A 69773-nucleotide genomic window follows, 5' to 3' on the forward strand; every position below is an offset into this window, starting at 1 on the left:
AAGGTAGGTAGCCCTCACATCACCGGTCTGTTTCTGGGGATGCTTCCCAAGCTAATCTGCTGAGCTCTGCATGGCATTACGTTGTGTCACAGAGCTGTGCCACGGAGCCCTAGAGCCTGCTCTCGGTTATGCCTCTATTTTTTATTTTATTTTTTTTCAATAGCCATGCAAGTAACACATGCGAGTGCAGGATGTGGAGATAAGACTGTGACCTTTTAGATTATTCTGTTGCTCTACTACAAATGCTGGATGGGTACAGCCTGGCAGCTGGGCTCTTTTGTGAGGTTAAATTAATCTCATTAATTCAGCTGTCTAAAAGTAGCAACCTTTAGTCGTTGGTGACCTGGACCGCTTTCTTCTGGGGGTGGTGGTGGGGTAAATCTCCGCAGTCTATCTCTCATCTCTGGAGCCGTCCTGCTCTCCCTGTGACTCCTATTCACTGCCTGAAAGATTGCACTTTTATGTTGTTTGCTTAGATCCAGTGAAGGTTTATGAGGATTCAAAGGGAGAGGAGACTGGGGCGCTTGGAGCCTCCATGACGGGTCTGTGCACCTTTGCAGGAATCATGGGTGTAAGAGAAAGGTGAATTAAATGGGGCTGCTTTTGTTTAGGGTTTTGTTTGGTCTTAGCTATGCGAAGGGAAGCTTTTAGGCATGTGCTGAAGTCAGTGAGAGTCAACCATCTTTATCAAAGCTTGCCTGAATCAGATACTAAATGTACAGAACTTGGACACCCTGGCTGCATTTTGGAGGGGTAGTTATTGATCAGCCAAATGTCTGTGGAGCAAAACCATCATGAAGAAGCATCAGGCGAGTGTCCATATCTTAACCAGCCTTCACCACTTTCCAGCTGCACCCAGGCAGGGAAAGCCATTGTTCCCTTTGGCCATCAGAGCCTGCAGTGCCACTAGTTCATGCCCTCTGCTTCCAGGCCAGGTAGGAGCTGGGGACCTGATCAGAATGACACACCACCTTCTCTGCGGGGACTGTGGCACAAGTTGACATGTTTTGTTCAAGTTCTTTCACCTGCCATGGAGTAGTGCCGATAGAGGTGATCCAAGCCTCTTTGTCTTATCTGTCTTATTTACACCAAGTCATTATTTCCAAAAGTTCTGTCTTGACCATGCCTTCACTGAGGAAAATGTGCAGTTACGCAGCCTCCAGATGGAACCCACCAGCCCAGTGGAGGGGACCTCATCTGTGAGTGCACTGCAAGTTCATTTGCCTTTCTTGGGGATAAAAACCTCTCGGCAGCTCGTGAGCTCCCACCAGAAGAGCTGAAACCCACTTCATGGGAGTGGGTAGTCCCTGTGCTGGCTGGCATGCCTGCAGAAAGTGGAAGGGGGGTTCAGGCAGAGGAGAAATTCTAGAGGGGAGAAAATTCCTAGGAATGTTACAGAAATCAACATCCCCCCCCTCTGCTCCTTCCAAACCAACCCACCTAAAAAATGCCGTTTTGTGGGCTATTTTGGAAAGGAGTCCATGCCTGGGGAATTTTTGGCTGATGCTTATGGCTTTTAGAAGTTTCTGGGAGATCAGACGAATAGAAACAGGAACCAGATGGGACTTCTAGCTGCTGGAAAGAAAGGAAGAAAAAAGAAGTTTAAAAAAAAAAAATCCATCCCTTGTTTAAAATGTGAAGAGCACTTGTTCACTTTTGGGGAGTTTCCCCTTCACCCTGGATTTCTTATTTTAGAGTAATTCACCCCAGTTCCATTGTATTCTCATAGGACATTTATCTCTTTTGTTGTTGTTGCTAGGAATTTTTATTTCTTTTGCAAGAAAAGCCAGTTTATTCTTAGGAGAATTTAAGCCTTTGCCTTACTAGATAAAAAGAAAGTCAGCGGTTGGTTTTGTTCTTGCAGCAGCCTCAACATCCCTTGGCCATTTACTCACTGAGTTTATCTCTGTGTGGCTGCAAAGAAAAATTAAATAAGACAGTGGTAGTGAAGAGAAGAGCAAAGTCAGAGATGGCTCTGAGCTAGCAAAACTGAGCATGCGTACGTCCTATTTTAGGTAAATGACCATAAAAGGGAGAGTTGCACCATACTGGAATGTGAGAAAGACCCAAACGTGGAGCCCGGATGCCTGGTGCCTGCAGTGACCCAACTTGTCAAGCTTGGTGTTGGATTTGTGGTGTCTTGACTGTTGGGTTTTTGGGGTTACGCATCCAAAAAAACTGCCTGGTCCAGTCCCAGGCTCCATTTTATCAGGCCTTGGCTCTGGAGCTGGTTCATTTCTGGAAAACATCCCAGAGGCTGAATAGGGGCCAAGGAGCATTTTCCAGCTCCTGGGTCCAAGCTGGACTCCGTGCTGGGAGTCGCAGTCCAGCCGTGATCTGATGCTCTGCTGGGACCGGGCTTGGTTGTGCGTCGTCCTTGCAGCTTTTCCTTCCCAGACTGATGGGCAATGGGGGATCAGTGCTGCGGGGTGTGTCGTGTAGTGCCCCTGCTCTGCTGGGGAGAGCCACAAGATCTTATTCCCAGTTGGTAGGAAGGAAGAAGAGTTGATAGTAGCTCATAAGCGAGGGTGATATCTGGGTTATTACTGTGCTTGCGAGCTTTGCCACTGATCTACTTTTAAGTGGTCTTTTAGTGGTTAATTAGTTTTGCTTTTTTTTTTTTTTTTTTTCTTCATTATTTTCCAGGTATTTAGTGCTTCCTGGAGAAAAAGAAAAAAAAAAAAAAAAAGCGCTGTTCCCAGGTTCCTGTCTTGTTTTACAGTCTTCCTCTCTTAACATCGTTTCATACTATTTCTTGCGCTCTCTAATCTGCATCCATTCCCAAGACAGGGTCATCAGCACGAGGCAATGACCCCTGATAAACCTTCACCCGTGGTTTGTATGTCAGTATGAGAGGAAATCCGTCCCTGGGACTTAATAAATGTGTAAACTGTATTTCTAGGGATCTGATTGGAGGCGCCACAAACAATATTACGACTATACAGTGTGCTATGATACTCATTAGTGGTGATGCACAAAGTCAACAGTAGATATTTTAAGACACAATAGTTGATCTTTTGTTCACATTTTCAAATGTGCGTGCATCTGAACACATGGCTTTGGTTCCAAGGTTTGTCACAGATGGACCTAACTAAGCCAGCTGCTTGAACCCTCTGTTATGGTGACCAATTGATTAGATTAGTTTAAATGAAAAAAATGCCCCCAAATGTAAGGGTTTGGGTTTGTACGTCCAATTTGAGTTCTGACTTTTGTGGCTTTCTTTTTTCTTTTGGCTCTGGCTGGTCCGGCAGGATGTCCCATATTAGAATGCTGCTCAGTTGTTGTTGTTCTTTGTGGTTCCAGTGAGCTGTTTTTTTAGAAATGTCTGGAAGGAAAGAGACAGAGGGGACTTGGTTCACGGAGTTTGTACAAAAGCTTTTATTTTCTCTTTTTTTTACCCTCCTTTTTACTTCTCATGGATCTGAAGTGCAAGTGCTCTCAGGAGTGACATGCTGAGATTTTTAAAGCAAAGTGTTTATCACATGACTCAGGTGACTGCTGTTGCAGTTGAAGCAGTATCATCCTAGGAATTTTGTTTGAATTTAGCTGCCAGCTCAAACAAAAGTCATCTGAGTAGGCAAGCTTTTACTGGTTTCACTTTGGCTTCCCACATCGGTTTAATTTGGCCCATGCTTGCTCGAAATGTCTCCAGCTGTCTAGAAACTTGTTCCTAGCTTGCTGGAACACTCACAACCCTTTTGGCCAGTGTGACCTTAGTTGTAAAGGCTTGATGTTGTTTATTTCAGATCGTTTTTACTAGCTCTATTATATATAAGGCAGCTCACATAATTGAAAGAGACAGATGCGTTGGTTGCTGTCCTTGAGTTCGCAGGTTATAAGTTACTGCTGTCCGCAACGCTCAGGCATGAGATCTGCCAGAGAACACCACCTCATTTTGTTCCATGGGAGTTTTTGCTAGTATCTTCTTTTATACTATCACTCTTGTTGTTCCTCTGTTGGAAACCTTCCATGCGCTTCACACTGAGGACCAAAGTGTCAGAAGATTAAAGGACTGTCTTTCTGCCCAGTTAATATGAACTGGATGCCGACTGAATTGGATGCCGAACTGTGCGCTACTCAGAAAACGAAGCACCTTCTAAAGTAGTGAGTGGCTGGAAGGGGAGGCAGTGAAAATCCATCAGATTTGCATGACTAATTAGCTTATCCACTAGTTATTATCCTTGTGTTTACTTGTAATGAGAATCTTCAAAGATTATTCTATATTGGACATGTAGCTATTTTTGATTTTTTTTCTTACATAATTCTTACCATACCCAGATATGCTGCAATGGTTGCTCTACCTCAACATAATTAATTCTTTCTTAGATCAGGTGTAAGCCCGTCCTCTGGAGGGTGTTGATCCTGCATCCATCAGTAGGGCACCATGGATGAGTTTTGCAGAGCTCAGGATCTGCTTAAGACCTTTCCTCTTTGCCCTGAAATTGGGTCTGATTTTCCGAACTTCCTTGCAACCAGAGCTTAGCCTTGTTTCATGAGATGCTAGTGACTCTGGAAGTCACATCCCAGACTTCAGTAGAGTACCTTAAGTTATCCAGCTCCTCAGTTCTTACATAAGTACTTCTTTTGCAGAAGTCATTAATGTATCATAGGGAGACATTTTCTCTTCATGCCTTTTTGAATTATCTCACTATACTGTATGACTTCATAAGAGAAATGTGACCTCTGTGGTTGTTATTTTTCCAATCTTTCTTACTCATAAAGGTTGAGAGGGTATGTGTTGTCTTCTTTAAAAAATATATATAAAGGTCACCTTTAAATAGCTTGCAAAGTTTCTGCATATCCTACAACTAATTACACTTAATTACCGTTGGAGCAGGGATTAATTTTTGTATGCCCAAAGCAGGGTACAGGAAGTATGTTACCTTGTTTTTTTGAAGCATTGTGACTGAAAAGCAAAATTTTGAGGTTTTTTTTTTTTTTTTTTTTGGCTTTGTTTTTGTTTTGAAGTGTCTGCTGTATCCTTCTCTGAAAAGGGTGAGTAGAACTGAAAAGGGGGATTGCTGTAATAAAACTGACTTTTGACAGATCTTTCCAAAGGGCTGAATTTGGCACCGTTCTTTTCCTGTGCAAGCAGGTCGGTTTCATTTCCTGTTTTCTGGCATTCACAAACTTCCACTGGATACACAAAACTTTACATTTACCACAAAAAGTCACCAAACTTAAATAAATAAATGTCTTTTGAGCCCTGATGAGGCCTCTATCTATATAAGGAACAAATAAAATCCGTGTTTGTGACCTAACTTCTCGGCTTCCTTTTAAGAAGCCGTATGTCTGAGCCTGATGTAATTGCAGAAGCTGGTTTTGCCAGCTTAGTGATAATTTTCTTTTGTATGAGAGTTGTCAAAATTGGAAACTGAACCCACAGGGGCATGCTAGGTGTGCTTTGCCCCAAATCAAAGCTCCTGACATGTTTGGGGCTTTGATCTTCACCTGCTCCTCCTTCAGACTGAACCTGCTGTTCTCTCCAAGCATTCGTCCATCATTTCTGTAAATTTCTTATAGGGCTTCTAGGAAATATTATGTCTGTTGTCTGGAGCCTGTCCAAAGCATCTGCCTTCTGCTGCCTGGACCATGGAAAGAGGGACGTTATATCCTTTGAATTGCCTAAATTTCTGCAACCCTCTCCGTGCCTTGTGTCTCACAGGTTCCCAAGCTGCTGTTTCATGACGAGGACATTCACCAGCGGGAACACCGCGGGGTGCGACCCCCACGGGAATAGAAAATTGCTGAAGCTGAAAGCGGGTCCAGCCCCGGGTAAGCCAGGACAGCCCTGATTCAGCAGAGCCCACCCGTGCTCACCTTCAAGCACACCAAGAGCCCCGCCACCCTCTCTGGGACGAGCCGCGTCCCCACGGCGTGCGCTAAGTGCTTTGCTGAACGGGGTCCAAGGTCCGGCCTGGAGCCACCCTGCTCCCGCCGACTCCCTCTTTGGCGCCGCACCGTGGAGTTGGCCCTCCTCTTGTGCTGGAGGACGTTACGAAATCCTGGCCCTGACAGAGAGCAGATGCATTATTGGGAAGCCCTCGGGTCATGAGAGGGCTAATAGTCACATTCCTGGCTGGGATGGCGAAAGATTTACGCTGGGCGCTCGCTCGCCTCGCCCTGCACCAGGCCGGCTCCCTACTTCACCAGCCCCCTCGGCTTTAATTGTTGTGTTAATGGCCCTTTTATTTGAAGCAGATCCCCTGGCTTACAGAGGAGAATGTCATTATGTCGTATTTTAGATGTATTTACATTCTCCTTGCCACAGGGATAACGTTCTAATTATTTTCTATAGCTGACAGCACCAGTGTCTGTGGTATTAGGGACCCCTTAGACCTGATTACATGGTCTGTTTTTCTTCAAATCACCCACAAATGACAGTGTGGAGCAGGTTTATTATCAATTGACGTACCTTTGCTTAACGCAACTCGCTCCTGAAACAAATGTCCTGAAAAGATAATACACGTTTAGAGCTTGTCTCTTTGCTTGCGTGGAGGCAGATGGGCTTAGGAGGTCAAGCCAAGGGTTGACCTCTCCTGACTCCTCAGACCCCGCTGCACACCCCTGACACGGGTGCACGGAGGCAGCACGATGCTGGGCCATGTTTCCCATGCTGACAGTATCCAAAGGCCATCGGAAAGGACAGCTGTAAATTATATGGCTACTGTGTCAAACCAAGAGCACAGGAAGGGAAAGGAAGAAGTGGACTCTGGGTTGGGTTTGCAGTGAGGTGCAGAGACTGGTCTAGATGGTGGGGTTGTGCCTGTGTGAGAAATTGCCTTTTTTTTTTCTTTCTTTTTTTTTTTTTTTTTTAAGAGGAGAAGAGGAATGGAGAGCTGAAAGGAGCCAGGGCTTCTCACTGGAGAGAGCTGTGCAACGTGCAGTGGCCTTGATGGAAAGGGTGGTGAGAGGAGACGTCTGGCAGCTGGGTGTGCGGGACTGTGGACAGAGGCTGGGAACCGAATGGAGAAAAGAGTTGCAATAGAAGACAAGGCAGGAGTAGCCTGACAGCTTCATGAGAGGAGGTGGGTCAGCGATTGTCACCGGGCTGGGACAAACGCTGGAGACAGGGGTGGAAAGGATGGCTGCAGGGCAGGGGCAATGCCCAGGATTTGGCCAGGGAGGCGTGGGGGCATGCAGAAGTAGGGACAGCAATCAAGATAAGGAGAGTGAGAGACACAGTTATTAGAACAGAATGATTTGATTTATCCCAAGTCATTTATTCACCAAATTTTCCCCCTGAGATCTTAAACAGACTGAAGTGGTTTCAAATGTTGTCATTATTTAGAACAATTCAACAAAATGTTTGTTGCTTTGAAAAAAAGGGAGGGGTGAGAAATGGAGAAAAGAAAGAAAGAAAGGAAAAATAAAAGCCTGGATGGTCTGGTTTGCCACATTTGAATTTTATTGCTGAATTGGGATGGGTCAAGAAAATCACTCTTTCTGTTCTCTGAGCAGGCGAGTTTCACTTACAAAGCTGCTTCTGATGTGAATGCTTACCCAAGCTCAGATGCAGTCTCCATGTGTATTCAAACACGAAATGACAAAAAACAAGTATTTGTCCTAGCGAAACCCTGTCGAGGAAATGTTTGTGCACCAGGACATCTCAACACGGAGACAATTTCATTACAAAATTCAGGCGCGTCTTTGTGGAGACTTTTCTCCTTGCAGCACTAGAGATTATTTTATACTTGGAGCTGCTGGGCATGCAGGGCATTTTTAAAAGCAAATAGAAAGGCAAATATGCTGCCCCAAGGGAGTTACAATTTAAGTTAGACTAAAGCAGAATGAAAATACTGGCTGCATGGTATTAAAAAACAGAAGGTGGGCACTTTTAGTTGGAAATCTAAGGTTTCCATTAAGTTATTTGGTTTTTCTGTCTACATATATGGCTTCTGTAGTTGTTTTTAGCTTCAGCTCAAAAGAAATGGGCCTCACTTCTTCCCCCAGTAACTTTGGAGCCAAGCTGCAAGGTTCAATGAAAAGTGACAGGAGGGTGGACGTTTCAAAGGTACCACAATCCTGTTACATTTGGTGAAAATAAAAAGCCAGGTGGAGGAGAGACAACCAAATAATTATTTCAACTGAAGGAAAAGTTTCTCCATGTGTAGAAGCAGTATTACTGGTCTTCCAAAAAATCTGAGAGAAAGAGAGGGATAGATATTTTCTTGCAGACATTGTGGCTGCAGCCAACTGGAGAAATTTCCATCACAGCATCTGCATAACAGTTGTACCCTTTAAGATGCAGGATAATTCAGCCATGGGAACACAAAGTCCAGGAAAACAGGACACTTACTTCCGCTTCTTCAAGTGTCTTGTTTTTAATTTACTTACATGGATTTTGTGGATGGCAGTTTGGGGATACTTCTTTTGGCTCAAAGAATGTGAATAAGCACGGCGTCCCCCCCCTTCTGCTGGAGTGCATTTTGGGGGTGGAGGTGCCAATGGGTCATCATCCAGTTGGCTATGGTGTGAACAGGAGAATGAGAGAGGATGAGTTACAATTTTCCTACCACTGTTCTTGTGTTGGACTGAGTAATAGAACTGAATATCTGCTGCCCTGACTTGATTTGATTAATCTGTTGGTCTTGATATGGGACAAGGACTGACAAAGTGGGACTGGGTTTGTACCGATGTCTGTTTGAGGAGCTTCACTTGAAAATATGCAAGTACGTGTGTCCTGTATGGGTTTGTTGCCATGTGAATGTTTGAGTCATAATGCATACTAGTGGGAGCAAAAGTTTAATTAGCTCTGCTGTTTCCATACTTTTCTAAATTACATTTCAAACCATATATTTAGTTGTGAAATCAGTCCTCAATGCTATATTTGACAGTTAACAGAGTATGGGTGGTTTTTCTTAAATTTGTTTCATGGGAGCCCCTGATCACTTGGCTTAATTTTCAGAACGCCGCACAAAAGAATAAATTGCAAGTTTTCATTGCAAGTACTCTGTGAATTATTAAAGGAAAATATTATGAATAACTTAGAAGAGGAAATGCGTGCAGGAATTTTGTGTCATGCTGGCTAATTGTCCAGTAACAGAAGGGAAAAGAAAGGCTAAATCCATTAGTTCAGATTATTTGTTAAAAGTTGTTTGCTGATAACTTTTGGGTAGTTGTGCTTGGCAAACCCAATGTTAATGTGAAGAACATTCCAGAGATTTAGGGCTTTGGTTTATTTTTTTAAATAAAAATGATTGGATCACAGAACTAGTTGACAGAGAAAACAACATCGTATGCTCCTGTGGAGTTTTTCTCTAAGAGTGAGTCACAAGCTATACTGATACAATGCTCTTCTGAAGTGGTCAATATGTAGCACAACAGAAAGATAAAAGAAGGGCTGCCGTTTTGCCAGGAGCACTGAAAGACTCTGTACATGCACACCAGGCATGCTGGAGCAAAACTCTAGAAAAGTTTAGGGTCTATAAATCACTTCTGATAGAGCCCAAGAGTGAGAGCAGCAGCAGGAGCCATGGCATGGACAGAGTCGGAACGCTACGCCTCCTCCGCATAACGAATCCTCTTCTGTGCTGTAGGCACCACCGTCGTTATCTCAGCTGCAGTGGGGTCTTGCTGGTGGAGATTCACAAGTCACACTTCGGCATGGAGCTCACTTTATCTTCATCAGGAGGTTGGAGGGCTGAGTCAGCCCTGCTGGGGTTTGCACCAGTGGTTCCAGGATGTCTGGGTATTTCAAACCTAAGGCTTAGACCTCTAATCATCCTCTTATCTAAACTGCCTAACATCTGAGTCTGCAAAATTGGGTTGGAAATCTCACACAAACATGCTTTCCCCAGCGGCATTTCTGCGTTTATTTGCCAGTGGAGCCCGGGACTACAGATGGGCACAGAAGATTCAGCTTGGAAGCCAAAGGTTTAATCAAAGTGTTGCGTGGAAGGTCCAGTCCTTGATTGATTGATTGGCTTGCTTACTGCTTGCTGACAGCTGGAGAGGTTCAACCTTTGGGGCAGAAACCCAGAGGTAACGCTTTGCGAGGCAAGTGTTGACCCTCTTGGGCCATAAGATTAGAGGAACACAGCTCTTTTAAATTAATGTTTACGTGCACTGGAGATGGAAGGAAGGGGGTGGTTGCTGTCTTGTACCTTACAAAGCAATAGTCTGATCCCCGACACCCCACTGCTTGATTCATGCAGAAATTATTTAAATTACCTAAGGTGTTGTGGTTTTTTTCAACAGAAAAATCAAAAGACAAATGGTGTGAGGTCCTACACCAGCCCAGCATCTCTCTGAATCCTTCCCCAAGTAACTTTTTCAATGGCACTTGGCCACAAAGTCTAGAGAGCTCGGAGATACGAAATTCTTACAGGTTTTATGAGAGTAGATGGTTGAACGGAGATGACAGACTGAATTAGCACCTCTATTACAAAAAGTTTGTAGTGTTAATTCATTCCTTACCAAACAGCAGAGGAGGATCCTCAGCAGAGGCTGGGTCAAGGGGAGGCAAAGGGCTTTCTGATCTCCCCCAGCTGTGGAAAAACTCCAGTCAAAACTCTCACTTTATCAACCATCTCATTGTGCAGTGGCACCTCGAAAAACAAACAAACTGGCTTTTTGTTCCCCATCTCTCAGAGCTGCTTGCTTATGTGACATCTTCATTGATAACTTATGTCCATATGGAAGCTCTTCTTTATCTCCTCTTCAGTCCCGTTACTGAAGGAAAGGAGTGTCCCCTGGCTTGCTGCCACGTTGGATGAGGTGATACAACAGAGAGGAAACTTTCCAGTTTTGTCCTCTAGTCAAGAAAGAGGGCTGGTGTAAATAATTCCTCACGAGTGAGTGCTTTGATATGTTTGGCTTCTCTCAGAGTATCTAGGAGTAGATGCATGATAAATTTTTCATTTTAACTGATGTAGCAAATCTCTGGAGAAACCGACTGCTGTTTGCTGCACATCTATAGCAGTTAAGCCAGATTCCTCTGTTCTGATTTGTCAGATAGAGTGACTGATGATGTTTGTAAATGTAAATTTTAAGTTTCCTCAAATTCTAGTGTGTAAAGCTTCAAAACAGTCATTTTCTATAAACATTGTTGCTTGAAAAAGTCCTGCCACTTGAATATCTGGTGAAGATGAATGCACATTGCATGCAGAGTTGGCAACGAAGCACCCATCTATAAACATACAGTTACTATTCATGGAGATTTCTTTTATCCTCTTTCCAGTTGTACAAACACACCACCACCACCACCCCCGGCAATATTGCATTGTAAATTACCTTCCTTTTAAAAGCCCTCTCCCCTTAGTGCTTTTCATTCAGGAGATGGGAGACAGCCTTGGGCTTGTTGTCTTCAGATCAAATACAAGCTGCAGACTCTGGGTATTCACCTGAATTATATGAACCTCTGTGCTGTAGCTATTTACTTGTTGTGATACATTTCCTTTTCTTGATTAACTAAGCTCTGAAAGGACACATCTGCTTCAGCATTGCCCCCTCAAGGCAGTCCATCACTGCTCTGTAGCATCTTTTTCTCCCACCTTTTCCTCACCTTACCCTCTGCGGTCTGTTATATTTTTTTGTCTTGTGTTCGTGATGTGCTAGACTGTGGAGTCCTGGGGCAGGGAGTATGTTGTGGTGGCTGTGTGTGACAGGCTTCTATGGTGCAATGGATGTGAGAAATATTTAGAAATATTTAGGGAGATGCAAGTGCTGCAGTCCATTCTGGGGGGGCTGTAGCCCCGGTGGCTGGAAGGGTGGTTGTTTATAATTAGCTACATAGTGCCTATGTATAGCCTGCTGTAATGCTCCAAGGTCTGAGTACTCTCCGTTTTTTAATTTCATCGTTGTTCAGCATCCTGGGCACTAGGAGGTCTGGTCCCTGATAACATGCTGATGTGCCAGGACCCTTTAGCTACTTAAATATATGTACTGAGCGCTACTTTTAATAGAAACTGAACAGCACCCTGATTGCAGTTAAAACAAATGCAAAGTAGTTTATTAGAATGTACTGTTGGAGTCGCAGCCTCTGCAGGACATTTCCCTCCGTTATACCATCTAAGCACCAGAGGTGTTTACTGCACGGCTTACTACGGGGCATCCAAACCCCCCCTCCATAAATAGCTGTTGATTTGCACCTAGGATCCGCATGAGGGGGGAAAGGAGAGCTGGAGCCTTAGGCTGACTCTTTGATCATGGGGCCCCCAGGAAGGGCACCGTCTCCCCTCCACCCTGGGCTCAACCCAGCACCCCTGCCACGGCCCATCCCCAGGGTCCTCTCCTCTCTGTGGCGCAAGCCGCGAGGGGCTCGCCCGGCGGTGGTGGCAGCTGCCGCTGTGTTCTGCTCTCCGGCCCCTCTCGCCCTTTGAAGATTCCCCATTGTTTGGGCTATTAACATACTTTCGGGGTGGATGTTTATCTTTTTTGAAACTTTTACGGCAGGCGCATTGTTAAAGAAAACCCCGAGAAGCTCTTTGCAAGCGAGCGCCACCGGCGCCCTTTGGTGAGCGTAATGCAGCTCCGAGCAGCTCTTCCCTTTATTTGATCAGCTTCTAATACCTAACAGTTCTGTAAGTAAACATTTATAGATCAAATCAAAAGCTCGCAAAAGGAAGCACTCTCGATAGATTAGAAGCTAAACTGATCTAAATTAGAAGAGATGCAGAGATAACCTTGCCTGGCTAAAAAGCATATACTATCGGTTGCACGCAGATAATTAAATGAATGAGCCCCTTTCTATTGAACAACTGATGTGCAATTGATAAACTTAATTAATAATTAACTTTTTAATTAAATATCAATTTAAAACAAGTGTGGTAATATGCCACTTGCATTTAATTTTGCTGCCTTTTCTTCATTAAAGAAGCATCACTGGAGTTACAGGTATCTGTTTGACGTGCCTCTGTGCACTGCACAGGGAATAAATGGGTCCACTGGGCACTTGCCAGTGAAGGGATAGTAATAAACAACAGCAACCAGAGACAAGGCCAGCATGCAGCTTCTGAGAGGCAGAAGGAACTGCAGATAAAAGGCATGTCTCCTACCATGGCTTTCTTAGCAGCAGAAGGCCTTCCTGGGTTTCTGCATTTGTTTGCATAAAAGAGGCTGCGATGGTTATGGAAGAGCTGAGCCCTTGTAGCAGCTCTTTGGGAGGAAGATCCCTCCATGGCTTTATGAATGAAGTGGCTGGATGAAGCCAAGACTGAACATCCAGTTCCATCAGTTATTGCCTTGTTTCAGCAAAACAATCCCTAATAAGCAAGGGAAAGCTGCGATCTTTTTGCATGAGTCTTCTCACATGATGCCTTAGTGTAATTCCTATTAGTGCTAATGGGGTAATTGGCTCCCCTCAATGTGAACTCCCTATAATGCATCCACGTAACTTGATTTGAGAGTGTAAATCCCATTAGCCTGAACGGCGATCTTTTCTGCCTCTAATTTACCCATTTGATCCTGCGAGCACTAACAGCCGATCTCGCCTCCCTTTGAAAGCGATAAATAGTCATCCGACTTCCGCTAAATGCTGTTTGCAAACGTGCAGGGCAGTATCACACCTCCGGCGTGGTGCCCCTCTCCGTGCCCCCCCTTGCAAACATCTGTGCTCAAGGGACACCGCTGCGGGGCCGCCGGCGAGCGCCTGCTTTTCGTCTGGCTCCCCGGGCAGCCCCGGCTCTCAGCCACCTTCGGGATGGTTCCTTCCACCTTCCTAGCAAGCGTTTGCAAGGAGCAAGGCAATATGCAGACAGCAGGAAATTGGGTTTGCAAACTGGGGGGAAAAAAAGGTGAAAGGCTGCAAGAAGCATTTCCACCACCCCCGTGCCCGCTAGCAACAGGGAGAAATATTTGAGCACCTCGCTGAGGATGTAAGGAAATCTTTCCGCTGCACTGGAGGATCTGGGTGAAGATTAAGGGTAGCTATTTTTTCAGTTCACATCTTGATTTGTTTCCAACTGAAATAAGTAGGGGAGAGGATAAGCCAATGGGCTTTACAATGTCTGACTGCAGTGTGGGGCTTGAAGCCAATTGGAAATGACTCCTCAGAAGGTACCATCTTGGACACCAGACACCTATCCGGTCGGAATACACCGCCGATGAGAGGATGATTTCTTTTCCTGCTCTGCCTCATAAGAGGATATTCTCGCTTCTCCACATGTGAAGGGAAGATGGGTCCCTCCCGTGGGGAATGTTACTGCTGGCCACCACTTCCTTTCTGAAAGCCCCATTTGAAAAGGAGGAAATAGTTGGTGGAGGAAGTTCCTGAAAAGGAATCTTTCAAATCCTTATTTTTGTCAGGTTTTTTTCAGGGGACACCCAATATGATGGAAATAATTGGTGTGGCTGCCTCAAGTGATGGAAAAATTGCAGAAAACTGCAAAGGGTGTGACAGCAAGAAAACCGGCTTATTCTCCATTTATTGTACAATATTTATCATCAACCCATTTTGTATATTTTGCTTTCTTTTGTGTAATCTTATCATCACTGGGGTTGAAAACGATGTGATTTTTGCTCCTTTGAGTAGTTGCCAAAAAAGCACTTACGTCGGAGTATTAGTGTATCATTTGGCTAGCACATCACATAATGGTTTTTTTACAGCAAGTATTTAACCGTGTTTTCATCCTGTGGGAAAGAATGATGGGTCTGTTTTGTAAAAATAAGACCTTGTGGCAATGTGGACATGCAAGAGATAGAAACATAATGCAACAAATTAGTTTCAACACACAGAAATGAAGTAGTCCAGGCTCCATATACATTCAGCAGTGCTGGTTTCTCTCTCTCTCTCTCTTTTGTCTCTCCTTTTGTCTCTTGTTTTGAAATATAATGTTGGATTTTATGGGAAAACTTTGCAAGCAGAACCTATAAGAATTCAACAAGCCACCTACTTGGTTTGGGCATGCAAGATGATGTTGTACACATACGTATGTTTGTGTATATGTCTGCACACATATATAGTTAAAATAGTATTTGCGTGTATGTAAGAGAAGGAATAGTTATGGGTGCTATGCAGATACGATCAAATTCATCCATTTTGTACGACTCGGTGCAAGCTCATGGTGTTATATCAGGAACCAAATTAGCTTTATTATAGGCTAAGAAGATGCTTCAGTTTTTAGCAACAGACACGGTATTGTGAAGTGGGAGAAATCTGATCGTCATAATGTCATCACAGAAAATGAAGACCTAGAGCAAAAAATAATTTGTCTTTAGGCACTTCAGAAATAATCAAACAGTTCATCATTACAGTTTCAAGTGATCCCACCAAATCTCTTCCAAATAGCAGCTAAGTGAATCTCTATTATAACTTGAAACCCGCCATTAACTTGAAAACCATTCATGCTGTGATCTACATCTTCCCAATCTGTGTTTTATAACCTGTGCAAAATAATGGTCATGCCCGCCATTGTCAGAAGGGCGGGGGGGGGAGGGGAAGTTGCTTTTATAAAGTTCTCTCATTTCTAAGCTTTATTGTATTTAATAAAATGTCCCAGTGAGTTGTGACTAAGATTTCATTTTCTTTGTATGTAAAAATTCATCAAACGCTCTCTCAGCTTTTACCAAGCAACTCTATAATACATTTGATGTCCATCTTCCTTCTTCCTACCAGCCACTTACCCTTTCGTGCAGTTGCATGCGCATTTGTATTTTGTCATGTCTGAATTTAGACCCTGGGTCTGGAAATGCCAAGTACGTGCCTAACTTTACTGAGTGAGAAGGAGTGGAGTTGAGCATATGGCTACATGATTTCTATGTTAAAAAAAAAAAAATGCCATTCAGCAAATTTATTAGGGCTTTATAATGAGTTATCATCAGTAGTTGCAGTAAAATACAACTCAAAAAAAAAAAAATAAGTCTATACCAGAGACTTCGTGATGGAGCGGGCTTTTTGTATGTCCTTTGCTTGCTATTTTACAACATTCCGTAATTCTGGCACTTCCAGAAACATCTACAGCTTGTTCTCCAAAAGCCTTTCATCATGGAAGGTGCTGGACAGCCACAGTGCTTGATGCGAGCCAGGGTGCTCAAAGCCTGCCCTTTGGGCGTGCGGGTAGTTCCTTTGAACCAGCGGGGTTTTATAGCATGAGCATGCCTAGGGAGGGTTTCTCCAGGCTGCATTAGTACTTCAGGACAGGGACTATCCTGTTTTGAAAAACAGGAAAGCCCCTTTTTTATAATGCCACCCTGTTGCACAACAATAACAAGCCATTAGAAAAATGAGGTGGGAGAGGGGATGAAGACTGTCCGGTCCCACTGAGGAGGATGCGTGAGCTACGGCTTTCAGAAGGAAGAAGTGCCCAATGGCCCAGCAGTGTTTTCCTAATCAGTTTGCTCTCCTAACCGATTTTGCTCCAGTTGTGAGTAGATCTTCACCTTTCCCGTGCTGTAAGAAGAGTGATTAAAGGCAACCGAGAGAAGGTGAGTCAACAGTGACTAAAGACCATGCATAAATTCCTAACAAATGGCTAGCAGGGGAGATAAATAGCAGAAACATGAAGCAGCCTGACTTTACTTTGAGTAACACTTTATCTTTGCAGAGACGTCACTGCTGTGTTATATCATTTCCTCTCCAGATATGGCAGTGGAGGAGCAAGACCTTCCCATAGTGGGGCAGCGCAAGGTGATTGGGATGTTTTTCATGGCTGCCTTGGGAGTGCCATCAGCCATAACAGAGCAAAGACTTGGGGCAGGAAAAAATACAGGGAGAAGAGCTAATAAATGACCTTTGCCATAGTGCGATCAAGTCAAGCCCACCAAAAATGGTAGGTGAGGTAAGTGTTTGCTCAGGAGCAGTGTCCTGCCCGCAAGGCATAACCAGGCAGTCAGCTAGATAGGAGCAAACTTGCAACACTGGATTTTTTTGGAGGGCTTGTGTTATCCCTGATAAAAATCTTGTTGGTATTTGGGGCAGAATGGCGCTGCTGGACACTTTGGCTGACTTTCCCTATGCCTTTCCATTACTGCTCTGACAAAATCACGGTGTTTAGTTATTCTTGCTTCAAATAAAATGCTCTGGCCTGGGTACATGTCCTTGAACTTGTGGGTGTCCTTCTCTTTTGCAGGGTCAGATCCCATACAACCCCCAAATGCATGCGCCACAAACGCAGCAGTGAGCATTGCCACAGGGCTGTGCGTGTCTAGTGCTCCTTGTAAAAATCTCCAAAATAGATGTCTTGTGCAGAAAGAAGTTTAAACAAAATGAGCTTCTAGAAGAAAATCTGCCTATTTGATTTTTTTTATTTTTTTTTGGAGAAACACCCTCCCTGTCCCAATGAATTCACACTGATTTGGGGGAAATACGCTCTTTTGCAAGATGGCAAGAGCCAAAGGACTGTGTAGAGCCTTGTGTTCCATCAGAGTTCAAAAAGGTGAGTTCCCATGAGATGGAAAGATTGGTTTTCTTGTTTAATGTGGTCTTTTCTTTGAAGTTAAGGATTTGAATGGCCCATTTCTTATGTTTTCTTTTGTTTTGTTTTTCCCCCTAAATATGTTTATGTTATTGGTTGAAATATTTTGTTAGCTTTGCTTATTTATGCCTGTAGAGGGTATCATTTAGGTAAGTTCTTATTTCTTGCATTTTCCACCTACAATTATGAACATGTAAGAGGAGGAACACGCCTTGTCATAAAATAGTTATCTAACATGAAGTGACAGTAAATGTGTTTGCTTTGCCTGTTTCTTCTTTGTGCCAACTTTCCATGAATATTCTGGTACATGCACAAAATTGTGTGTGTACATATTTATTTGTATATATATATATATACACACACAGGGACATGGGTGGCAACAGCTACAATCGGTTAATGGTAGAAAATGTTAAGGGGTAGGGGGTCAGTTTTAATCTCTTTTTAGTGTGTTTCTCTAAAATTTTGACCAACTAAGTGCGTGTAAGCAATCCCAGGACAGGTAATTTCACTCAGATGAAGGATTTAATTTCCAGTTTTCAGATGACAAATGCTCAGATGAAGGATTTAATTTCCAGTTTTCAGATGACAAATGCTGCAATGAGTGATGCCAGTAACAAAAATTAGTTGCAGAAAATTTAAAAGAAAAAAAAAAAAAGCGTACCCAAACCATTGCAGACTTCTTATTGGCTGTTTGCAGGGTAAAAGCAAATCCATTAAATAAATAATTTGATCCAAATGATTTGTCCAGTTGTTGATGGAGCTAACAGGGTGTCTGGACTTGTCTAGTGGTTTGGTTAGAGCAATAGTGATGAGGAGAGCGATGTAGAAAAGCTGTTTATTTAGAAAGCTGCTCTCCAGTCTGCTGAGAAGGAAACAACCGCAGTCTCCCAAGATGCTATTTTCTTTCCTCAAAATTTCTGAGCCAGAACAGCCAAGCATGGAGCTGACATTCAGTGGAGAACAACTAAACAACTACGGCCAATGGGTGCGGTGGAGCACAATGTGCCACCAAGTGGCATCAAGGCTCTGCACATCCCCTGTGAGGGTGTCAGGAGAGCTCCACGCTATCTATCCCCTCTGCTGTGGTACAACACACTGGTTCCCCAGAGGGAAAGGGGATCGTGGATGATGCTCAGAGGGTTGGTTTGGTGCTGCTTAGTATGTGAGCCTCCAGGGATAGCCGTGGGCTCCTGGTGCTCTGGGGACTCCAACCTCACCACCTGTGCTGGTGAGAAGAGACTTTTCCTATCTGAAAATAACCAGCTGGTGTCTAGAATCTGCTCATGGGAGCATGTCTGATGTGTAATTTGAACTTGATTGTGAGAGCCTTGTAACCTCTCCTGGAGCCAGGATTACCTTCCTGGAGCCGGCTCCTGTTCCCCCAGGTGACTGGGCGGTTGCACAGCTGGGCACTGGTGTGCCTTGGCCTGCACCAGGTATGCTCCAGCCTCCCTCCAGGGAGTTACCAGGCAGAGGTGACTCCTGGGGCATCATCCTCTTCTAAAGGTTCTCCCTTGATGCCTTGCATCAAGCTGCTTACACCCGTTTGCTCAACAGCAGCTGAAACTTGACACTGACTAGGATGAGCATGGAAGGGAGAAACCTGTTGTCTCTAAGGCTGAATCTGCCTTGCAAAGCTTGATGCTCACTGCAGAGCCCCTTGGAAACTTGTTGGTGTCTTGGGATGTTGCTTTTGTGAATGGGGCCAGCCCGGAAATTTGTTTGCGGATGTTTTCTTCCATGCTTTGGAAATATTTGGGTCTGCAGTGCTTGGTCAAAGAATGGCAAGGAGAAATTATTCCTTGTCTGCCACTTACGTGTGGTGTGTCATGAGACTTTTTCTAGTCCAGGCTTTGAATGCAGTCATTGAGTTAGAAGAAAAGTGGTACTAATGGGGAGGTTGGCTAATGCGTTTTGGTGTTGTTGCCATCACCAAAATGCTGAAGCACGAGTCGGATTGTAACTGTGTTTGTGGGACTGGCTGAGAAGCATTTCCACACAGCTCCAATGAACTATGTTCGTCTTTGGTCCCACTTTATAACACGGAAATCAGAGTGGTTTTGGCGTGTGCATTTGGAAAACCAGGTGCAGCACTGATCCAGTTTTCATTTCATCCAAATAACCAGAACTCAGAGAGAGAGGACTTAGCAGAAATGGGTTTGGCTGACAACGAGAGGAACCCAGTAAAATTTCTCCAGCACCAACAAACTTCCCTGGCCTTACACACAGTTCAGAACCATCTCCCAAACTCAGGGACCCCCTTGGCTATGGGTTTTATGTGTCACAAAGGCTGGCTCTGACAAACATTTTTAGAATCACCATCTGTCAGCTTTTCCTTCAGGGATCCCCATTTACAATAGCTTGTATCCAGGCCATGTGCAAATCCCACTGGGCTGAAACTTGGCCCTGCACTAGGTTGGCCTGGATGCAATTAACAAACACAAAATTTATTCAATTTAGTTTGGCCAAAAATATAAGATTCTTTTGTTTGCAGATGCTGAAGTTTAGATGCCTTTCCAAACTTATCAAGGACAAGGGAACTACTTTGGAGAAAATAACAGCCAACCCCAAAGTCATCCTAGAATTCAAATTGAACCAGAAACCTAAGCACTGAGTTGTTCGTGGAGCTCAGGAATACAGTCCATTTTTTGATTACAGCACTTTTCACTGCTGTCTCTGAACTTCATTGTTCTATCTGGGCTTCAGACAGAAACATCGGAAGAAGACACCCAGCATTTGCAGCATTGGGGCGAGGTGGGGGGGCCAGCAGGAAGCATCAGATATCGCCAGGGAATTCTTCAGTTCCAGGAGGTTTGGAGAAATGTCTGACCAAAATCGCAGAGCGTGGAGGCCAGGACTGTCATGGGAGCACGTCTGAATTGCTTTGGTCTGGAGGTCTGTCTGAAAATGTTGTAAGATCAGGATCTGTCCCTCTTGATTGTCCATCCAGGCTCTCCATTTTTTAGGTCTTATCTGCCAGACTCGAGCATGATAAACCTTATGGAGCCTGATTTGTCTGCCTCAGAAAGATGAAGGGCTGATTCAATCCTTCTGCTTTCACATCTTTGTTTCCCAGCTTCCACAAAAGCACCAGACCACTTAATTTATTCCCATCATCTGTGCAGGTACACTGTGATTATCAAACAAAATTCATGCCTAGGATGCGGGCCTTCTTTGAGCACTGTTAACCCCTCACCACCCATCTCCCCCTGTGACCCCTGGTCCAGGGAGGGAGCAGAGCCTCTAGCTGGGCTGAGTGGTGGGATGAGAAGCTAAAGGAGAGTTTCCCTGCACGTACCTGGTGGCAAGCAGGCCTGCTGCCAGCAGCCAACGCAGCACAAGAAGGGTTTCAAGTAAGCACTGATCAGCACGGTGTAAAATCTGCGCGTGTATTACCTCCCCCAGGTAGCTTCGCTCCAAGAGATAACACGGGAACGTTTCACAAAGACCTTCTTTTTTTGCTAATTAAGGAGAACGTGCACCAAACATCTCCACCAAAGCGAAGACCCAGAGGTGCTGGGGACATCTGGTCACCCCTCTGCATACCTCCCAACCACCCCTGCCACGCCGCAGGAGGGGGAGCAGATGGGGTGCCATGCAGCCACCCGGCGCCCGCCGCTGCCGGGTTAGTTAGTATGCTGGGGCTGTGCGGTTCCTCTGCCATCTTCATTCACCTTAGAAATGTGGAGTTTGAATGGTTTATCTCTATTAATCACCAGCTCAAAAAGCTTTGTGCACCAAGGGCCGCAGATAATTAACTTCACTATACTGCTTGTCTTATCAGTATCAACCTCTTGTCCTCCTGTGAAATAGTTAAAACCATCAGCCCCTTTTTACTTTTCCATTTAACTCTAATGCTTTAACACTGATGTTCTAAATGGCCCCGTGATTCATACTTATTAGACAAACCTTTCTTTCTGCATCTCTTATATTTTTTGATAATTGGCCATGTACGTTTCTAAGGGGCTCAACAGCTTTTCATGCCACTATACTAATAATTAAAGGTTTCTCGCAGCCTTTCAGATTTCTCTTTACCTTTTTTTCTTTGATAAGTATAATTTGCTGTTTAATTTGGGGGCGGGGTGGGGAGGAAGAAAAGTAGTAGTGAGAGGCCGACTGAATAGGAAAAGGTTTTGTTTAACAAAATTCACTGATTTTAAACAAATCTGCACCGCTTCCCCATTTTTGTCCCTCCTCTCACCGGAGCTGTACTGCTAAGAGAGGAGAGGGGGAGGCAAGGTGTGGTGGAGGCAGGAGATGGGGGTTTGGTTCCTTTGGAGCTGCTTGGTTTAGCCCTTTGCTGTACTCACGTCCTCCTCCCCACCAGCTCCCCAGGAGCTGATGTGGGACCAGGCTCCTGCTCCACTGGGCACAATGGCAATTGGGCTGCCTGGCTGTGCCAAGGGAGGCTACGGTACACGATCCCTCATGCTGTGCTGTTTCATCTCCATGTCCCAGGTTGTTCTTAAGGGACCTTTCCTCCCAGAGGCATTTTTTCTTAACTCCATCAATCTGCTGTCCAACTCCTCTGTCCTACCTAGCTCTCAGGGGCTGAATCTGGGTGTTTATGCACCTGATGCTTATGCTATCCAGAAGGATTGCTCCATTTTGTGTGGTTTTGTTCCCTGCCTGTCTCTCCGAGAAACCCTTCCTGTTCTAGAGTACTCTTTTCCCTCTCCCCCTTGCATTATTTGAGTTTTTCCCTTTTGTGTCACTTGGTTTTGTGTTTGTATTATTTTTAATCCAGGTTCTCCAGTGCCTTCTCTCCTCCTGTTTTTGGGTTCTTCCCATCTCAGCTCATTTCTACCATTGTTCCTGCTCTGGGACCCTGCTGGGAGACGACTGAGCTGGGGGCTACCCTTGGTCCAAGCAACAGAGCCATCCCATGTGGAGAACAAGCCCAAAGGGTTCCCCAGGGGCATTGCCCTACATCCATGAAGAACACACGGATGCTTTTGGCCACACCACACTGCTGGATCTTCTCTCAGCACCAGCCCTAGGTGAGTACCACCATGCAAACAGAGGGGAGACACCGCATCTGGGGGAGCCCCATTGCTGCCATGGCCAGCTCTGCTTCCCCGGGTGCTGCCTGGCTTGGGAGAAGTGTTTGGGGGCTCTTGGATGCAGGGGCATGGGCAAGGATGGGATCTGGGAAGAGAAACTGCTGCTGTGACAGCCTGTTGGGCTGTGTTCATGCAGGCGAGGCCACTTGAGCTGAGAGGACCCAGTGTCTATGTTCTTCACTAAAACTACTCTGAAAAATGTTACTCAGTAGCTCCCATTCTAATTTTTAAATTAATTCTCTCCAGCCCCCTACCTCTTTCCATGCACATAGGCTCAGCAAACATTATTGCTTGTGCTAGGGTACGTTACTAAACCCCAGCTCCTGAAGTCATGCAATGGGAGGCCCTTTAGCCCCTTCAAAAGAAAACATTTCCAAGGTTTTGCAGAGAAGGATATGTGTGTGACCCCATTGAGCACTCTGAAGTGCTCACACAGAGACAAACACCCAACACTCTGTTTTAAGACCTGCGATTTTTACACCATCTCTCGATGTGGGGAGGAGGTGGGAGCAGAGGGAAGAGCTGATAATAAATTTTTCCCTGTCAGAGATGGGCAGCGTGGTGTTGTGCTCCTCCAGCCAACACACAGCGGCCGTTTCTTATCAGCCCCAGTGCTGAATTACAAAACAAGTTCATGCAGAAGTCACTCAGGTTGTTGTGCGTGGGTTCTGTTGTTGATGTTGGGTTTTGGTGTGGGTTTTTTTGTTTGTTTGTTTGTTTTTTTGACTTTGCTTTTTGAGCAAAGAATTCATACAACCTGTAATCTATTTGGGGTTTGTTCTCCAGTATGGGAGGAATAAAAAGGCCAGTGATGCTTCTGTAGAGAATAATTCATCCCATCCTACTTGCATGGGTGCTAAGTGACCCCTTCGCTCAGCTCCTGCTTGGGCTGGGGAGGCGAGCGGGCTGCCTCCCGTATCTCCGTTAGCTGCTGGGGGTTAATAGGGGCACTCGACACACACAGGCAGGCTCTAAGCAGGGTCAGGGGGCAGCCAGCACATTGCGACCTGAAATCTGACGGCTTTTACTCATTCCAGGTTAGCTGACCCCATTTCTCCCTGGGTAACTGCCTTGCCCCATGCCCACCCTGGAGCACACGCTGCTGCAGGAGGCTGGCCTGTCCCCGCTGAGCACTGGGGACAGCAGTGACCCCCCTGCATGGATGCGCTCTTCACCCTCATATTCCGTACCCCAAGTCACTAGCCAGTATCTCAAGGGGAAATAGAAAGCAGCAGCGGTTGTTTAACATCCAGCCCCTGCCCCTCTGCCATCTCGAGCAGGACAGCTCGAAGCTGCTCAGCTCCGGATGATTTATTTGTATTTATTATACCCGCCAGGCCCGGTGCTGTGCAGCAGCGCAACCGCGGGGACCTGGCAGTGTCTGGGGTGCTGCGGAGCAGGACCTGACCCTGACGTCCCCCCGTGTCATCACCCATCCCATCCAGAGGTTTATTTTCAGCAACTTTGCAATGCAAACAGCGGTAAGATCTCTTCCTGAGCTCCAACCACCATCCCTGGCCGTTCTCACTGATGCTTCAGTTTTCTCCCTTTCCCCTGAGCCCAGGCTCCGAGGGCAATTCCCTTATCTCTGCCTGTTTTGTTTTGGTATCTCACACAGCAGAGTGTCTCGAGGTGTCTCTCCTCCTTCCTCCTTTCCAGCTGTCTGTCTCCCTCCATCACTTTGTCACCCTCAGCTGCTTGTTAGTCTCTGCTTCCCTCCTCCTTCTCCCTAGTTGGTCCATTCGTCATTTTTCCTCAGTAGTCCTGGCTCCTTTCTCTCCCACTTCTTCTGTCTCTTGTTTCTCCCTCCTTTCTCTCGTTCGTTTTTCCCCCCTTGTGTCGGAACTTCTTTCTTTGATTCCCCCCGCCTCCACCTCCCACCCTTTATAGTGCTGTTATCTGTGATTTTGGCAAAGAGCACATTTATTGGGGAGGAATATCCCCATGGCAACGCAGCAGATGGTGACTTTTGATTAGCTTGGCTTTTTTTTTTTTTTCCCCCGACTGCCAAATCACAATCCGTCTTTGAAATTAAATCAGGCTGTGATAGCATCAGTTGTTCTGGAGAGGGGACGAGAGAGAAACAAGACTGAAGTATTACAGCGGGAGCCAGGATGTAATGCAAATTCGTGTTTTTTAACCCCAGCAATAAAACCCCCCTGTTCATTCCGGGAGCAGGAGGAACCACAAGAGAGGGAATAATAAAACTGGAAAAAAAAAAAAAAAAAAAAAAAGATTTTGGAAAAAAAAAAACATCACCCCACATGGGCTCCTCACTCCGAGCATGCTGATGTTTGTCTCTGTAGGGCTGGTGTTGCCCCTCGCCAAGTCACCAGTGCTGCCAGGCCCAATCCTGCAGCTGTTTGAGCACTGCCGAGGGTTTTTCTCTTGTCATGGATGGTGGGAAGAGGCCAGGTTCTCAGCTGAGCAATTGGAGCAGCTATTTATTAATGGGGTGCGGCATCCAAAGCAGGAGGAAAACATGAGCAAGTGGCTTCTGGAGGGAGACGAGGGGATTTTCAGGGTAAAGCAGGGAGGCAGAGGAGCTGGAAGGGGTGGCTGGCATTGGCAAGCCAAGATGCTGAGGGATGGAGGGCATGGGAAAGTGAGGAGATGTCTGTAAGGGCACCGGGGAGGTCTGCGCCTGGGGAAGGAAGGGCACAAAGCTGTGCCATGAAGAGCGAGTTGCAGGGCATAGCCCTGTGGAAGATGGGGAAGCAGATACCGGCGCCAGACAGTGCAGAACTTTCTTGAACGCCTCAGAAGTGGGTGGTATTCGAGTCCCACAAGCTCTTTCGCCTGGTGCCTTCTGGAGGGTGACCAAAGGTGAATGCAACTGAGCGCTAATCATAGCTGAAGATAAAGGAGGGCTTGAAAATGAAAGCTGTGGAGAGGAGATGACTAATGGCCCGGCCATTTCGTGGGAACTGACGCGTCGGCTCAGGCTGTGAGTCTGCCGGGCTGCTATCTCCAATTACTCATGTTCCCCACGCAGGAGTTCAGCAAGCAGTTGTCTGGTCTCCGTGCTGACTCCTTTGGACGCAATAAGGTTAGAAGTTATGGCTGAAGGTAAATAAAGAGTCACATCCAGTCTTGGTGAGGCTCAGCTGAGGATGGTGGGGTTTCATCAGAAGCTGTGCCCTTGTGGCCCGCAAAATCTTTGAACATATGGGGTCATCTTGTTCTTTATAACAAATAACTGAGGTGTTCCCACTACACTTCCTGGTACGTACTCCATGCTCTCCCACTTGCTTGGAGCTATGGGCCTCCACTGTGACTCTCCCACTGCATTTTTACTCAAACCAGTGCCTTTTCCTGCTATTGCTCCAGGGGACTCTGCAGGCTGTCTTAAGTTCTTCCAAGATAAGCTCTCTGGCCAACAGATAAAATTTTGCTGCAGATGTTGTTGCTTCTGTTGGAGAGCTCAGTTTGGGAGCATTTTGTGTACGCCTGGTGTTAGATCTGATGTTCTTTGAGGAGAAGAGACGATTTGGGTGCAGGGGATGAGTCAGGTAGGGATGGCACTGCAGCTTAATTGCCAGGGGATATCCCAGGGCCTGATTCTTCCCTGTGAGTTGATGGCAAGAGGGAGAGCTCCAGTCTGCAGTGGCTCACATGTCAGTGGACAGCATGGGAGAAATATTTCATGAGCACTGTGCGATCTAAACCTCTTACCAGATCTCAGGTGGCTACATAGGGGAGGTTAACCCATGGTCCAGTCTGTTTACATGGTAAATCCTAGTTTAGACAAGAGTTTGTAGCTGCTGGGCATTGCTTCTCTTGCGTTGGTCAGATGGCTGCTGCCCAAATGGCTGAGCTCCTTGCCCTGGGCACCCTGCCAGCGTCTGCCTGCCCTTAAATCTCTCCCCCAGAACATCTTCCCTTGCAAGCACCTTGCAGACGTGCTCTTCTCTTCCCTCACGCACGCCCCCAGGAGAAAAACATCATCTGTAGGAGCCGTGCGTGCTGTGCCTGTGTGCTCTGCCCCGCGGTGCTGCCCTGCCCGAGCCAGTGACCCCCGGCGGGGTGCAGGAGCTGCTGGTGGCTGCGAGCCCACGCTGCCCTGCATCCCGCCGGCACGGCGTGCGTGTCCCGAGCGGTCCCAGCACGAGCCTGGCATCCGCAGGGCTGCGATCCAGGCCAGAGAAGCTGCACAAAACAAACCGGCTGTGACACCGCGGCAGCGTGCTCCAGCCTCTCCGGCTTGACACCGCATCGTTGTATATTGATGCCATGACACCAGCGCTCAAAATAGCACCGGGACAATTTGATTTCCTGCAGATCTCAGGATGGGGTCATAAAAACGGAGACTGTTCTGGAGAAATGGGATAGGGTGGAAATGTTTGTAGTGACATCACAGCCGCTTCCATGCCAATGGCCTCCTACTGCTGCAAACATGTGATTGTGATTTTGTTGCACGCTCCATCAGAAGAGAGCCAGGCTGGCCGGGGAGGGAGAGGGAGGAGAAGGGACGGAAATATTCAGTTCTTGTATCTTGATTCAAATATCTGACAATAGCCTTGCAGCCTGGGGTGCTGAGTGATCAGGAGTGGGGCTGTGGGGCTGCTGCCAGATCAGGGGAATCCAGGGGTTTGCAAAGCCCAACTGAGGGCTGGGTAAGGACCCTTGGCTTTGTGGTGGAGGATGCTGCTCTGCATTGGGGTGCTTCGCTGGAGAGTTGGGTGGTCTCCTCATGCTCACTCTTCCCCACTGGTCCCAGTTGCATTTAACGTCACTCTTCTTGGCAAAAACAACCTCCAGGCCTGAAATATGGCTGCAAAAGCCACCATGTAGCTGTTGTCTTTTTGGGGTTCCTGCTATAGAGGGGAACAGATCTCAGTCTTGGAGCTTCACCTTTCAATCAGGGAGCAGCAGTGAGGGGTTTAAGTAGCCGAAGGTGGAGAAGGGAAAAAGGGAGCAAAGAGATAGGAAGAGGAGAGAAACAGAAGTCAGCCCAAAAGGCAAAACTGGTCTGTGTCTGAAGGAGCTCGCAGGAGGAAACCTTTCATTGCCCCACAAAGGGCTCTGGCGGCTGCAGAGCCCAGCTCGGAGCAGTATTTGCAGGGGGATGGGGCAGTGAAGGGATCTGGTTAATGCACCCCTCCATCCGATTAGGCTGTCAGAAAACCAAACTGCTTCCATCACTGTCTGAGGAGAGACCCACTCCTTGCTTAATGTGCTCGCGGTCCCTTTGCTGCCACTCCAGGGAGTGGGGCCACCGCCACCGCAGTGTGCAGCAGGCTGTGAGTTTAAAATCCTATTAGGCAGAGACTAACAGTTGCAAAAAGAAAGCAGGTATCCCCTAGTGGGGATTTAAAGATGTTTAGACATAATTGGATTTTCCAAGCAGATGTCATTATTGTTAAACCGTTGCCCACTTGATATGTTCAAGTTGTTGGCTGTAATTGCTAAAATTAGCAGGTCTGTATAGAGCAAAGGTCAGTCGGTTAATATTGTGATTTAGTATTTTATGAAGTAATTCCAAATGCTTTTATGTATGTTTTTGTTTTTGCAGCCTAAGCCCACATTAAAGTAGTTGTGGGGCCTGCTAATAAAATAATGACTCAGTCTCTCCGAGCCGGCTGCCGGCCGGGCTCGAGCCGCCTCCGCTGCGCGCTCCTGCTGCTGCTGCCAGGGCTGGGCGCCTGGGGCTAGGGCTGCCCTCAGGCAGGAGCCCTCCAAGTGGCTCCAACCCGCTCCCTTCAAGCAGAGCTGGTGCTTGAAACCAACCCCTTACAGCCTGCGGTGGCTGAGAAAAAGTTCTGCCACCAGAGCCTCTGGTCCTCGTGGTGGATCAGCTGTGCCTGCGAGCACCTTCAGCGAACGCCCCTGAAGGACGCACTGCTGGCCTCGCAGGTCCCAAAACACAGCTTTTTTACAGGGAAGGTGTATTTCTGGAAGAGCCTGTCCTGGGACAGGCAAGGGTTTACTTCCAAGGCTACGTTGAAAGGTTTGCTGAGGTTCATTTATTTTTGTAACATGGGCATAACCCATTTCCATGGATGGTTTGGGTACACCTGGCAGATTTCCTGCTATGGCAGGAATGCAGAACTTTGATAATGCAGTCTGACCTGCTTTCTTACCACCAGCCCTTTATGGCTCTCTTTTTTTCCCCTTTTTTCTTTCCCTTTTTTTTTTTTTTTTTAATCTATAATCTTTTGCTTGCAGGAAGTGCTGAGAGGTGTTTTGTGGCCTGCAGTGCACAGGGAGATGTGGAAGAAGAGATCTGCAGGTCGTCCTGGACCCAACACTTACTGCGTAAGCAAGCTTGGGTCTCTTCCTGACCCGTGTTCCCATATTCCTAAGAGCAAGTTTTGGTGTGTGCAGCTGCCAGGACTGCCACAGGAGCTCTGTGTTGCTGCAAGAGGTTGTGGAAGCGATCTGAGCAAGGGATGAGAAAAGGAACTGTTCACTCTTAGATGCTGCCTTACATACTGCTGCAAGGGAGGGAATTGATGACCCAATCAGGCCAGGTCTAAGATGTATCTAAGACGTATCTGTGTATCTTGATCACAGATCAAGAAATCTTGAATGTGCACAAAAATATCCCATTAGTGGGTGAGATTGAAGCAAAGCTTCAGCCCTAGCAAGCTGAAAAGGTTGTGGAGCTGGGAATTCAACTCTGGTCCAGATTTCAAAACATGCTATTTTGATCAAAGACCGTTTCAGCTTCCGATCCAAAATGTGCATTTTTTTTAATCCTTGAACTTCCTCCAAAGTAATGTAAGGTAAATTCAAATGGCCACCACACACGAACATAGTGTCCACATAGAGAATGTTGGTAGAAGTGTTTACTTGTTTGCTCTGACCAAAATCATCATCTGCCTGCACCAAACGCAGAAATTCTTTGTGAACCCCGGGGTCCCAGTGCCTGCAGGGCTCCTTACAGCTCGCAGACCATGGAGGAGCAGACATGGATCACCCTGCTGGCTGTCCCTGCTCCCATCACTGCTGGCTTCCCTCTGTGAACCCACAGTGTCCTCAGGCTTCTCCTTGCCTCCCAGTGCTGTGCCCTTTTCTCATGGGAGAGGGTCTCACAGGGACTTAACAGTCCTTGATATAACAAATGCAGTTTTGTTCTGTTTTTCTCAGCTGAACATGGCATCAGTTTGCTAAGGAAGGCAATTTATGCTATGTTTTTCTTTTCAAAAGTAAAAGGTTTCGATTAAGTATTCTGGCAAATTTAACTTAGTGTTGGGAGTCCTTTATGAATATCCCTACCTCACAGTCCCCTTCAAAGCACGGGAGTCTGTTATTCCCATTTTACAGCAGAGGAAACAGATGCAAAGACCTGCCCAAACACAGGCAGCAATTGCAATCTGGATTACAGTGAAAATGTCCCTGAAAGCTAGTTCTGCTCTCCAGGGAGACATCAGTGGGCAGGACAAGCTGGGAAACTCAAGGGGACGTAGCGTGGGACCAAAAATGAGAGGCGTGTAGGATTTTAAATGCCTAAGGTGATGTGACCAAGCAAGAAACAAGGCTCAGTGGTTCATGTCAGCACAGGGGAGGGTGGAAACGTGGGGAGCGCGTTCCTCAGCTCAGTGGAGGATGAAAGCAGCATGCTGCCAGGCTGTGCAAGAAATGCATTGTGAGCTGGCTCTTGCAGCTGTGAGCAAGACAATGAGGATGGTAAAGTACCATCTAACTCCCCGCATCCAGCTTTGCACAAAGAGGGAGCTAAATTGAGCCCCCTGGAATCTGTTTGCTCATGGTTTGAATTTAGCTGGCTTTGTCTGAACAACTCCAAGCAGAAAGGGACCATAGGTTGTCCCAGTCCAAGACCCAAATTCACCTTCTCCTTGCTCGCTTTCTGCCTCTGAGCTACACAGGGGTCTCCAGTCATAGTTTGCAGGGTGTTCTCAAGAAACACATCATTTTCTTTTATGGTCGTTAAGGAACAACATTTTCTTCCTTCCCTTCCTCACTGAAGTCTTCCTTTGTTTTATTTTTCCTGTGGCAGTCCCTCTCTTCTGGGCTCTGCCTGACCCACTGAGCCTCCCCATTTCCTTGCCTGTATACAAAATCTGTTGCCAATGAGTACGGCCCTTGTGTGCCAGTGCCCAAAGGCAGGACAGCCTTCACTCAGCCTCAGGGCTGTGCATGGGGGTCAGACAAGAGTCTTTATTCTTCTAGCCAGCAGAGTTCAACTTTGGCAGAAGGGTCCGCTTCAAGGGGTGGGAAGAGAGCCTGTAGACTGTAACAGAGCTCCCTTACCTGTTCACCAACCAGCCCATCTCTTCTTGCTCTACTAGCTAACTTGGTCTATTTGGCAAACCAGCAAGGTTCTTTTGTTTGTATTTACTGTACCTACTTAGTGAACAAGCAGTGTGTATCGCCTTACACCGGGTCAGTACAGCCCCCCTCCTTAGTTTAGCATAACTTCTTATCTTTACCTGTCAAGTATTTGTTCCAGGCCATTGAGAAGCTGGCACCGGTTGTGTCATGAACTCAGCATTTATTAATACTGCTCATAGTAGATCCCATCCGCTGAGCAATGAGGGCATGTCCCACAGCTTGCAGTTGATGCATGTGCTGGGGGACGTTATAATTTCAGGTGTTCTCTTCCATTTATCGTCACAGACCTCAAATGGCCATCTTCTTCCACTTCTATTGTCTCCTGCCCGTTCTCGATGATTTTCCGGGTGGTGACCTTCTTGCCGTTGATCCCTTCAGTAGTGGTCAAGACTGATCTGAAACTGTGTGGCTCAGCCATGTCCTCAGCAAAGGAGAAGGTGGGCTGCTCACTAGGGCTGAATGGATTAAATGGCATGAAAGACTGCACGAAGTCAGAAAACAAACTGGAGCAGCTTCCTCTTCCACTTGGACCGTGCTTGTTTTCATCACCATTCCTGAGGTTGTCAAATGGGTCCCAGAAAGCATGCACAAAGGGATCCATCCCTCCAAAGAAATCCCTAAAGATCTCATTGGGGTCTTGGAATACATAAGTGGTGTCAAAAAAGCTGTTATGACCCATTGAGGGACTTCTTGCTCTGTGGGAAATGCTCTCCTTAACAGACCTGTCATAGAGCGACCGTTTCTGAGGGTCAGACAAAACCTCGTATGCCTCAGCGACAGCTTTGAATTTCTTTTCAGCTTCCTCCTTGTTGCTGGGATTCTTATCAGGATGCCATTGTAGTGCCAGCCTGCGGTAGGATTTCCTAATGTCATCCTGGGAGGCGTTTTTTTGCAGTCCAAGGACTTTGTAGTAGTCCACCATCTCAGAAGTGAGGTGAGGCTGTTTGGAAGTCGCCTGGTGCCTCTCTCCCACCAAGGATTTGAAGCCTGGGGGTGTCCAGCTTCCAGACACAACTGGACACCCGCTGCCACTGTGTGCCTCGGGGACAGGCGGGCACTCGGATCACCCCTTGCTCCGCTTCGTCCTGTGCTGTTACAGGAGGCAAGCCCCGTAAAAATAGCCTTTTTTTGAAGCCTGTTGTTCCCAAGTCATGGGATTATGACCTCAGAGGGGGCTCAGCCAACCACTGCTCGGCTGATCTGACTTCATTCTAGGGTGGAATGGGTTGTCACCAGCCTTGCATTTTCAAGCAGATGTCGTACACATGTTGTAGTCGCCCCATGGGACTGTGGTATGGCAGCTGTGATGTGTGGCCTCATCAGCTCGGTTTCTGCCTGTACCTGCCCAAAGGTGGGATTCTCAGACACACACTGTGCTTTCGTGTGCCATCCAGGGAAGCGTTGTGCAGTCAGGTCATCTTACATCCATACGGTGTTTCCTATGGCAGCAGCCACAGGAAAGCTGTTTGCATTTTGGATTCCTGCAACTGGGGAAGAGTGTTGATAAGTTGGACAAGGCTCAGGGAAGATCCATAAAATGTAATTAAGGATTTGGAAAACATGCTCTGGAGTGATACATTCAGGGAATGTTTCTCGGTATTAAGAGGAAGTTCAACACCAGCTTCATTGTAGCCTCTGAGAACATGAATGGGAACAGACCTTCAGTGGTACAGGGATCTTCAGACTCTCAGGGAAGGAAGCTGGAAGGTGGCACTAGCAAATTCTAACTCCAAAAATGTTGCACGTCCTTCAGCGTGAAGGTAGTAAATCACTGAAATATTCCTCATGTGGCCATTTTTAAACCCAGAGTGGACCTTTTACCTAAAATCCTGATTAGATTACCATTAAGGTCTCTTCTGAATTTATAGCCAAGCCTAATGCTTCGTGAAGAGCTTAACTTCCCTGTTAGTAACAAAATAAATGCCAAGGATGAAGATCTTTGACAACCTCAGCCTCTTTTCTGTGTGTTTTTTGGGTATTGACCCCAGGTGCATGCACGTACACAGGGATGCCCCATGAGCTCAGTGCAGACAGGTTCAGCCTGAGGAGTTGGGCTTTGCTGATCAAATGTTTGGCTATCCTGCATCTGTTTCTGTTCCCTGCGTTTTCCATTCCTGTGGGAAATAACAGATCTGCACAGGGAGTCGTTGCAGGAAGGAGGTCTCCAAGGAGGTGCCAGTAACAAGAACTCGGCTGTCTGTAACCCTGTCATAAACACCTACTGGTGGCAGCATGTGTTGCAGATCACTGCCCTCGTTTCCATCATCCAGCACTTGGGGAAAGAGTTGAGAGCTGCCCATGTGAAAGACCATGTGTGCGGCGTACGAGCTGGCTGCTTTGCTTGCAATCTTCACCAAGGGGCTCATTCATTTTGTCTGGTGGACTTTTTTATGACCGTCTATGGGACTTGAGGGCGATTTGAGCTTGCCACCAAAATGTGCAGCAGCTCCTAGCCAGTGTCACCACGGTCTGTTTGCAGAAGCTTGACAGACATTTCGAGAGCAATTGCTGTTCCTGTTGTCTGCTACCCAGAAGGGAAAATGGGACATGAGAGGCAGGTGGGAGAGGCCTGTTGGAGGGTCCCAGGCCAGTTATCTGCTGCAGGGAGTGGGGCTGTGCACAGAAGGGAGGAGGTGACTCTGTCTTGGGCTGTCTCCTTGCAAAGCATCTCCTCCCCGAGCTGCTTTTGATGATGAGTGCCCATCTCAGACTGGCTGGCGCACTGGATTATCTGTCTTGGATTTAGCGCATCCTACCCATCTGAAACATGGGGAATGGTTTTTCTCCTGTCATCCCAGGGCGGGGGACTCTCGCTGCCTGTCTGTCTGCTGCCTGCAGCAGGCGTCAGACGTTAGCAGCCATTCGACAGGGGCCACTGCTGTGAGCCAAAAGAGTTTGCGAGGAAGAGAGAAAGGGTTGAGGAGAGATGGGGAGAAAGGGAAATGAGAGAGACGTGCACACTTAAGTAACTAGACCCAAACTAGCCTGGCAGCCCCATCCCTAGAAACCAAGGCTTTGAAATGAGAAATGTTTTTCGTATCTTAAATCTCAAGTACAAACAATAAAAACCAGCCTAGACTGTGTTCTTTGAAGAGAAAGTACGAGTGACCTGAACAGTGGTTATCAGCAGCGTCATTAAGATAAACCCTTAACATGATTTAAAGCATCCGAAACTGAAGGCAGCACTTTCAGATACTAACAAAATGGTCTGACATTGGGGATGAAAATCAATAGTAATCTGATGTCACTAAAAATACTCAAAAGTGTCCCATGGCTGATGGAGGTGAGATTAGTGTAAATATTTGTATTCTAATCAGTGGCACGCGAGGGCTGGAGGCGGCCTTTCTGTCTATTTAATTAATGGAGTGGCTTTTTAAAAGGATCCTAATCATATGTGATTGTATCTGCTTATCAACATTTTTGCTAATTAGATGATATGGAGGCAGTCACTCTGCTAATTCCCTCATCCAAACAGCATATCCTGCACAGATAAAGTACAGTCTCTTTTTAATAAGAAACAATCATGAGACAGACTAACCTTAATGGTGCTTATTATCCGAGGATCTTTGGGATTTTCTCTTCTACCCACCCCCTCCTTCCTTTTCCTCTGGTCGCTGCTTCAGTATGCCAGATGGATGCGGATGTGGTGGTCCCTGTCCCCCCATGCTCCAGGCACCACCAAGTCCCCCTCGTCCCTCCCAGCCAGGCGTCGGGCTGGCGTCAGGCTGCGAGGGCAGGGGTGGTGAGCAGGTGGGGATGGGGAACAGAACAATGGGCACCAAGGGATGAAAAGCCCTGAGATTTTGGTACCTGGACCGCTGGTGACCCCACGTTTGTGGCCCCCATCACTGATCTTGCTCCTGACACCCTAAAATGTCCTGGTCCAGAAAAGAGTGAGCATCTCTGAGATGTGGGCATTTTCTTCTATTGTTGTTGTTGCTGTTGTTGTTATAGTTTCTCCTATTTTAAAAGGGACTGGGGACGAAGGGAAGTCTCCCTGAGTATTTTCTTACCAGCCCTATTGATCCCATGACAAGCCTGGGTTTCTTTTATCTAAAACATGAGCCAGAGACATTTGTTCCAAGTCCTTTGGCTATCCAAACAAACACAGGTCACACTTTGCCCCGCCAGTCAGGCTGTCATCGGCTGCCTGCCCCCAGGGCAGCTCCGCTCACCCCCTGCCTGCTCCCAAAGTCTGGCCAGGATGGGCACGTGAGCCTGACCTGGTGGGGGGACGGACGGACCTGCTCGTCTTCAGGAAGAAGATCAGGACTGAAATTCTGTCACCCCAAGAGCATCTGGGTGCACCGGAGGAAAGAAGGGGGTAGGTGCCTGGTGTTTAATTTGGGGAGGTTGTTTGCTGGGTTTGCAGCTGTGGGTGTTGGGCAGAAAAAGATTAAATGGTGTGGATTACTGCCTCTGCAGGCTGGAGGGAGGGCCAGCGTGTCCTCAGTGCGGAGGCTGGCGGCAGGACGGGACTTGGGATGGGTCTGGGGAGCACTGCCTGGGAGAGATTCTTGGGGGCTGGAAGACAGCTGAAGGAGGACTGAGAGAACTGGGTCTGGATCCAGCTTTTCTGAGCCTTGAGGCTAAACCAAGGTTTGGGCAAGAGGACACAGATTCTGGGTGGTGGTTAAGGGCAGGAACCTCCCCAAAACTGCCATTTTTTGAGATAAGAATCCAAAGGGGAGGCCTGATCCTACTTATTGGAGTCAAGGGGCCTGGCATGTTTTTGATGTTACATCATGCCCAGGGCAAGACCTTACTCCAGTCTTGGAAAGCACGAGCAGTGATGTAACTTGTCTCCACGGACTCCGATCCCAGCAGAATTCAGAGCACTTCAGTTTCATTGCCTGGGTCATCTCCATGTGTCATCTACAATATTCTCACCCAGGCGTGGCTCCGCTGAGGTTGCACTCAGCGGTAGGGTTGGCTGGTCCCTCTGCTATTCCTGCTCTTTGGCACGGTCCCGAACCTCCCTTCCTCTCCATTCCACACTCAGGAATTCGTGCAACATTGACCGCCTTCCCGGAGCCGGTTCCCCTTGCCAGTTCCGAGGCTGAGGTCTACAGCTCGAAAAGAGGTGGGTCCTCTGGGCCAAGGATTGCATCGTGAGCCGTTGAGTCCTGGGGCTTAACGAGGCACAGATAAGCAGCATGCTTATCAGGAGCCTGCCGCCGGGGTACCTGCTCCAGCCCCATCGTGAGCGAACATGTTTTTACCACCCAGCTGCAGGGAGCGGGGAGCGCGCGCGCGGCCGGGCAGCGCAGCTCAGCCGGTGCGTGGTAACTCGTGAAGCCGCAGCGACTTTATCACTTCGCAACATCCATACATAGCCACAGCCTTGAGTCTTCTCAGGGGAAGAAAGGATGATGAGTTACTGTCCTGGGATTTTCGCTCTGTCTCCAGTCAGTGGGAAGTGGTATGCGGAGCATTCATTTAATAAACCAGAGGGGAAAAGCTGTAGATCAGCTTCTCATTATTTCAGTGCTGGCTCACGCCATCGCTTGGGCTTGTGCCTGACAGTTCAGTGTGTTATTTGAGGCCACTCGAGCATTCTGCAGAAATGATGCCACCCTCTTCTGAAAGCGTGGGGTTTGTCCAAGCAGGGAGGGCCTGCCTCCCTTAGTAGTTTTATCGGTGCCAATTCCATCTCAGTTTTAGGTCTCGGTGTGCAAGGAGGTGCCCACTTTGGAGATCGGTTCCTGCTGAGAGACACTGCTCCAGCAGGAAACCTTCTGGAGATGGTTCTTCTGGTCTAGTCCTCTGGAGTAAAGCAACTCTAGGTGGGTAAAAATGCACCCCTGGGGCTGGTTTGCAGGAGGTGGGGGGGTCCCAAGTGGTGCAAGATTTAAATGGTGATGTGCACGTAGACCTGGTGCCCATCATTAAGGAAAGCAGCCCCCTCCTCTAGAAGATAGCAGAGATCGTAGGGGATCATTGCAAGTGTTTGCCCCATGGTATTTGTTGATGTCTTATAACTGTGTCCAGGAAGGGTGCCTAGGCAATCAAGGTGGCAGGTAGTGGACCAGTTCGTTACCAGTGGCTTTACTGGGAGTGGGGAACAGGAGGAGAGCCTACAATGAAGCTGTCAGGCGACAAGTTCTGGTTCTGGCTCTGCCTATGGGCTCCTCTTAGACAGGCTGTGGGGAACAGTGAAATTTCCACACTGCCTCAGCAAAGGTTTAGTCCAAGTTTATTGCCGAGATTAAAAGACTGGAGAATATAAATTGTAAATGTGATGACTTAAGAGCTCATAAATTCAGTATACAGCCCCATTCCAGAGAGCTTGAGAGCAGTGCAGACACGCTGCCTTGGGCTCACAAGTTCCTTGCTCCTGGTGCCCAAACCCATGTTCTCTGAAGAGCCCTTCTGTCCTGGCCTGGCTCCCAGGCACGTGTGCTTGTGAACACTCCTTCACACTGCCTATCCTCTCTGTGCACACTGGGGTTTTGCTGCCTACCTGCTGCTTCAGGCACCAGTGACCGTGCTGGAGCAGCATTTGCCCCGTCTGCAGTCAGGGAGCAAGCAGAGGTCTTGAAGGGGATGTCAAATCCCCCTGGAGGAGGGGTGGTCACCTCTCTCTAGAGACCTATTTGCATTTACCTGGGGCCCAAGTGTCCTTGCTTGCTGCTTGGAAGGTAACTCCATGGTCTCACCCATGTTCTCCTGAGTGGGCAGTGTGAAATGGTCTCGTGCATGGAGTCTGTTGAAGCAGCATTGCCTGTTTTAGCTGCCAGAGTGGGAAAGATGAAGGTTTCTACTAATCCACAGGTCCTTCCACCAGCTTTCTGCATAGAGCTGGGTGGCCCCTGTGAGCAGAGGGCTGAAGAGAGCTCTGGGGAGGAGCAGTGAACATGCTGGGCTGTTTCTGGGGTGAGCTGTGATGAGGTTCCTACAGCTGGGTCATGGTTGTCACCGAGTTTGTCCAGTACAGATTTCCTTGAATAACTTGTTTAGGTGTAAACACCTTTGGCATGATGTCTTTTCCCTGCTTTTCCAAGAACGACGGAGAGTTAGAAACTGTCCTGCTTCTAGGATTGTTCCAGAACGTGCTTTTGGGCTGCAAGCCCTACCCGGAGCTGAGGTGGGGATGCAGCACCCTGTGCCGACCTGCTGTCCTGCTGGAGCAGAGCTTGTGAGCAAGAACAGATAGGCAAATCCTGGGGGCACACCTGAAGATGCCATGGGATGCCCTTATCCCCAGTCAAGCAGATCAAGCAGCTGGCACTCAGTAAGTGTGAGGGGACGAGCTCAGCACGTGGTTGCCGTAGACCTCGCAGTCCCCATCCTTGCACAACCAGACCCTGACTGTGGTGGCACGTGTGAGTTGGTGCCTTGCACTCGGTTTTGGAGTACTGCTGGTGTGTGTTCATCTTGCAGACCCTCTCTTATCTTATAAGCAACTGGGAAGGGGGAGGTTATGTTTTTTAACTTACTCTTAATCACTGTAAAAACTACACTCCTACCCTGGCTGAAGTCCACCTGGCAGTGCTTGGGTCTGAGACCTCCTCCTGCTTCCCTCCACCCAGACCCTTGAAAGCTTTGCAAATTTACCCAAAACATTTGCCACTCCTCAGCACCGTGGTCCTGGTTCGTGTGACCCACAACGACTTCCCTTTCATGGACCTGGGTTCTGAATGAGAGGAGGAGAGAGAACACGTAACAGGCAAGAGCAGATGAAACGGAGATGAAGGAACAAGGGGGAGGAGGAATGCAGAGGTATGTGGCTGCGTGTGGTGCTGTGTTTATGCACAAACAGGCACGCTTATCGGCACCCAGATGTAAGCCTCTGCGCGTGGTGGTGTCTCCCGAGACAACAGGCGCCCCTCGGATGCTGCAGCGTTATCAGGTTGCAGCAGGCGTTCCTGTCCCATTGGGATCGCAGCCCCCGAGCCCACATGAGGCTCTCAGAGCCTCTCCCCCTGCCTCCTCATCACAGAGGACAAGGGGGGATGCAGGTGTCACCCACTGGAGGTGTGGGAGCTGGCATTGTCCCTGCTCTATGGCGGAGACAACAGCAGGGTGATGGAGGCCTGGCCTCTCTGAGCACCTGCCTGGTTAAACATGGGGCAGATGATGCAGAATGGGCCAAAATGGTCATTTCACCCCATGAATTGGGCTGGACCTGGGCTGCAGCACATGGGGGACACAGCACTGGTAGCCAGGGGCCTCCTCTCTTTCATTTTCTCCTGTGTTTTTAAGGAAGGCTCCAAGAGAAAAAAAAAAAAAAAAAAAAAAAAAGCATTTTAAATACCTTCTTCCTACCTCCACTTCCCAGCACCGAAATGCAATGACCACTAATCTTAACGTGGCTCATAACTGCAAATAGCTCTGGAACTAATTAATTTGACGGTGCCGCGGCTGCCTGCCTCTTTCACCAAAATCAATTAAGGGAGCGCACGTTTCCCCTTCTCCTCCCTCCCCGCTCGGTTTTGCAGAGGGGAGATGGGGCAGCGGGGACCGGCGCCGCTTTCCCAGGGCTCCCGAGGGGTGGGAGCACAGGGAAGGGGGATTAGTGAGGTGGAGGGAGAGACGCTGCTTCTGCAAACAGGAGCGGGGACGCTCCCCAGGGGCAGGCGGCGGTGGGAAAGCTTGATTGCCACATGCAGCCACGCAGCACCGCGCTCCTCCCTCCCTCCGTCCCCGCTCCCCAAAGACCCCCCGTGAATTGTTGTTGCCTGCCGGTGCAGGGGGGGAGATCAGCCTTTGGGGTATTTTTTTATTTTTTTATTTGCGTGGGTCATGAGCCCCCTCCAGAAGGGGCTGCGAGGGAGAGGCGGGTGGGAATTTTGGTGCCGTTGCCTTGCCAAGCGAGGGGAGAGGTGTTGCTTAAAGAGGAGCCGGTGAGGAATTTCAGGAGGTGAATTTTGTGTTTTGTGGGAGACAGTGGTTGGAATCGGAGCAGGTCCAATGCGGTTTTGGAGGCTCCTGGCCTTGGAGGCACAAAACCAGGCTGGGGAATGGAGCCAGCGGGGCTGTGGCTGCCCTGGGATGGGGGCACGGTGTGAGGCTCTGTAACAGCACCACACCATTTCCCCAAAAAACAGCAAGGGCAGGATCCCCAGACAAACACCTTCCGTCCATGCTCATTCTTCTGTCTCCATTTCTGGGTCTGGGGGAGGTGGGTCAAGCGGTGGCAGGGCTCTGCAAGCATGCAGCACCCCAGAAAGACCCCTTCTGGAATGGGAGGCAACCATCCCCAGGACACAGTGCTGAGACACCTGGGCAAACCGGGTAGAACCTCCCGAGCATTATTTCTGTAAAAGCCTCCATTTGGCCCATATCACCTCCTCAGATCTCTATTGAAATGCCCTTCTATTAATAAATAACTCTATTCTCCATTACCCCACGTCCACTGCTCACGTTGAAGCAACTGGGAATTTGGGTTTGGTTTTTATAGGCATCAGAAATAGATTTTTATCTTTGTCCAGGGCTCTCCCTCCACCTCCCCAACCTTTGTTCTATTACACTGAGCACAGCAGCAGCTGGAAGCATCTCTCCCTGGCGTTGGGCAAGGGAGGACGGGTGTCCAAAGAGCCCAGGTCCTTTCCTGTGCGCTGGTGATCTGCAAGTACGTCTCCATAACATGGTGTAAAGCACTCGAGAACATGGGGAAGAAATTTTGAATGAGGTATATTTAAGAAATTCTGTATCTGAAGTGATTGGTTCTCAAGGCGTTTTTGGCTTTTTTTTTTTTTTTTTTTTTTTTTTCTGTGAGAGGAAAGTGGTTTGGCTTGGGAAATACCTATAAGGAAACTTCCTTGAATGCAGCCATGATACCGAGCCACCGCATGAGTGTGGGGAAGGTTTTCTTTTTTTAAACTGCGGGTTGCAAACATTCCCTGGAAAATATTTGAGTTTTGAAGTGCATGGGTTGGTCGTGATTGGGAAGGAAAGTCACAGGGCAGTGTTTCTATCCCCGGGTTGGATGGGAGCGCAGTTTCTGGCAGGGAAATCAGTGCATGTAAATTAGGGTTGTGGTTTCCATGAATACTATCATATATGGATTTGAGGCTGATTTTCCAAGAGCAGTCATGCCAGGAAAACTTGCGCTCTCACATCACCCCAGGCAGCAAACACAAGTGACACAAACATGGTGAGGACGAGTTCCTTTACAACTGCAACTGCTAAAGAAGAAGAAGAAAAAAAAAAAGTATTCATAAAATCTGCTATCCCTGCTGTTCCTCCTCCCCTCCCAAATATGCCAGAGCGAGCTTCGAGGTTTGGCACCCGTCAGCGTGCAGCAGCACGGCACCGAGGGGATCGGCGCCGCGGCCGGCGCGCACCTGGGCGCAGGTAAGGCTGCGGCAGGGTGGGGGCTGGATTCCTTCCCGGCCCCTCTCAGCAAACAGCTCCTGCCCCGCAGCCCTGCGTGCCTTCGCCCTTATCTCCCCGCGCGAGGCACTGTGATAAGTGTTGTTGGCCGGGAGTTATGCATCCCCTTCGAAGGCGCGCGCATGCAAAATATGCTCCTCTGCTCGAAATGGGAGACCTCTTGCTACAGGGCTTAAAGATATTTCTTAAAGAAAAAAAAAAGAAAAGAAATCTATAAGAAAGTAGAAGTGTGTTAACAAATAGCGATGATAATAGTGCTGGTTCTGCATGGACCTTGTCTACGTTACCACAAGCAACTAACCACAGTTGGTTTCTTAAGAGGTAAATATAATTTTCTCCCTGTGGGGATGGCTAAACCAAGGCACACAGCAGTGACCCTCTGCAGTCAGCAGAGGAGAAAATATCTGGAAAAGTGACACACAGGAGCTCCAGCTGTGACATGGGGCCTCTGGAGTACAGCCTCCACCATGGGCACGACTCGGCCCCCTTGGTCCCTTGCCGTCCTTGTCCCAGCAGCAGCCTCCATCCCCATGGGATGCAGTATTGGTCCAACCCGAACAGCACACGGCAGCAATCAGCTGGGATCAGGCTTTCAGAGCTCAGAAGATGCCACGACCTCCTTCCGGGTGTTCACCAAACCCCTTCTGGTTCACCGCTGCTGTCATTTTAAACCCATTTCTTTCCAAGGAATGACTCAGCTCCAGAAAGGAAGGCAGTTATTTTATTTTCTGGGCTCGCAAGGAAAATCTGATGATATATAAAGGGATAAGAGCTCCGTTGTATCTCCCTGACCTCCAGTGCTGGAAGAAGCAATTCCCCCAGCTGTAGCACATCTCCTGTTTTATTAGGCTTGCACATGGGCTAGCTCGCTGCATCGGCCATCCTATTTTCCACCCGTGCTCTTAGTGGCCCAGACTAAACCTCTGCAAAGCGCCCAGCCAGCTGGACGTGGAAACCTCCGGACCCAGGCAGTGCTTTCCCATCTCTGTGCCCTGTCCCCCCCTCTGCCCCCACAAGGGGCCATGGGACAGGGGTTTTTGGGGGAAGCAAACCCCAGCTTCTGTCCTGCATTTCAACTTCCGCGGCCGACATCAAACACATCGCTGCAGCCTGAGCCCCCACGGGCCTGATGGAGGAGCAAAAAGAGAGGGCTGGAGGCAGCAGATCCTAATCTTTATTAAATAAGAACAAAGCTTATGCCGGCTAATGAGAAAAACAAACCGATGAAAGATCCGGCGAGCTCCTCAGAAGGACACAAAGAAATTCTCTCTGAACAAGAGCATGCTAAAAATATTCCCGAATATTTATTTTGCTGTCGGTGGCTTCACAGGCTCCAAATTTGATGCTGCTGCTTCAGGGATTGGCATGGCCATGGCAGTGATTTTGGAGCAGGGTACTCCACAACGTGCAGCATCCAGAGCCGTGGCGGGGACAGCCAGGATGTGATGGCAGTCGGTCCCTGCGTGCCACCGTTCCTGCGAAGACGACAGGGTGTTACCATCATTTTGTGTTCACCATCCTCTTTGGGGCCCTTGTAAGGAGCAGAGATGCTAAGGGCAATTTCTCCACTCTTGTTCCCTTTCTAGATATGGGTCCCTGAGCATGGGGTGCTGAGGCACACGCTGATGCTGAGCACCCTCTGCATCCCAGCAGCAGGGACAGCTGGCACAAACTGGGAGCACTGGTGGCCTTGTTCAGCTGGGGCCCACGATGTGCCCTAGAGCATCCCATGACTGCAGGGCCTTGGCAGCTCTGTCTCACCCCACAGCCTGGGCAGAGGCTGCAATCAAACCCCAAACCGCATGGAGTTGGCTGGATAGCACGTGTACCATAATGCTGGGGGGTAGCTGTGGGGGCTGCTCAGAAATCACTTACACACCTCACAACCAGCCTCCAACCCCATCTGGGCTGAGCCCCACACCTCGGCCCTGCCCGCCCCTGAATTTGGCTGAAAACATCGCTTCTGAAAGCAAAAGCGAGGCAGCGATGAGGCCTGCACTTCTGCCTCTGCCATCGCAGGCTGTGAAACCTCAGCCTCTGCTCTTTTAATGTCCTGTGGCTGAACTTGCTGCCAGCGGGTCAAGGGGAACGTAATTCACTTGGGCTTTGATGCATTTGATACAGTTCGGTGTGAGAAGTGAGGGGGGCGAGGAGGGAAGGATGGGATGAGCAGGGTGATGCCGGAGCCCTCTGTGAGCCTGGGGGGCTCAGCCACAGCCAGGGGGGCTCTGGCTGGAGGGGGAGCTCCGCATGCTGGGATCTGTGTGGGCGTTTGTCTGCAGGCCCTGTCTTATCTCCTCCTGTGATGAGCAGATCGGGGAGGGGAGAGCAGCGTGTGTGCTCTGCATTGCCTGGAGAGGCCTCCTAATGCTGAGGCAGGGCCAGGGCAGGGGCACAGCTCCCTTCTCCTGGCAGCTCTCATCCCATTTGCATTTCCCCAATGCCCTCCTTGTCTCTAAGCTGCATCCTGAGCCCTCCCTGCAGGCCTTTCCCACAGGAAAGGGGCGGCTGGATGAGCCCACCTTGTACCATGGGGGCTTTTTTGGCACAAGAAAGCTGAGGGTACCGATGGCCCAGCTGACACCAGAGCATGGGGATGGGCTTGTTGTGCAAACCCCATAACGCTGTAACCCCTCCACCTACCCCTTCCTGTAAAAGTGACCAGAGACAGCTGGGGCCCACGTGCCTTTCCGTGTGGGTTTTCTATAGGTACTGGGGTTGTGTGGTGGGCACTGAGGTAAAGCAGGAGCCAGCAGCTTTTGCAAACAGCCCCTCCTGATGGCAAGGCTTTTGGGCTGCATCCTGCACCTCTCTGCGAGTGCTGGGCCAGAGACTGATGCTTCCCAGCACAGGTTGTTTCCCCCCTTATGTTTTTTGTTTGTTTGTTAGGTTTTGTGATTCATTTATCAGGGAGGGGAAACAGAGGAAAAGGGCAACATCCCCTTGTGAGAACCGAGGTGCTCCAGGTTTTGTCTTGTTGACCGGCTGGTGTTTACCAGGAGGAAGCGAAGCGATGTGGCTGCTGTGGTTTCGGTTCTCACTCCACCTCGCTGCTGAGAAACCGGACCCGTGGTTTGCTTGCGGTAGAGGGGCGAGGAAAGGTGGTCCTTGGAGCCGACCTGCCCCAGGGGGGCTCTCCCTGCCCTGCAGGGGGGCTGGCAGCGCTGCAGGGGGCTTGGGAAGCAAGGAGGGAAAACCAGGACAGCCCTGCAAGCCCCACTCCGGTGCATTAATATTCAGCGCAGAGCAAGGGGTGTAAATTCACTGCTATCTCTTCAGAGTTTGCCGTTTATGCCGTTCATTTCACATAGATGTCACTACTGCCTTATGAGCACTCCTCCGAGCCAGCCGCTTAAATGGACCCAGTGCATTATAGTAATGGAGTAACTGTATAAAAACAATGAAATCCAATCTCTTTAAACTGATTTGATGTCTGCCTGAACCACAACATTTCCTGCTAATGGCTTCCTTCATTTTGTAACCGTGATCTCCACCTGATCAGATTACAGCTGTTTTTAATTACAAAGCTAATAGAGTTTGTAGGCAGTGTCGGGCAGACGGCGCATGCCCGGGGCGGAGGGGAGCCGGCGGGGGCTCGGGGTGGCCATGCTGACATGCTCAGCCCCTCGAGCCGACTACCACAACACGGGGAGTGGGGGGCAGCCTGGAGGGACAGCGAGAGGTTTCAGCATGGAGCCAGCTCTGTGTGACAGCAGGCAGCCAGGGCTGAGCTCCCGCTTGATGCTCAGTGTGCCCGGGAGATTTGTGGTGCTCCGAGGTTGTGGGCAAAGGTTGTAGGAAGGGAGGAGAAGGGCAAAGCCAGTTTTTTGTGATGATGTGGCATGAAAAGAGCAAGGAAAGAGGAAAAAAAAATGTAAAGAAAAGAACAAAAAGCAAAATAGGGATGTTGGTGCTCTGCAACTGATGGGGCAGGAAAGAGCATTGTGAATGACTGACAGTGGAAAAAGCCCTCGAGATTGATGTCTTTCTTATGGGATGGTGCAGTCAGCTGCAGGGTTGGCTTCGTCTGCCTCAGCCCAGGCAGCGAAGCCCCGGAGAGCATCTGCATGGCTCAGCTCAGTCCCTGTGGCCTTGTTTTGTCCAGCAGTTCGTTTGGGTATTGATTGCTCCATCTCCTTGGATTAGGGGCATGGATCACAGTAGCTGTGGGGAGAGCTGTTCCCAAGTGATGCTGGCCAGGGACTTCTGATGCCAAGGAGAAAAAACAAACAAACAAACAAACAAAAAAAAAAAAAAAAAAAAAAACAGTGATGTGTTAGAGATGGTGGTGGGATGGTGGGAAGCTTGTGCCCCTGCATGCTGCTCACTTTGCCCCGCCGCTGAAGACGCTCGTCCCCTGCTGTCACAACACCAGAGCCTTGCCAGGTGAGGCACCTCCTTGTAAATGATTTGGAGTTCGCATCAAGAGCACATCAATTATGTACCCTGAGACATAATTATTTAGCTTGACAGGAGTCTCTCGCCTTAATTTCATTGTCTTTTCAGTCTCCCCTTTCACAACAGAGCTGGGGATGATCTGCTAGGCATGGTGCATCATCATGTGTTTCTACTCCTTCCCAGTATCACTCAAGCTCAGCTTTTTCCCCTTTCCCTTGATGAATGAGGAAAACAAGCCCCAGATGTGATGCTGGGGCCTGGTGAGGATGGGGGCTGTCTGCCTGCTGCCATGTTCTGCCCTCGGTTGTGCTGGGCACTGCACTCTACTTCTGGCCTGGCATTGTGTGAACCTGGGGAGCTTTGGGGGATGTATTGTAGTGAGCTAGGGTGAGCATTTGTGGCATATGGTCTTTTTTTCCACCTGGTCATCCACCAGCAGCCTGGCTTGGGATGATGCTGAAAGCCCTCACCAGCCTTGCCAGCACTTCTCCCCTTTCCCCCCTTCTCTTCCTTCCACCTCTTCCTTCATCTGAACTTTTCAACCCTGTGCCTGGTGAAGATTTTTACAGTAACTTAAGCCTTTGAAAACTCTTAATGCTGTGCCGTTTTCACAGAGACACAGACGGGCACTGCCAAAATGCTGAGCACCCAGAGCCAGCCGCACACGGACGTGACCACGCCATGGGCAGATCACGGGCAAGGCTCGCGCTCGGCAGGATTTCCTCTCCGTGCTGTCTCCTCACTGTGTCTTGGTATGTCTTTGAATTTATTTATTTTTCAAGCCTTAAAACTACCTTTTCCTAAAATAAATAAATAGAACTAATACCAGGAGCCTAGGATTTTAAAGCAACCCTACAATAACAAAGCGGGGCGTGCAGATCAGTTGTCACCAGCAACCGTGCAATAACAAAATAACACACGCAGCCCCACGCAACGGTAAGGCAACCACCGTGTGCTTGGGAGAGAGGAAATATATTTTTCTAGTGCCGAGCTTAACAAGACATTGTCAGGCTTAACAGAACAAGGCGTTGTTGTGCAGTAAATTTGGGGGTCAGGAGGCGGCTGTAGGAACTAAAACACCTTGAGCAACGTAACTTTGGTGTCATGCACGAGGCAGGGTCGTCGGCCACGCAGCAAACGCTGCTTCATCAGCGCAGTTTTAATAGCTTGGCAGAGGAAAAGAAAGCGAGGTTTTGTGATGAAACAGGAAGCTTCCTTGAGTCCTGGAGCCTTTGAAGAATTGTCAAAGGAATGAGAAGGCTGGATGTTTGAAATGGCTCCGGGTTGTGGGGCTGGAGGGGGCAGGGGGACACGGGAGAGAGGCAGTGAGCCCAGACCTTCCCAAGTCCCACACTCTGATCTTTGTTCCCCTTTTTTTTAATTATTTGAGGCTTTTTCGTTGCCTTTTTTTTTCTTCTTCTTCTTTGGACACACACACACACGCTCTCTGAGGTTAGCAGGAGTTTTCTCAACACAAGCCCCAGTCCTTGTCGGCAGGACCCGCCTGCGGAGCGGCGGCAGGAGCAGCCCTGCCATCCAGGCTCTGCTCGCGCCTGATGCAAAACCACGTGTTTGAGGAAGTGTTTCTGGAGTTTTGAAAAGGTCTGGTTAGTTTTTTTGTTGTTTTTTTTTAAGACTTTTTTTTTTTTTTTAATTTATTTCTGCCCCTTCTATTTTTTGTGCATGGCACTGCTGAGTGGCTGCAGGAGCAGCTGGGTGATGCCTCCTGGTCCTCGGTCAGCTGGGAGTCACCAAAGGCAATCCCCATATGATTTCTGACCCATTTTCTCAGCATTTAAAATACAAACATGCCAAAAAAGCATGGTTCAGTGGTTTAGCTGTATAACTGGAGGGAATCACGTTGCCACAAAACTACCAAAGAGAGGCTGGTGAGGGCTGAGCTCAGAGGCACGTTGCGTGGCTCTCAAGGGGACCAGCCAGGAGACCAGGACCAGCCTCAAGCCAGCTGAAGGCAGGAGCTGGGGAGGATGCCCAAATTTATGACAGCATCGCAGGGATGCCTGTGGACAGCAGGGGATGAGGCTCATTTCCTTGCAAAATCCAGAGCGGGGAGGACCAGCTCCACAGGAAGGGGGCTCTGCCCTTCCCTAGGCGAAAGCTGCTGGTGATGGGCTGCCTTCCCCCTCGCAGGGTGCCCTTCCCAGTGCCCAGAAATGGCAAGGCGTGAGTGCAGGGCGGCCGAGAGGGAGCACCCAGCTGCCTGGCACAGAGGGCGAGCCTGGCTAAGGGAGCCCGCAGGAAGAGCCAAGAGACTGTCATGACACTGAGCTCTCCTCCGTGCTAATTGTACGCTTGGGACCAAATTTAGCCTGGTGCAACTCTGCTGAAGTCACCAGGGATTAATTTGGCCTCTGGTGGCTCCATTGTTTTAGCTAAATGAGTCAGAAGAAGCAGCCTATTCTTATCTGTGCACAGTGGGGCGGTGACAGTAATGGCTCGGCGAGGCAGACCCCAAAAGCAGCGCGGCTCGGACCTGGGATCGGGGCTACCATGAGCCGAATGGGGCTGCAAGAGGAAATGTTTTGACGTTTGGGTTATAGATGGAGGCAGGCTTGGTGTGGGCGCGCTGGCGGCGCTCACCGCCGCTGCAGGCGGAGGGGAAGGAGGCTGTCAGGTTCCCTGAATATTCGGCGGTGCCGGTTGGAGTTCCTCAATTCTTCGGCTGCCGGAGAGGGAAGCTGTGGCTCTGGAAGGGGCATGTGGTGTCGAAGGGGACTTCACACTGCTTCCCAGCCCAGCAAGAAAGGGAGCCTTGGGCTGGAAACAGCCAAAAAGCACCGGCTGCATCCCTCGGCTGCCCGTGCATCCGCTGGGTACAGGGCTCACACAGAGCTGGAGATATCCTGGGCAAAAGTCTCAGCTGCTGGCCCAAGGTTTGGTGTGTTTCTGAGCTCCCTCAATTTCTGAAAAATTCAAGATGAGTTGGGAAGTTGTGATTTTTTTTTTTTTTCTCTGCACCGTGTAGGGTGCAAGCTGTTTGCAAGCAGAGAGGGATTTCCTGGATGTGCTGCAGGGGCCGCAGGCCTTGGGCAGCTGACATCCAGCCTTGCAGGAGACTTTGGAGAGGGAAGGTGGCACAGAGCAGGGCATGGCAGTGGGGCTGCAGACCCCTGCCCGTGCCCCACCTCCCCATTCTGTGCTGTGCCCCCTCAGCGCATAACCACAAAGCCTTCAGTCTCTTTGGCCATCAACCCAACCATGGCTGAATATGCTTAAAATGAGCCCAAAATGACACCAGGTGGAAAGAGGGGTGCTGCAGTGGGTGCATCCCCAGGGCTGTGCAGGGAGCGGGGCCGCGGCGCTATGCAGGAGGCTCTGACCCTGCCCAGGTAACTACATAATGAGCCTCTTGGAATTGCTCCCATCCCTGCCAAAGGGGTGGGCTCGGGGGATGCTTTTGTTTGCAGTAATGAACCTGTAATTATGCTGCATTTCTTGGTTTTAGCCGCATTTTTTGCGTGTGTGCTGTTCTCTTTGTATTGACAGATTTATGGCCGGGATACCCCGCTGCACCCCGGCCGCGCGGCACTCGGCGGAGACCGGCTGACTGTCGTCTTGGCCAAGCACAGGGTGGGGGCATGGGGCCCTTGCACTGCCTCAGCCCCCGAAGGGTTAAATAAATACGTTAGAATTAATAAAAACGGCAGAGGCGCCACCTCTCCGAAAGCCACTGCTTTCAACAAGGTTAGGAGAAAAAAAATCTTTTGAGCACCAGGTGAATTAAGGAAAGAAGGGGGGGAAAAAAAGTAGGGAACGATTAAAGTGCATAAATAAATAAATAACATACACCAGATTTCAGCTCCGAGGCGCTCAATAAAATTACACTTTGAAATGCAAGGATTAAGCAGGGTAGGTGACAAGGTAACTTTGTTAACAGGCTAATCTCTCGCCTTAACAGAGACAGGGGATTTACATGTGACTGCACAAAACTGCTTTATGGTCTCTTTTTCCAGCTGGAGATGGTAGGAAGGGGGCAGGATGAGATGGGACAGGGCAGGATGCCATTTGTAAGATGGGCTTAAACTGCTTTTTTTTTTTTTCTTCTTCTTCTTTAAAGCGAGTCTGCAAGGAAATGTGTCGCCAATAATCAGCTGTCTCCAAACAGTTCAGGTAGGCAGTGCTGAAGATGTCACGGGATGATGAATAACTGGCTAAAAGCATTGGTGGTGCCATTTTGTCCTGGATGGTTTTATCTGCCTTCTTTAAAAAGAAAAAGAAAAAAAAAAAAGGCAGCGTGGGCTACTCAGTACATTATATCAGGACTTCTTTTGCCAAGAGCCTCCCTTCTAAATTTCAGCATTTCTTCACCCAGGGATGTATGAAATCAAAATCCAGGTGACTTTTTTGTTTTGTTTTGTTTGTTTGTTTGTTTTGTTTTGTTTTGTTGTTTTGTTTTGTTTTGTTTTTCAAATGGCCCCTCTGTTCTTTGTGTGAAAAGGGGGGAAAAAAAGTGCTTTGTTTCTTTAAATTTATGCCCATTACTAAAATGTGACAGTGGTGGGAGGATGATCCTGACATAAGACCTGGGTCTACCAGCATGTGTTTGTTCACCCAAACCCCACAGTGCCCACCCCAGTGTGCCATGGTCCTGCTTCCCCTCCACGCCAGGCACTGAGCCCCTTGCTTTGCCTTTTTGCTCTCTGAGCATCAGCATGGCTCTCCAGCACCGACTGTTAAACCACCCATGGTGAAGCAGGGGGAGATGGGGGGAGCCGTCAGAAGTTCAGACCTTCTCCAGACTTCTTTGTCTCTGGATAAAAATGACAATGAGAAAGCCATCTCCTCCATAATCTTCATTTGAAATCCAACAGAAAGCAGCAGGACGAGCATGTTCTCTGGTTTTAAATAGCTCTGGTGAAAGTATTTATCATGCTGTTTTCATTGCAGCATTGCTGGGGCGTTTGTGCTGGCTGCGGGTGGAAGGACTGATCTTGGAAGGAAACTCCATGTGAAATCCCCAGCCTGCTCTGCAGACGCACGTGCTGGGCTATTTCTGGACCAGCTTTCAGCTGCCACAGGTGGGTGAAGGTGGTCTTGGCCAGGAGGGCACGGGGGCTGAGGTTTCGGTGTGGGGGACTGTGCTCCCCCCAGGCAGAGTGATGCCTCTCTGGATGTCTGGTTGCCTGTGCAGCAGGGGAAAGGTGTTTTCACCCACCAGGGCTGTGCACCTCAACCAAGTGTGACTTTTTAAACATTTTCCAAACCATCAGCCTAAAGAGTCTTCTAACACTGAAAAAAAAAAAAAAAAAAAGATGTGGTCGAGCATTTCCCCTCCACCTCCCAACCTCAGGGTTATGGCCGTTCCCATGCTTCGAGCCACCTTTGCAGCAAGGCGTGTGTAAAGGCTCAGCAGCGTGTGTCCCCAAAATGTCCCACAGGGCCGCTTGTGGGTGACACAAAAACGTGTCCCCTTGCTGCTGCCACTGGGCCGCGTGGCTGCCGTGTGCCAGGGCTCCTCCGAGGTGCCCTCTGTAAATACGGGCAGGCTGCTGGCTCTGAGCACCCCGAGCACTTTCCCAGCCACAAATGAAACAGAAAGAATGAACTGCCTGCTCTAAACATCACGCACAGTCCCAGCTCTGAAGTTTCTCCATCGTTTGGACATTAAGACCTATTCAAACCCAGCAGCAGACACTTATTCTGTGCAGGAATCTGACCAATTGTTTCTCTTCCCTCTCTTGTCCTTATACCTTAAATCATTTTGACCTTTAATTGGCCCTAATTTGCCCACAGACGGCCCTGGGACCCTTCAACACATTTGCTTGTAATTGGGTCCCTTTGTTATTTTTCCAGAGAGCCGCTGCTGGTTGTTTCTTTTTGAAAACACTGCGGCGTGTCATTGAGAGCGGGGCGCTTTTAAATGAGCCCTGCTGGGGGCCAGGAGAGCCCTGTGAAAAGCCCAGCAGAGAGAGACAGGGCTATCTAAACGCAATTATCATATCACTGTGAAAACGTGAGACCAGCCCCAGCTTAAGCAAACACCGCCCGCCCCTCGGCTGCCATCCCACCAGGCCGGGATGTGGCTCGGCGGTGCCTTGGCTTTGGTGGTGCTTTGGCTTTGGCCATTCTGCTTAAATCCACCTCGTTTCAGGGCGTTGGTTTGCAAGCATGTCACTCTGGTGCAGATCTAGGGAGGAATGGGAAAGTCTGGGAGAAAAGCTGTAAAAAAAATCAGCTCTGCTGGCGAGCAAACGAACCAGCGCGTCCCAACTCAGGCCCTGTGTGCTATTAATCCAGCTGTGGCCACAGCTTGCCCCTAGCCCCGCTCATAATGTCATCAAGATCTTAACTGTCCAAAGTGAAGTTATAACAGCGAGGGATAATACCGCAGCCAGATAGCATCTGCACTGCCTCCTGCGCTAATGGACGGTTGTTCTGTAACCGAGCCTCCCAGCTCCGCCAGCCCTGCAGCATGGAGACCTCGCTTTAATATTCGCTCCATGCAGACCTTAAAATCGAGTTAAGTTGCAGTGCTGTCAAACCTCTGACCACGGGCTGCTGTGCCGTCAGTCCTCGTGTCACCAGCTGAGATTGAAGCTGGTGCCCAAGCAGCCAGGAGCTGCTGTGTGAAATCATTTTTAGTACCAGATCCCAAATAAGTTTGCCTTCCGTGGCTTAAAACATCCATGCGGACAGCACCCACGGACTGGGTTAGCAAATTACATCTTGCATTGTACAGAAAATTGAGTGAGCATGGGCTAGCAAAAGCTAAGGCTATGTTTCTGCCCTGCAGAGGGGAGATTTGTACCAGCTCAGCCTGTGTGCAGCTCCAGCAAGGAAAAGATGCTGGTCTCCGTGAGTGTGTTCAGACACACGATCCTTCCCCTCCAGCTCTGAGTGCCCAGGATTCTTGCATATGTAAATGTTTGTAGAGTCAGGGCTTTGTTTGTATTGCCTGTTTACTAATCTAAGTTTATATTTAAGCTTCTGATTTTTAGTTCTTTTTTTTTTTTTTTTTTTTTTTTTTTAATGGTTCATTTCTTTTAATCCATCCATAGTTTTAAGGAAATGTTTTTCATTTTGTTTTTAGGCAGATACCTGAAATGTTCCTTGTGAGTTCAGTGGTCAGGCTTAGGGTCTCCAGTTTTGAGCAGTGTTGGAGAATGAGAACTGTGCTGTACACACACTTATCAACCCATCCATGTTCCTGATACTCCTTTGTCCCAAGTGCTGCCGGGACATGCTGCCTCTATATCAGCATCCCCCGTGCCAGACCGTTTTATAGGTCTGTGCTCGGTGCTGACTCTGCAAGCTGAGCCTCTGCCCTGCCTTCAAACAGGGCAAGTGCAACAGGGCACACCTGCATCTTCCAGCAATTTCTCCAAGTCCCAAAGCCTTCCTGGAGGCTTGGACAGAACCAAACCATCATATTGGGTTAGTAGTCTCTAGGAAGGGGATGTCTGTGCCTTGGAAGCCCTCTGACAGCACTGCCTTGGTGTGATCCGGGTTACCCTCACTGGTAGGTCACGGCAGCATGGGATTTTGTTTCTCCATGCTCTGACTGCTGTGTGTGGAGGAGCAGAAGCCATTGAGTCTCAAGGCTGTCAGTCTAAAAAACTCTTTCAACAATGCCCTTTTTTATATTAAAAAAAAAAATAAATCATATTTTTTCCAGAATACTCAGTGATGAATTTGGGGAAGCTGGTGGGAGGCCAAGGAGCTCCAGCAAAGTGGAAGTTGGGTGACATTCCCGGGAGTGACCAGGGACGCTTTCAAAGCCATCCCCCCATCCCTCCCAGCTGCCAGAGCAGAGCCAGAGCCTTGGCGGGCAGGGGAGCTGCTGCCTCCTTTCCTTGCAGCCAGATAAAGAGGACAGACTCTCCTTTTTCAGCCCATTCTGCTCACACAATGGGAGAAGGGGATCAGCGCCAAAATTACAAGTGTGAGCCCTTAATGCATCAGGTTGAACAATGGGCCTCGGAGGCGTCTGCCCTGTCGGAGGAGCAGTACAGCTAGTTCTGACTACCCAGGCCATGGAAAAAAACCTCATTGTCCCGGCGAAACGCTCCCCAGAATGAAAACACCCTCCCCCTCTTTCTTCAGCTTCCTAATGGGAAGCAAAATAACAAACCGGGCCCACAATTAAACAAACATGCCACTAACCGAGCAGAGCTCAAGTGTAACAGATGTTGTTGCAGTTGGACCAGGCTGGGGGCCGGCAGCAAGCCGTGCTGGCTGCGGTTCCCAGGACGTGGTGGCTGCAAGGGTTTCGATGCCGTGCCACAGCCTTCTCCATCCATTGATCTTTCCTCCTTTTCCTCCAGTGCACCTTTTCCTTGCTCTCCTCCTCCTCTTGGTGCATCTCTTCTGCTCATCCTGCCCAGCCGCCCCAGTTTCAGCTTCATGTCTTGTTCTTTGCAGATGACGATTTGCTTTTCTTTTTTTTAACACTCAACAACACAAATGGGATTTTGGAATATCTCAAGAGAGAGGGCAAAGGCACGTCAATGGACTTGTTAGGCCATCTGAGTAGGGGAGAAAGTAATTATTTTTCTACAATTATTTTTTCTTGTACTGCAGGCCAGCTCTGTCCCCTCACTGGCACACTGTCCCCACGAGGATGCTTGCTGCCACCTCCCAGGTCCCTGCATCCTTCCAAGCCCAGCAGTTGACTCAGGTTGTGCTGCAGGACTGGAGCTGGGCACATGTGGGATCCCCCCTGGAGCATTGCTGCTAGGTTCAGGAGGGAGCAGGAATGCACCTGTACCTGCAGACCTGGCCTTTCGCCCCTCGGTTTTCCAGTTAAAAACCTATTCCACCTAATTTGCCAGTCCTGGTTTTGCTGGGCTAACAAGTTTTCCTCCCCAAAATCATGGGCATCTCTGTAATACAAGAGATTTAGTGTTGCAGAGGTGAGAGATGGCTGAAGAAGGGCAAGTAAAAGGGAAGCTGTGTCCTTCTTTCTGTATTTATCTGAATCTCCGTGGCTTCACAGCTCCATGATGGGCTCTCTGAGGATTAAGGTCCCAAAGTCCCAACCTGGCATCAATTGATGCTTCCTTTGCTTTGCTGGGAACTCTTCTCTCCAACTCCATAGCAAAGGGGCCAAAATAATTTGGCACCTCCTGGAGCCAGAGTCTGGTTGGCCTTGCTTGCTGCCCTGCAGAGCTGTGACAGCAGGGCCATACGCCGCTGGAGGAACCAGAGGGACTTGGTTCAGAGAAGAGAGCCCTACAGGGTTGGGTACAGTCTGTGGGTCAGGTCTTTGGGTCAATCGCTGGACCAAAAGCATTAGGTCCAGAGATCCTGACCACACCAACCTCCTTCTCTCATCTGGGAGCTGTGGTCACCACCACCTGGCTTGTTTGGAAGAGGCACACCGGGCGATGTGGGTCACCTACGTACATGCCCGTTTATGGCTTATCTTTTGTTCTGCTTGCTCCTGCCAGCACAAGGTCCTGTGCAGCAGGGTTTCGCCTTGCCTTGGACTGTTGTAGCACAGCGACTTCTGCAACTATTATTAGAAGCTTGGAGACATAAGAAAAGTTACTTCTCTTTCTCCTTCAAGCAGGGGAGCTGGAAGAAGTGGAGAGAGCCCAGAAATCCTGCCTGAGCTGTCTCAGAAGGACTGGACTAGCCTGAAGGCCACCAAAGCCACAGCCCAGCAGCACTGTTTGGGACATAGACATCCCACACCCAGCATCCAGCAGTGCTGGGGGGTAGATCCAGGTAAGCAGCTCAGTGGAAAGCCTCGCTCGGCTCAGGTTTACCCGTTTTGCTAGGTGAAAAAATCAAGGTCAATGTCCTGGTGCTTCAGCCCATGGAGGCACAGAAGGAAAATCACAGCAAAGCCAGCCAGCCACATATCGGTTTACTTTTCACTTAAGATTTGCTTCTTTTATACTGCTTAGTGAGGCAAAGCACCTCAGATGAAAAATTTTATCAGGGTATTGGTTTGGACTTCCTTTTTCACAGTCGATACAAGAAATGTATGCATGTATGTGAGTGCACATTTGATAAATACAGGAGCAGTTTTACAGGGTTGGCTCCATTAGAACAGTTGATGACATGAGCTAAAATGACCAGGAATTAACATCCAGAAGTGGATGTAAAATTATCAGACTTCAAGAAACTCCGGAGAAATCCTGTCCTATAAAACACTGGTGCATTGTTCAAAAAAGGCATCTCTTTTCTCACCACCCTTCATTCTTCACCCCACCCCCTTCTCTCTCTCATTTGAAACTCAAATTTACCTCTGTTCAATTCCTGCTCTGTTGTCCACAGCATCTTTTATTTTCAGAGCAGCTTGGCAATGCAGATTTTGAGACTAAGACCTAGAAAGACACACCTTGTTATAATAATGTAATCGGGCTGTGGCTAACTGGACCCTGCTCAGAGCCTGCTCAGGATGCTCAGCGGCAAAAAGAAATAAAATTTTAAAAGGTATTTCTGGTTGGGTTAGCTTTATGCCAGCTCCACTCATTGAGGCAATTCTCTGCACAGTCAGGTGAGAAATGGAGTGGAAAGAGGGACCTTGGAGGAAAGTTTGTTAATGTTGGTATATATATATACATATATATATAATTTATATATTTGTCCTGGTTCTTGCTCAAGGTGTTGACCTGAACATGCTGTTTAACAACAGTTCTCCACTTAGTCCTATCCCAGCAAAGACCCGTGGGGTTCTGTATTTTAAAGCCCATTTAATTCAGGTCTTCTCTAAGCAGGACTACTTTGATGGAGCAGGGGAAGTGATGACACAAATAGTTACGCTGGCAGATGAGTAGAGGTGGCAACCTCTGGATGAGAGCCATGATCAGCAGATGTGGACAAGCCCCTTGCACGTCTTTACGGAGCTTGGCTACAGCCAAAACAGGAGGCACAGCCTAGGGCTTCAGTCGCCATCTCACTAGGCTGAAGGAAGGGGCACAGGGAATCAGTCACGAGCAAATTAAAACTATTCTCAATGTCTGCTCATAAAACCAATGGGAGATTTTTTTTTTTTTTTTCTGAGATTTGAAAAGATTTGGCTAATCTTCCACCATTCTGTTATTTCTATTGTCAATCTAGTGCCTGGTTTAATTCCCATCCCAGACAAAAGCAGAAATACCAGGATACCACAAGTAGCTGCTGGTCTGCGTAGCTTTTCAGGCCAGGTAGAAGCAGAAGTAGAGGGGATTTCTCAAGAATTTTCCACTCCATTTCTAAAAGTGTGTCTGTACAGTTGACCGTCTCAGCCTCGGATGCTGTAAGGCACGAGCAATAGCAGTGTTTCAGGCTGTGATTTGGCTGCAACATCTCAGATGCCTCGGATGCCACGAGCTCTTGAGGGACAGAGCCTCTGTGCATTGCTCCGGGTCTGACAGTACTTACTGGAAAGAGAAGGTAAAGCAAAAGGGAAACACCCTGTGTAACTGAGAGCAAGGCAGGACGGAATGAGGCCAAACGATGCTGCAGGACAGCAATTCCCAGCCATTGTAGCAGACCTCAGGAGAGCTGCTACAAACTCCAATAGTTTGTAACAGCCCTAAGGGATGAGGGCCAGAGCGAGGGAGATATCAGCCAGCTTTGTCCCCCTCACAGGGCTGAAGCTCAGCATGACTTGGAAAGCAGAGGATTTATATTTTCTCTCTGGGAAATGGGGATGTAAGGATGCCAGCTGATTAGGGCTCCTCTGATGGGAAGTGCAAAATGAAAGGATCGCATAACCCCGCTATCTGCTTGCCCTTAATCCAGTGATAGCTTCTGCTCCTTCTTCTGCCCCTCCTGGACAGAGCTCTCACTTTTACAGGGCACTGGTGATGTGGCAGCATGTTCATGCAGGGCTGGAGCAGCAGAAGGGGCTCTCACTGCTGCCAGAGCAGCCCCAGAGGAGCCCATAGCCCCCAGGCCACTGTTGAGGGGCTGCCTGTGGCCCACCTAGGCCCACAGGCACCAGCGACGTCTCTTTGATGCAAAGCCCCTTTGGCCCCGTGCTGCTGGGGGGAGGCAGCCTCCCTGCTCTTTGCATTTCAATCGCCTGCATCTAAATCCAATCGTCAGGGGGAATCTTATCGTGACTTATCGTAAAGAAGCCCTCTCTGCCCCGTAATTACAGGGGCCAAACGGAGCGGGTCCTTAAACGCTTTGTGAGTCAGCTGATGGGGACGTGGCCTCGGGTACCAAATCCCCCAGCAACGCAGGCCATCATCATTAGCTAACCTCCTTCAGGGGCCGTATGTGGCAAGCGCTGGAATTCGCCACTTTTCTTCTTCAGCTTTTGACAACTACTTGCTTGATATAATTACTTTCGGTGTTATTTAAGGCTCTGACTAATCGCACGGCAATGGCCAGGTTTATAATGCAACAGTGTGTAGCCTGGAGCAAATTCTGACATAATTACACTGTATAAATTCCCCCATTAGAAACGACACTGCATTGGCATTGTGTACAAAGCAGCCATGGTCCAGTCAACTGGCTCTGTGAAAATCTGTCTGACAATTGTTTACCCTGTTGGTATCTTATTGACACTTTGCACAATGATGAAACTGTTACATGACAGGGGATGGGAGCCAGAGGCTGGGCCCAGGCTCTCGTCTCCTCTCTCTCTCTTCAAGTGTGGTCGTTTCCTTGCCTGGTTTTCTCTGGATGAAGCCTTGTTCGTTTCTGATGGCTCTGAAACAAAAAGGAAAACCTACAGTTGTGGCACAAATCCCAACAACCCATAGAAATCCTGCTTGGGGTTGCACTGCCTGCCCCAAGGAGCGACTGCTCCCCAGACCCTTCACCTGCAGGGTACTTAGGAGGATTTCAATCTCCCTCTGGTCTCAGACACATGAGAGCATTTGAAGTGTTGGGAATGGGATCTAGGGCCTTTCCAGACCTTTAATTTCAAGCTGGCTCTGGAAATCTCCAACACAGGCAGACATAGAGAAGCCAAAAATAGTTTTATGGCTTATAGCTGAAGAATTGGAAGAAGCTGCACACCTGTGTCCCTGTTGATGAAGGATTGTTTATCACACTATGTAGACTATAGCAGTTGATTTATGAAATCCCAAAGGACTGAGCTTCCTCATTTCCCAGTGGTATAGACTATACTTTAAAGGAGCTATTGTCATGTCCATTTGGAAACCACTGGGGGTTTTGTACAGAATAAGTAACACTGGAAGCACTCGTCCATTTTCGCTAAGAGCCAAACCCATTAACCACCCTTCAAAACCTGGAGCAATAACCCATGTCTTTTTTGTTTGTTTTCAATGTCACCAGGAAAGCCGTGACCTCAAGAAGCCACACAGGCTCCTTCCTGTGCAGTAAGTAATGCCCCTAAGAAAGAGAAGTTTTCCGAGGGTCCTCAGAGGCTGGAGCAAAGTCCTGAGCTGCTGCCACATGTATGGGAACAGCAGTGAGGCCCCTGCATGTGCTCCCAAACCCCAGTGTCCCCGCACTGAGCGGGTCCCTATGGGAACACAGTATTTTTCCTAGTCCCACCAGCAGCACAGTGGGACCCAAGCAGCTCCCCCTCCCAGGGCTGCACGTCCTTTTCGGGGCGAGGAGCAGCACAGAAGAAGTGAACGCTGCCATGGCACACCAAGCTGTGGCTGAAGGAGTATTCGGATACCCTGGGCTGCCAATTCAGAACTTTCCTAAAACCAGCAGTAAAATTCGCCTCCGATTCCTTTTTAGGAAAAGAAGGCTGTAGTATAAAGTCCCATTTTCTAGGCATTAAAAGTTTACAGTCTGCACCATTAAAAGCAGCATTCTGTGTCAAACTTTAATGTTTGGTCTTCAGGAACAGCTATGAGGTAAAGAGAAGGTTCCCTGTTTGTTCTACAAAACAGGAAAGTGCTTGCTTTCTATACTGTAAATATGCATTAGGGAAGCTCTTATAGGCTCGTGCTGGGGATTTGATGTTTTTAACTGACTACATTCCTTACATTTTTGTATAACTGCCAAGAAAGCTAAATAAAATGGCTTTTTTAGTGTTTTCTCTAAGAATAGCCCTGCTTCTTTGTAAATATAGCAAAGGAATTGTTGATAATAATTCTTTGGGAGAATAACTGGTGTTATTGATGTTACAAGTAGAAAGATTGCTGTTTCTCTGTCTCAGAAACACAGCTAACCAAGTGGGCTGGGACTTCAGAAAGCCTGAGCATTCCTTAGCCAGTTACTGAGATTAGACTGGTTTAATTCCTGTGCCAGAAGGTGTAGAAATCAGAGAGAGAAGACTGGCACTGAAGTTTAAAAAAAAAAAAAAAAAAAAAAAAAAGATTTGCATTTTCTTTCATAATGCAAAATTGAACTTTATTCCTCCTTGTTTGCATTTCTCAGTTTGCAGATAGTTCTGCCTTCTGCCAACTTGCCCAGAAAAGCTGAGGGTTAATCAGCTCAGCCTGACTCAAATATGCACAATCAATACCTGGGCACCCCAAAACTTCTGTGGTATTAGGTCTGATCCCATCCTACTGAGACACTAGAAGGCCAAGGCAGTTCTTCTCATCTAGAGGTTGATAGATTGCACCAAATTTAGACCACTGACCCCTAGATGTTTCTGGTTTGAAGCCTTCCGTGTGCCAAGCCCTTAGAAGGTCTTTGTAAAGCCATATGATGACTAGCTGTAAAATCAGGATTGTGGCATGAGAACTTGAACCAGCCTATGCCATGCTTACTGCAGCCATCCAGGATTGCCAGAAGGTGAAAGTCTCATAACCCATTTGTATGTCATGTCTAGGAAACAAAAAGGCTAAAAATATTTTTTTAGTGTTGATTGAAAGCATCCATCTTTCTTACAGCCGAGGGAACCTCTCACAAAGGTGCCCTGTCACCAACCAGACCTGCACTTCAGACAAGCGTGCAGAGATTTGGTGCTTGTTCAAGCGGGCCTCATCAGGGCTGGTAGCCCTTGTTAGGATTATTTTTCAAAACAGAGACTCAGCGGGGCCAGGCTGCGGTATATGCTGCCCAGCTTCTGTCTTCTGTTTGCTCCAGCGCTTCCTCCTCCTTGTTTCCCCAGCCACTCCCTGTCTCTGCTGGAAAAGGTAGTAAATGGTTGCTCCTGGTTCACCTTTGCAGCGTCACTCAGCATTTATAGATCTCTGTTATATTCTCTGAGTTGTTTTCTTCCCGTCCTGAAGTGTCACAGTCTCTAACCGTGTTCCTCATAGAGATATAGTAGTTAGAAATAGGATCATGTCGGGAAAAGATCAGTCGTGTCATGCTTTTTTCTTTCTCTGTTGTCAGTTTGGTTGCATGGTCTCCTTGTCAGTAAGAGTTCCTCTGTGCCAGATGGTGTTTGTGGCCATGCATCTTGGCATCTTCTGAGCCAAAGAAATTGTTCTGTGTTTTACCTTCAAGCCTGTGCGTGTGCCACAGCTTTGACAAGGTTTTCTGCTCAAAGTCTTTGTTATCTAGAATGGCAGTAAGACTCAGGGAGGCCGAAAGGGAAATGTGCCTCATCATCTGTGTGAGCGACTTGGGAATGTGAGTTGAAGAAGGGTGGAAGGCAGAGTTCCTACCCAGGAAGAGTTTTCAAGATCTAAAAAAAAATCAAAACAGCCTCCAGTGCTCCCCTTATCTATCAACTAAAATAAAATCGGGTTCTTTTTATGGAGATGGAGAGATGCCACGCTGACTGACTGCAGTATTCGTGAGGTTATCTGTGGTTTAGGGAATCCAAATTTAGATGCTTTACCTGTCATCTTCAGTATGCGTCTGGGCTGTTGGCTGCTCTGCTTGTATTCCTTGATCTCTTGTTGTCACTATTAGCTCTGAATTCAGGTTGAATCTCACACAGGTTGGACATTGTTCAGGTCCAAATACCAGCCAACTTATCAGAGAGGAGCCAGGCTGACAGAACTTCAACCCGGAATGAGGACCAAATGATGAGAATTGCTTGTCCTGTGAGGTTTCTGTCATTCAAAGCCAAATCCACATGCTAAACCTGATTTGTCTATTCCTTTCACTGCTCGTTGGAAAAGTCTGAGTACTCTGGTAAAGAGTGTGTGGAGTACAGTGAGAAAACAACAGGTTAAATGTTGCATGTCTGCTCAAATCACGGCTGGGGGAGAACACAAGAGCAGAAGTGTCAGGGATTCAAATTCTGTGACTTGTGTAAAGCTGGAGAACAGGCCCCAAGAGATCTTGTTCTTCCTATGGGATTACCATGTGCCTAAGACGTGATGTCTTAGGGGATGTGAGGACTGTTCCTGGGGTGGGTGCTGGGAGCATAGTGTGAGAGCGTGCGATGCCGTGCAGAAACACAGCTTAAGGTCAGACTCAGCTCTAAAGCTTCCCCAGAATCCCAAATCCTCTTTTTATATGAGTTTCACTCAAACACAAACAATTAAAGAATTTCATCTTCTCCTACTATGGTGGAAAAGCCTGGATGCTTCTCTAAACTTTATTAAATAGCTCCAGAGAGTGCCCTAGATGAGGGTCCTGCTTGGCTTCTGACAACCCATATCTTTGTCTTTGGTGCAAATGAATCAGTCACCGATGCCAGTTGGCAGCGGGGAAGAGAAATAACACAGCCTGTTGAAAAGAAGAGGGGAAAAAAAAAAAAGAAAAAAAAAAAGGCAGCTCTAAGCCTCGTGTTTGCTTGTATGACCAGAGACATTTGACAAGGACCCCGGTCAGTGGCAGCTTTTCAGAGATGTCTGCGTGGGCTATTGCACATCCCTGCTATCTGCCTCCACTTATGTTTCCTCTCCAAAGGATGACCCCTATTCCAGCTTTCAAGCTTAATCACCATGCGTTCTGATGCCTGCCTGGAGCACAGGAGATGCATTTTGTAGTTTTAATTTTGGAATTCACCCCGCTAGTGGCAGCGGTCTGGTGGGCCGGGGGGGAACCTTCCCCTGGGCCGGATCTCTCTGGAGGCCAGTGGCTCTCTCATCGCCAGGGGTTTGTCAGAGCGTGCAGTATGCTAACATCCTGCCAGCTCACCTTTCGTAAGCTGAGTCGAAAGCATTATTCCCACCAGTGCAAACAAGGCGTCTGCCACATGTCTGCTGGTTTCTCCCTGGTGCGCTGAGGCAAAGCAGCCCTTCCTTGTCAGTCATTGACCAAAGCTGTTGACTCTGGAACGGCTGACTGTGCTGGTTGTAAGGGATGCCAAAACCTCCTGAAAGCTGGGAGGCAAAGGTGTTTTCTTTTTAAATGAACTAAGCTGTAGAAGGAATTTCCCTGAGAGCTTGTTTGATATCTGGAATAGCAATGGCTTTCCTTCTCCATCTCCACCTACTCAACGCTCAGTCGCACCCAGAGAGCCTTCAGACACATCTCTCCTCTCCAGGCTGCCCTGAATCGGAGCATCTCTGTGTTTTGTTGACAGCTGACAAATACTCCTGTCTTGAATGTGCTTGCTGGATTATTGTAATGGCCTTAGTTTAGCCTAGGCAGAACATGGCAGTCGTGGAGCTCATTTTTTGTTGTATTCAGGCATTTCCAACAGGGCTGAGCTGGAGGAGGAGCTTTGTTCCAGTTGGGTTTAAACCACAGCCAGTTTGAGTTGTCCATGAACGCTCAGGTGTGGTACACCCCGTGTTACAAATGTGCTCTGTGCTTCCACAAGGAGCCACCCTGCTCAACTCATCAGGAAGCTCCCCCCATTCCTTACATGACCCTGCAGTGTGAGAGGCATTGTGCAGATGGACACACAGCAGAGCAACCCCACAGTACAAGTGGCTTTTAAAAGCAAGCCTTGTTGAGAGGAGTGGTAAAGCAGCCCTACCTAAAGACACAGACAGCACCTGGTGGCACCAATAACACGCTGGAGCTGTGAGCCTAATGCCCTTTGGCTCCCACAGGAAACAGGACCTCGACCAGCATCCGTAAATAAATATCCCCCTGCGCCTTTATACACTTAAATACCTTTCCAAACCTGGCTCCTTGCCTGTTTCCCGTACTCTGCTGTGGCTCCTTTACTTCTGCACAGCAGCGGGAGCAAGGAGCTCAGCTGTACAGAGGTTGTGTTGTGCTAAGTGCTGTGCAAGCACCGAACAAAAGCCCTCCGACCACTTCCCAGCACCTAGCTGCTGCTGTTTTAAAAGCAACCCTCCCTGGCTCTTTTCTTTTGTCTTTTATTCACTGTTTTCTTGCTTCCTTTATACACCTAAATAAAATCCTAGCCTTCCAGCTAGAATACCATTGCGGTGCTCCTGTGTGAGCCAGGCCACGCTGGTCACACAGCAAGGAAGATTTACCTGTGCCCAACCTATCTGCAAGCGTTAAGCGTGGCTGGGCTGAAGCTGTGATGCTTAAAACGAGGGTGCTGGGGTAATGCAGCGCCACAAACGTAGCGTGTCAGGGACTGACACTGGGACTGGGGAATGTCAACACCACTGGGGAATAGAAAATGCAAGAGTTTAGACCATGGAGAACTGAGCAGATGCAAACATGTGACACAACCAAAAAGCTGTGCTCCGAGAGAGGCAAATCTACCCCAGCTGTGCCTGGTGCGGGTGGGTTGTGCTACTCCCCTGCCTAGGCTGTTTGTTTGACAGCAGCTACCACAATGGGATTGCGTCCAGGTTTGTGTCAAGGAGCTTCGTTACTTGCATCTTGAAGCTTATCTAGGTAAAAATGATTATACTAACAATCAGCTGACCTTGGGTTCGAGCTCTGAGTAGCAATTTCAATCTGTCCCCGAGTTACATAAATCTAAGCCACCATATTTTAAAGAAAAAGGTCTTGAGCTGGTGTTGCTTGTGAAATCCCAAGAGGAGAAATGTGTTTTCTAGGTGCTCTGGTGCATTTCAGGTTCATTTTGGGGCTCGACACTTCATGGCAGCTGGTTCTCTGATTATTTTATATTAAGGACCAACTTCCAGTAACATCAGTGGGAGCAGGATTTTAGCTCTAAAGCTATTATTAACTAATACAGCACAACAATGCCTGGCTTTCGTTCTGTTTTGTTTTCTCCCAGGGTCGGAACGTGTGTGTATCCCATTAACTCTGTCCTCGCTGCTCTCAAGATGTTCCGCACAAATGATTTTATTTTTTTTGTAAGAAAATATATTTTACTAGGCAGTTTTATGAGAGCTGACAAAATGCCTCGTAAATAACCCAGCAGGAAATATGGGGTAAATAAAATTTTTTACAACTTTATCATAAACCTGAGAAGTCTTTGGTTCCTTTTCGAATGGAATGAGCAAGGTATTTCATTAAAGGAAAAGACATGCTCTCTAAAGCTCAACAATTACAGACACAATGCCTTTTTAACCTGCAATTCAGTCAAACAGGTTTGGTGGCAGTGGAAAATGTAAAAGGCCCTGTTTTGACACTTTGGGTCATGCTCCCCACAGATAAACTTGTGCTGTGGGTTCCCTGCACAGCAAATCTGGAGAACTGGTGTGCGCCTGACCTGCCCTGCATTACCCAGGACCTCCAAGGAACCACATATCTGGGGGAACATGCCCGGGACGGGCTGCGGTTTCGTGTTGCCTTTGTAAAACTCCTAGCACAGGGGGCTGTGGTTGGGCCCCTGAGTGCAAGGGGAATGCAAACAAATATGGTCCTCAGGTCTTCGGCACAGGCCTGAAATGTGATGATTTGGTCAAAGACCAAGCGTCTGAAATAGAAACGCTTGGAACAAGCCTCGGGCCTTGAACTTTGCGTGAAGGGGGAATTCAGCTCTCAGTGCGAGGATCTTTGACGTGTGATATTTTGGTACTGTGGGAAGATGGGAGGGGGTGTCTCTTTTAAGTCCCTAGCACTGGTATAAATTCATACTGATATCCATGGCTATTTTCTACATAATGGTGAAAATAAATCTGGCAAAACACAACCTGTTCCTGGCTGCACAAGAGATATGGAAACCACCTCCAAAAGGGATAAAATGCCATTGTATGCCTACTTGATCTGATGAACTACAAGAAAATAATCTAGAGTGAAGGTCTTTGCCATTTCTAACACCTCTGGTTCTCCTTGGATCCACCCTCCTTGCAACTCTGGGTTGGCTGAAATGGAGAAAGGCCCAGTGGTGGGAAGGCTGAGCTTCACAGAGCTGCAACGTTCAGGTATGCACGTTATCGTCCCTGCACTGGGAACAGGGCTCCCCAGCTCATCAGGGGAAGACTGGAGCGGGCTCCACCACCACGGTGTCACCTTGCTGGCACCACAGGTTGTACTGCAATGGCCCCCACCTCTCCTCCAGGGCATTGTTGCATAAAGCCCCACCACCTTCCCCTCCAGGCACTGTTGCATTCCCCTGTCCTGGCTCCCATCCCTCCAGGCTACGGAGCCCTTCTCCACCCTGCAGATCACACAGGTCCTTAGGACATCTCCAGCAACTTCCTAGGGGAACGTTACATCAGGGAAATATTTAAAGCCTTTGTAGCTCTAATGCCTTGTAAATAGGAGGTAAGCCCACCCCACCCCACCACTCCTGAGCACTTTTGATGTTGGTTTCTTCTGCACTTTGGGAATGGGGCACTTTTGGGAGGGCTGGGTCCCTGCCCCAACAGGTCTGCAGTCCCACAGCCTGATCCCACACCAGCACTCGGAGCCCCAGCTGACATTGAAGCCAAGTCAGGGTGTCCCTGGGAGCTTTGCTTGTATAAGGGCTCCAGCCTCTGGTACATTGTCTGGAAAGCGCTGAGTAAATAGGAGAGACAATTATTGTCGCCCTTTCCCGAAAGGAAATTCCATATTGGCACCAACCGGTGCGCTGTATGGCAGAGCACAGCCCTCACGGAGCAGGCTTCCCCAGCAGCAACTGACAGCATGTGGAGGGAAATTGGCTTTTCAGTGGGACATGTGCTTCAGTGAAAGCCCATATGTTAGGGAATTATCTGTTGTGAGTCCCCCAGCATTATCCCCATGCCTCTGTCACCGCCCCTCTGCCCTCCCCTCAAGCCCCCACCCTGACACAGAGGTTAAATAAAATATCATTTCCTCCTGATTTAGCCTTTGTCTTTGGCAATCAAAATGCCCTTCAGGCCCCTGTGGAGTCAACCTTCCAGGTCAGGGTAGGACATGGGAAACCCCTTCCCAGGCATTTCACTGCAGATAATGTCATGGCTGATTCATGAGATCATTCAAAGTGCTGCCTTCCGCCACGGCTGCTTCTTTTGGTGCTGATGCTTCTTGGCTTGGGTTCCCTCTCCTTTTCCCTCCCTGTGACAACACCTCTCCTGCTGGCTGGATTTTACAAACTGGTTCCTGTGCAGCTGGGAGAGATGGGAGGTGTGCTCAGAAGGAGGAGAGGAATAAAGGGGGTTAGGTCGGCTGCAGCAAGGGTCTGTACAGGGCAGGAACAGACTGGGAGCCAGCAAACTTTGCCCTGATCCAGGAAGGAACAAGAAAGGGGGGAATGTGTATACTTGCCTACATCAGCTGTGTGTCATTCCTCAGCTTCAGGGTGCAATACTAAATTAAGGCATATATTTTTATTTATTATAGTTCCTCTGATTTCCTGCTTGGCATCTCCCTGGAGAGTCCCGCTAACATTAATGCCCAATAGAGATCATGGTAGTAAAAGCAACAGTGGTGGAAAGGGAAGACATGTAAAGGTCAATATATTCCCTTTCTTTTAGTATGGCCTGCCGTTATTTTAACCTCCCCTTGTGCAGTTTTACATACTTAGGCTCAAAGTGTAAGGAGGCAGCAGGGAGATGGAGAGCACTGACTTCACCCTGAAATATGCAACACAGGTAAAATGAGGGGTGGGTGGGGGTGTTTTTGTCATTTGTGGGGACTTCAAGGTAAGTAGGGTGAATGCAGAAGGTATCTCCAGGGTCAGTATCCGTCCTACAGATGCTGAGCTGGCTGGGTTTGTCCATTTAAGTGTACAAATGTGTGTGTGTGACAGGACACGCTGCTGTTCAGCGCCATGCAGGGATACATCTTGGGAGAAAATCATGCTGGTGCAAACTGTGAGTTGCCAGCCGTCATCCCCCAAGCAGTGTTTGTTGGCATGGCTCAGTTACTGAGCTAACTGCCAGGCCTGTCCTAGGACTTGGCACTGAGCATCTCCTCGCTGCCTGCTCTCTGCAGGAGACGTGGTAGAGAGGCAGGAAAAGACAAGCACTGAGTAAAGGACAAGGTATGGGTTGTGTATGTGCATCTACCTTACCACGGGGTGATCCATGGGCCAAAGCACCCCGTATCTGTGGTGGATAGAGCTTGTAGGGAGTCAGCGTACAGGAATTTGGGCATTAAGGCTGTTCCCTGTGTTCCCTTGCAGAAACAGAGCCTTATTTTAAAATGTAAAAAATTTTTATTCTCTAGTCAACAGCCTGCTAACTAAGTACCTAAAGCATTTCAAAAAACCAAGGCTCAAAAATCAGAGGGAGACAGCCCAAGTGGCGGAAGGGAGGGGAAAGCCCCTGAGAGCCGGGAATGGAGGACAAATGGCCCCCGCCCAGCGATGGTCCCAGCCCCCCATTCGCACCCAGCTAACATCCCTCCCTTTGGTAAACAGAGACAGGCAGGTTGGCACCTTGTCTCCTGCCACAAAGGCGCTGGCCCTTTGTTTCCCTGTGTGACTCCCTGGCAGATGGGGGCTGGAGGGTGCCTGAGGGGTCTGGTTCCAGGAAAGCCTCCAGTATGCAAAGCGTGCCCACAGGCAGGCAGGCAGGAGACTGATGGAGTTCCCCCTGCGAAAGAGCAGGGTGAAATAGTTTCTATCTCTTCTGACGGCTTTTTTTTTTTTTTTTTTGACTTTGAGAAAACATAATTACTCTGTAGTTTTCCTAACTGAGCCTCCTGTTTGTATAGGAACTGAGAGGGAAACCTGGGATTTGGAGCCAAACTTTATTTCTGGAGTGGTAGAAAGCCAAAATCCCGATGGCAGGAATGTGTGCATATCTGAAATACTCACAACCCTTGCGCAAACTTTCTTAAAAGGTTAGAATTTGGCTCAGGAGTCAGTGAAATGCAAGTTTTACAGACTCCTAATGCATGCTGATCCCTGCTTCCAGCCCCAAGGGATTTGTTGGGTGTTACTCTGTGTCTTTGGGGGGAGTGGGGGAGTGTTGACCATGGCAGACAAAGAGGAAATAACCTAGCTAAGGCCACAAGAGTCAATGAAAAGGCCATAGTTAGCTGGTCAGACTATCTATCATCCACTGGTGTGTTTTAGCGGGGCCACTGCACCATGTATGCAGCCTAACCTTGGTGCAAGTGCTGCCTCCAGCCTCCTACACCACAAAAAGCCAGGCAGTTTCTCTTCCATCATCCCCCGCTGTTTTACTGTATCAGCCCAGCTTAGCTGAGGCAATTAAATCACTGAAAATATTCACATTGATTTCTGCCGGGAAGGTGTCAGGTGCTGCGTGGGGAGGTTTGTGGCAGATTTCCACACCCAGCTCAGATGTGTTCTTGTGGATGGGGTGTCTCTGCGCTGAAACCTGCCTCAGCCAACAGAGACCTGTCACGCTGGCGTGGAGGTCTCTGGCCAGCTGCTAACAGGAAGATGCCCATGCTGCTGTTGGCATGATTTGTCCCCTTGTTTCATTATTTTCCTTCCCTAGTCTGACCTATTATTAACGGACCCACCTTCTACCTAGTGTTTCTGTTTCCCCTGATATATTTGTAAAGGCCTCTTATTCTCCTTAATCCCTTTGGCTATAATTAACTCATTCTGCATTTTTGCTGCCCTTATCTTTTCCCTGCAAGCCTTAACTGACTGAATATTCTTGTTTGGTTGCCTCCCTGTTTTCCATTTCCACTAAAGGTTTTCTTTTTAATCCTTAGATCTCTGAGTGGGCTTTGCACACTCTTATTTTTTGCATTCTTCTTCTTTATTTACTCTTCTTTTTCTCTCTCACTTTAGTTTTTGCACCATGTAAGAATCCCATCTTCCATACACCCAGATAGATTTCAGGACGGTCTCATGTGGCACGTTACTTGCTCTATTTCTTAATTCCTCTCAATGTATTCGCCTTTTTCCTTTGGCACTACACCATTCTTTTGCAATATTGAATTTGTCCTTCTCACTCTGGAGATTCCCACATTCTCAAGCAGTTCCCTTCTTTCACCCAACACCTTTTGTTCTACAGGAAATAGGGAAAGTAAAAATTGCATCTCGTTTTATTTTGTGTAAGGTTTATTTTTGACCCAGTAGTGCCCCAAAAGTAGCAGGACTGAACGTGGGCTCTGCTCTATAAGGAAGGTGATCTCAAATCTCAGTGCCAAAACTGCCTGTAGAGTTTGGGTCTTTATAACATCCCAGTTTTTCTTCCTCTGTGGGAGGAGAAAATTTGCAGCACATGGTGCAGTTCCAGTGTTTTTACCTCAAGGAAATGTGCCAGAGAGGTGAGAGAGCGCGCGGGGGACGGTGGAGGCCTGTCTGCCATCACAGGGCTGGGGCAGCCTACTCTAGCCACCATTTTAGGCTGGAGAAGAAGAAGGGCCACGCTCTTGCTGCTTGACCCACTCCTAT

The 69773-nt window shown here is 48.4% G+C and overlaps 1 protein-coding gene and 2 long non-coding RNA genes across 4 annotated transcripts in view; 2 read left to right on the forward strand and 1 right to left on the reverse strand.

Annotated features, from left to right (window-relative positions):
- LOC311442301 overlaps positions 1–7020 on the forward strand; it is a 9649-nt gene extending 2629 nt beyond the window's left edge. Inside the window, exons 2-3 of the long non-coding RNA XR_014696551.1 lie at positions 5666–5775; positions 6820–7020. This is a non-coding gene — a long non-coding RNA (uncharacterized lncRNA). The remainder of the gene's footprint in view (positions 1–5665; positions 5776–6819) is intronic.
- Positions 7021–30945: 23925 nt separating this feature from the next.
- Positions 30946–31637, reverse strand: DNAJB8 (DnaJ heat shock protein family (Hsp40) member B8; the record flags this gene model as incomplete). Its single annotated transcript, XM_084531338.1, has 1 exon — positions 30946–31637. The coding sequence occupies one exon, from the start codon at positions 31635–31637 to the stop codon at positions 30963–30965; it is 675 nt and encodes a 224-aa protein (XP_084387464.1). The 3' UTR covers positions 30946–30962.
- A 6621-nt stretch (positions 31638–38258) lies between these two features.
- On the forward strand, positions 38259–59383 carry LOC311442387. Of its 2 annotated transcripts, XR_014696603.1 has the most exons (6): positions 38259–38437; positions 46066–46203; positions 49530–49582; positions 50360–50490; positions 54984–55153; positions 58658–59383. It is a non-coding gene; the product is annotated as an uncharacterized lncRNA (long non-coding RNA). The 2 variants fall into 2 exon arrangements; XR_014696604.1 differs by lacking the exons at positions 38259–38437; positions 54984–55153; positions 58658–59383 and adding exons at positions 45738–45838; positions 53088–53164.
- The last annotated feature ends 10390 nt before the right edge of the window (positions 59384–69773 follow it).

This window comes from Aythya ferina (assembly GCF_964211825.1).
Source record: "Aythya ferina genome assembly, chromosome: 10".
In the NCBI taxonomy this organism is placed as follows: Eukaryota; Metazoa; Chordata; class Aves; order Anseriformes; family Anatidae; genus Aythya; species Aythya ferina.